Here is a 72,089-nt window from a genome sequence, read left to right on the forward strand (position 1 = left end):
ACTGCTGTGAGGGGATAACCACGTGAGCCTTACTAATCCTTACAGAGTTTCATCGGTCGTTTGCAAAAATAAGTCCGTGACTGTAATTATAAATGTAGTAATTTCCTCACGTAGTATCGAATTATTATAATGCACATATATACTTTATAATAACATGCGTCGTGTTGAATAGCCCGTCTTGGGCCCAACATTACGCAAAATTTCAGCTAGCGAGATTTGGGGGAATTTACGAGTAGTGGAAGATTTATTCAGATCTTTATTAATTTAGCGCGAGTAAATATCGAAAATATGAATCTGTAAAGTATTGCACGCTGTCAGAAAAATGGTGGATTGAAAATGACAGTATTAAAACACAATAAAACAGCAGAAAGTATAAATACTTTAGGAAAGTAGCTCAAATTGTCCTAAATGAACTTATTTACCACTGGTTATATTTTTGAGCGGTTTGACATTCAACTTGTGCGGAGGCCTGCGGGTCTCAGTGAGCGGCCCGGGTGTAGGGCGGGATCGCCTCTGTCTGTCTCTGGGACAACACCTACGGGACATTTAAATGTCTCGCTGTGATCGTCCTGGACTCTGGATTGGAAACAGATGTGGCTCTGAGCTTGTTTGGGCGCCTGAAACCGCGCTGAGAGCAGAAAACACACAGAGAGCCCGGAGCCTCTCGCAGGTGCACCGCGTAGCGCTCAACAACAATTAGGCGAGCCTTGTGATCCGGCTCACTGTTGGCACTCAAAGAAAGCAAAGCTCGCCGGGATTTTTGGACCACGAATGTACAGCAATAAAAAGAACATGTCATGCAGCTAAACAAACACTTTAAGGGGATGAAACGATTCGAACGGTCAATTTAAGCTCATGATTCCATGAGTCCTTAAGATAAGAATATTATGTATTTCATGTCAAATGTAATGCACAATGAGTAGCTCTACTTTAGGGGAAATATCTCAAATCAAGCCAGGGAGAAGTTGATGTTGTATTAACTGCTTGTGAGCACATTTTGACAGACTTGTTTAATGTAAAGCACATCTTTTGATTCATTGTCATAAAAACATATTCTCAGGAAACTAAATTCGAATTATATTGTAATGAAATATTAACGTAGGCTACTATGGTTGTTTAGGCCTGCTGGATAGCAAAATCTATGTTTTAATCATTTCATATAAGAGGCTAAATATCATGCTTCCTTCAAAATATCAGCCTTTTTTTCCTCCTTTTTCAGCTGGTGGTTATGTGCTAGAAAACCAGTGTAATTGGGACCGAATAATTAAGAGAAATCTGACTCTTCCATTGTTGATGTTAACGCTCTTCTACTCGAGAGAGACGTGTTGTCACAAAATGTAAAGAAGTAAAAGCTCAATAGATGTCACAACGCGGACAATGATTCAGGCTGTAAAATGTTGGAATAGGTGAAAATACAAATAACGTTTTCTTTAAAAAAAAATGAATCAATCAGATATCAGCAGTGACGCATGAAACAAATCATCATGCAATTCATCAGAGGACATACATTTAATATTTTGTTTCACCTTGCTTGTGTTAAACACGCACACACACATGCACACTTCAGACTGAAGAGTGAGAGAGTCTTATAATTAGGCCTTCATATATTAGTTTTAAGTTGCCACAAATTGTCTGCACTTAAAGTTAAACGCCTTTAGTGTGTAATCCAATATTCTGTTTATACTATTTGAATGTCCTTTTTGTAAGGTTTTGATATCAAATACATATTTGTTGCTAATTTAAATAAGTGTTGCAGGACCTCAAACCCCAGATTACATTTAATATCCGGGGATTTTCCTCCGATTTTGGACGTAAACCATGAACGCCGATTTTTTTAAATATATTTTGCTTCAGCTGCAAAAATATGCTAAAAGTGAAATAGAACACTTTAATAATGTGGCTTTTATATATAAAAATAATCAGCGATGCTTTAGTGAAAAAAGAAGCTTCTTAAGAATACAAACTGCGCAAGAAAATAGTTCCGCCTCAGTGAATCAATCCACTGTAAATTCGTTGGTATCTGACAAACGTTTACTACATGAGATGTGAGCTATCGGGTTCTCACTAAAACGCAACAGTACATTGCACTGATTATTCTTTGCAAATGCTCATCATAGTGTGAGCACTGCAGGCACCTACACACCTGTGATCCCCTGAGGCGATGTATATTTGAAATAGATGGGAAGTAATGAACATAAAAATACCTCCAACACAACACGGATCTTTTTGAATGCGCTTATCGGTGCGCCCGTTTGCGGGTAATGGCAGCGTTTCCTGTCCTCTCCTCCTCTGGGAGTCTTTTCATTTGAACGCTGCAGAACCTGTAAACTGCCACAACAATACACGAGCCCTCCAGCTCCGGTCTGCGGTCCACAGTCCCAGTGAAGGTGCTTTTAGATAAGGCCGTGACAGGCTTCACTGCAGGCTTCTCGCCGTCCTTTCCTAAAGTGCATTGTTGACATCCTCTCTATTGACCCGCATCACCTCCTCCTGTCTTGTCCTTACAATGAAAAATGATTCTCAGCCGTGACAGGCTTTTCCTTCATTGACCCCTGAGTGCCGCATCAATCCCACAGATGTCTGTTTAAAAGCAATAATCTAGTTTTTATTATTATTGTTAGGCAGCTTTATGTGCATATGTTGTGGTTTTAAACATCATTTTGCAGTTAAACCCCTGCGGAAGGTGCAGTGGCAGTGGTGCGCATTGTTTACGTTCTCTTTTATGGGCTTGACTCATCTGACGGGTGGCCCTGGGGAGCGTTTGTGCGCTGGAATTTTTAGTTTTACTGACTCATTAAAATCTCATCAACACAGGCTTGAAATTGACAATCACGTGTAAGCGTTCACCGCCTGCTCCGCCTTGCAAGGACACACACGCACACACGTACACGCAGACACACACACAGACAGGCAGACAGACAGCCTGAAGGCCACTGAATCAAAACACACATGAGGAGGCGCAGGAGCTCAAACAAACACAAAACTAAATTATTATTATAATACACATGAATCATAATTGTTGCTATTGTTAACAATTATGAATCATGTGTATTATAATAATAATAAAAACTCGTAATAATGATATATCATTATTATTACGAGTGTTATTATTATTGCTGATTTGAATGTTGTCCGAATAATTGTATTTATAATAGATTATATATATTTCACTATTACGTTCTATTAAATGGTTCACAATGATCACTTTTTCTGATTATTTTGTATCTAAAAAAATACAACGTGTCGAATTTATAGTAATCTTAATACGAATAGGTAATAACTCGACATGCACGCTGCCATTGATCTTCCTGCACGTAGGCTAAAAACAATGGCGTAATGATCTTCATTGGAATCTGGGTCTCTTTTTTTGGTGTGGGGGGGCTCACGTCATCAGGGAATCACATAAATAAATAAACATCTGACAGCAGCAATGCTTCAGTCAGTCATAACAGGTCAGTGCTGCTGTAATTCTTTATCCTTCATACACGAAGCAGGCTGAACCAGCCAGACCGTCCCCATCATGCATCTGCAGGACCTGTGGGGTCTGCTCGTGCAGCAAAATGTCCCCTGAAGACATCCAAAACAAATGCAGCTGTAGTTGTTGGTTGTTTTTTTTTGCATCTAAAACCTCCCATCATTCACAAACAGCAGTCAGACGGAAACCTGCTCGGTTTGCAATGACTGATTTGTTTCGCTCACAAGGCCTTTAGTAGAGTTCAAACCGCACTGCTGAACTGCTGCCACACGTGAGTTTATTTACCGCTGCATTTACACTTATGCATGTCAAATATCTTCAATCTGCAGGTCTAGGTTTTTATACTGAAAGTCAAAATGAACATGAATCCGTTTCACCTCTTTGATATATGAGGTAACCTCTGGACGGTTACATTTGGCCTCTGCTGCGCCAAGTAGGGCCGCAGACCCCCTGATAACTTTTAGTAAAATATTCCTTCTTGAACCAAACAAGTCCTATGAGATTTACTTACTGTTTAGTTCGTTTTTTTTCTTTCATTAATTAAAATAATCCAAATAATGCACTGAGAAACTCAAATGCACGCATCTGCTAAAACGGCAATAAAAATATAGGCTACACACTCCTTCGTTATTTACTAAAAAAAAGAGTGTTTCTCACTGGCCTCTATTTTTAGCAAGTTCAAAATAACGTCAAATGTTTTATACCCCTAACACATTTTGCCTTCTATCTGGTTATCCATATTTTAATAAAATAAAATAAAATAAAAACTCCTTCCCCACTGCTAATAAATCAGTCAAATTAAGATCAAATACGGCACTTTATTAAACAAACAAAATGTAATGCCTTCAAAATAGATTTTAACAAATAAGACAAAATGAATAAAATAAGTCAGTACAGACTATAAAGCCCCCCCTCTATTTCTATACAAGAACTGGGACACATGAAGCAATAAGAAAACTGGAAAAACTTAAAGTGTTTGGTCCTCAATATCCAACCACTCCCCTTTTTCTAAAAAATAAATTACTATATTAGGTTATAATTTACAGTATATGGTCATAAAAGCTGGTATTTGAGCCATCTTTATAAACAATTCTCAAAGTTAGAGGGAAGAAAACTTACGTGTTTTCGGTGTTACACACGTCTCGACAAAAAAAAAAGTCTCTGAATCTCTTATGTCCATTCGGAATGAGAGCAAACGACCAAAAGTACAAAACAAAATGTAAAACATATATTAGAGTTATTAATTTATAAGACAACACTTTGGCTTTCAGAACTTGCTGCAGTCATAAACAAAAGCTCCTGAGGTGCGGTAGATGGACTGGCCGGATGGGAAAGCCATCTGACAGCTATTATTCCCGTTGACCGGGGAGCCGTTCAGCCCGATCCGCTGGGACTCGAACATCTCCCGCACGGAGTGGAAGTTCTGCTGCTGCGCCGGATAACCCGGGCTCAAGTGGCTCAGGTCCCCGTACCAGGACGCGAGCCGTCCCTGGTGCGCGTGGTGGCCGTCCTGGCCCGCCTGGCTCAGGTTGCTGTGTCCGAGAGGGGACGAGGTGGACGTGGTGATGCAATAGTCGGGCAGAGCCTCCTCCACCGTGGTGGACGGCGCCAGGTGGCCGCCGGAGGACCGGTCCCCCGCGTACAGGCTCATGGCTTGCATGTTGCAGTGATAGGTCGCGTTGGAGTTGGAGGAGATGGCGTTCTGGCTGCAGGTCGTCGTGCTGTATGCGGATGTTTGATTCGGGGAGTAGTTGAGCGACATGGAAGGGGCGATACCTGTCCGAGAGGAGGCGATGAGTGGCGGGGACAGCTCGGCCTGCGGAGACCCCCGCAGGCTGGTCATGATGTTATCCACGCTGAAGCCCTGCGCCGGGACCTGGCCGTGGTGTTGGTGGTGCTCGGCTCCATCCATGCTGAGTGACCGGGTGGAGGGCACGCTGTGCGGGCTGCCAGTTGACATGCTGCTGCTGCTGCTGTCGGGGCTCTCGGTCTTGGGCACGGCGCTCAGGGCCGGGGAAGCGGCCTGCGGTGGCGTTGAGGTCCCGTTCTCCGTCTTTATATCCTGGATCCGCACCGGATGAGAGCCCTGCACCAACGGGTCCTGCTCACTGCCCGGGGTGCGAGACGAGGGGTCCTTGCCCTCCCTGTCCCGGTCGTCCTTGTCCTTCTGCACGTCCTTCTTTTTGAACCTCCTCCGGCGCCGTAGGAAGCTGCCGTTCTCAAACATGTTGTAGGAGTCCGGGTCAAGAGTCCAGTAGCTGCCCTTACCGGGCTTCTTATCGTCCCGGGGCACTTTGACAAAGCACTCGTTGAGAGACAGATTGTGCCTTATGCTGTTCTGCCAGCCCTGCTTGTTGTCCCGGTAGAACGGGAACCTCTCCATGATAAACTGATAAATCCCATTCAGGGTGATCTTTTTCTCCGGTGAATTCTGGATGGCCATGGTGATGAGAGCAATGTAGCTGTAGGGAGGTTTGACCATGTCCTTCGGCTGGTGCTGAGGGGTGTACGGTCCGTACGCCCGGGCCATGCTGGCCGGGTACTGGTCGTGGGCCGCATGGGAGTACATGCTCATGGGCGCAGGCATCCCGGTGTATCCACCGCCGGCCCGGTAGTAGCTCTGGTCGCTGCTGATGTACGGTACAACTCCCAAAGAGTTGGGGCTGGAGACGGAGTAGCGCGCCTGCATCCTGCGCAATGCGTAAAACCTCCCCAAACTGCGTCCCCTCCAGAAGCTCTCGCAACTTCGCCGTGTGCTCCGATTCTGTTACTGGTTTCTCTTCTTTCTGTATCGTCTGGAAGTCCTTTTTTTAAGCCACAGCTCGCCACGGTGAACCGGACAGAGCGCACACTGCCGCAGTGAACATTTGGGAAACCGAGAAGGCTAAAAGTAAGACTGGAGGAGCGTGAGTCCACACGGATAGGAACTTTTTTTTACCCTTAACATTTTTTCCTCCCTTTTGGCTACTCGAGCTGCTCCTCCCCGAAAGTGTGCTCCATCATCCAATTGGAGGACGAAATGAAGCTGTGGAAAAGCTGTATGGGCGACAAAAGTTACTACACCCGCCTCCCCCTCCTCCTCCCCCTCCCTCCCTCCTCCCCCCTCTCCTCATAACTCCATGGAGTTATTAAAATGCTGTTAAGGGTGTGCCTAAAATACTGAGAAAAAACACTTAATTACTCAATTTGTGAGACATTTATTATTTTGTATTAATGTATCATATTGTTAGTCATAAAATAACTTCTCATTAGTCTATTCTTGAAACGAGGATATTTAGTTTAGTGTGGGGTTACAAGCCTTAAAACGTCTGACCGAATCGGTGTACCCTCCTCGTCATCTCCCAAATATCACAACTCGTAACGTAAAAGTGGAAATGAAAAGGCAGCTCCCAAAATTCACAAAAACGGCCACCCACAAGTATATTCTGTTATAGCTGTCTCATGTCAGTCGTGTAGGCCCGGGAATACTCGGCCTTCTCCTAAATGAACGGTTTAACATATTTTTCGATACCTTAACCCGTAATTAGACCAAAGGGATTGCGGATTACGAATGCAAAGTGAGCTACTACTCATCAGGCTGCAGTCTGCGAGGAACTCGCATCAGCTGCTGTCGAGCCTCTGAATAAACAGACGGACATGAAAGAGTGCGGGAGCCTCCCGACAGCGTCGGTGGGCGGTGTGTGGAAACTAATTAAAGGTTAAATGAACATCATTTGGTCGGGATGGGTGAGAAAAGGTCCCCTGGGTGCGAGCGGCTGCTGAGACTAAGGTGGGATTTTTCTTCTGTTTTTTTTTAAAGATAAAGACCTTCCAAATGTCATTCACACTGAACGGCTGTTAACAGAGCCATCGAGACCCCCCGTGGCTTCTAGAAAGTTATGTTCCGTCGTGTTGATTGCAAAGCCTCAAAACAACATCGGTGTGTTCGCAGCCATGATGGAAACAATCGTTTAAAAACATGAGGAAGATGGAGGCAATTAAGGGAAGGGTGTAGTTATTCTGTCTTTTTTTAACATGACAGAGAATATACATTTATTTTATTTTATTAGTATCAAACTGACAAAATGTGTATGAAAACAACAGGATGAAATAATAACCACTATTTAATGATTGTATTTAAATCTCCTTTTTCTTTATTAGATTTGTTTGTTCACCGCTTTAACACTCCTGTATTCAAGATTAATGTATTTCTAAAAGTATTTCAATTTGATTAATTCAGTATTATTATGACTAGGCTATCATTTGTTGAGAAACCCTGTCTTCATATTTGTTTTTGAATATACTTATGTGTCTAAAAACCTATGAGAAAAAGAAAGAAGTACCTGTTTTAATTGATCATATAAAATGATTGTAAAAGTATGAATCAGAACAACATGTAACGTGTGAGTTTTATTTGCAACATTTAAGCCAAGGTTGTTCTGTTTCATCATGGTGTCATATCAACTAGTCTATTAAACGGCAGCCAGAGAGTGACAACTCCAACATGACATGTTTATCAAACTTCATAAAACTGTCCTGTCTCTCATTGAAGTTTATGGATTTCAACAACATGTAAATACGTTTATAAAATGCACCTGCATATTCTTTAAATTCTGCAAATATATTTACATTTAAAACTTTTAAATATTTCCAGAATTGATTTATTGACGGAAGTAATTCTGGTAAAGCTGTGAAGTTAACATAAAGCTCGACTGTGCATTTGTTGGAGAGAAGTTCAAACTTTGCCTTTTAACGTAACATATTTTTGGGCGAATAAAACCCTGCAGTTCATTGTTAACATGCACGAGAGCCAATGGAAATAACAATAATATTAATTTTAAAAAAGACCGGCCTAATGCAATAAAAGAGGTACATGTCAGCTTCTTTATCTCATCTGTATCCTGGAGATTTACCAGATTGACTAAGAGAACATCTCTTTCAGAATTAGTATTTATTTAAGAGAGGAGGAAATAAAAACAAACAAACAAACAACAAACTCTGATACAACAGTGATAATCTGTGAGAAGCGGTACTTTCTCACTTGCTTGTTTCCATGCTGCTCTCTGTTCTGTGATTTGCATGTGTTGTCAGGCCTCTCGTGACGAAGCAAATGCAGAGCGAACCGTCACCCGTGAGGTCCGGCCGGTGAGTCCTCTGAACCGGCGACGACTGACCAGTGACCCCTGTCGACAGCATCTTGTCGGTGTGTGTGGAGGGAGAACTGGCCCTTCAGGGAACTGAACCAGCGACCCGCAGGTGGGTGTATGAGACTGTAGCTGTGGTTGAATGTGTCCATATCTGCAGCACGGATCCCTCCTTCTGTCACTATACTGAGATTCCAAGATAATATCTTGCACCAAATACAAAAAGCACATCGAATGCAGACGTCCTTATATGTAAATATTATGAGAAAATTACAGTGGTGTTCATTTGTTATAAATGAACGGTTAGGAGAACTCAATTGGATTTTTACTACATAGGTTTTAAGCAGAAACTCCTGCTGAGAAGAAGCTGAAGGTTTTCTTCATGTAGGCCTACGACACACTCATGCCCCCCAGTGGTCGGTCCCTAGAAGTGCATGATGGATGGACGTTGTAGGATCTTTTACTTTAGTAGGCCTTGGCTAAAAGTAGAAATAGCACAATGTAGAACTACTCTGCTACAAAGCCCTGCATTCAAAATGCTTAAAGGTTCTTAATATTCAAAGCATTAATAACTATTTGCTATGTAAAGATAGAGTGGAGTAATAACTGAGCAGAGAATGAAGTCGCTCTCCCTGTGTGTGTGTGTGTGTGTGTGTGTGTGTGTGTGTGTGTGTGTTGTTGTTGTTGTTGTAATCCAATCTTCCCCTTTCTCTGTTTAGATAGCCGAGCTGGCAGCTTTCGTGCATGTTAGTGCATGTGAGCCCCACTGGCTAGCTCATGCTCTTCACTGCTCCCTGACCAACAGAGGAGGCATCGCAGAAGAATAGAGCCTAGCCTGCGGTTCCCTCCCAAGTAAAAACTGTTAGCTCTGTCTGTTTGTGTTGTTTGCACTGTTCACGCTGTTAGCACCGTTAGCACCGTTAGCCGTGAGCCTCCTGCTCAACAATCCCCATGTTGAGAGCCGTGTGGAGGCAATAGATGTGCTCAGAATCTAGAATTTAGCACCTTTGAGTGAAAGTAGAGAACTATTAGCATCAAAATGTAGCCTGCTTAATTAAAGTACCAAAATTAAAAATAGTAATCATACAGAACGCCCCATTTCAAAATGATATATAGCGTAATATATTATAGCCTGATATTGAATTATAATTATCATTGTAATAATGTGTTCATGACTTTAATGTTGCAGATGAAGGTGGAGCTCACATTAATGACTTTACGTAATATTAGTTCACTGTTGGGTAGTTTAGGCTAATTCTTGTGAATTTTCACACAAGTTTATCTTATCCTGATAGAGTTAATAAATAAATGTAGTTTCCGGTCTTCTTACATTCTCCAGGGAGGAACTTTTGAACATCCAACAATTAACTTGACATGTTTTCTCAACGCCTTTCATCTCAACTTAACAGTCCGGTAAAGCTGATTCTGATCCTGAAGTAGAAAGTACGACATTTGTCTCTGAGATGTAGAGTAGTGGAGTAGAAATAGCAAAAAAATGTAAATACTGAGGCAAAGTACCTGATGACTCTGATGCAACTGGTTGTTAATCAGGAAAGACAAAGAGAGCAAATATAGGATCTGTGCAATAAACCATTAAATGTTCCCCAACATGTTGATGAAGCATACTTTTCTTCCTTTCTGCTCCCATCCACAGGGAAATGCTGCTTCAATTTCTGTCTGTCTGTTATTGTAAGTAATGTAACATCGGCTTTATTTCTGGTTTCTAGGTATCATCAACACCACCATCATCACTGGATGAACATGTTGCCACCAGCCTCACCAGCTTGTAAGTCATTTCAGTACACAAACTGGCATTAAGTAGTAACATAGCCCCCTCTGCTGCTACATTGATGCACATGCAATAACAAGGAGGTAAAGAAAGGAAACCTTTGTTTTAAAAGCTCATTTTAGTTCAATAAGGTCCACAATTCCATAAGGAATGTCCATAAAAAAAATAAGTGTATTTAAATTCTGTATTTTTACTGACCTCACATCAGTTTGTGGTCTTTTTCTATGAATTCTTACTCCTGAGGGATCGAGAACAGAATTGTTTTGCAGGCACTTCAGTGTGTCATCGACAGTGTTTATATTAAGTGCCTAATTAAACACAGACAGATTTCCAAAATATTCCAGGACCTCAAAGTCATGCGCTCAAAGAGCACATTGGAATTGGTTTTCAAATAAATAGCTGCCAATCATCCATGTGCAAAACATTAATCTTGCTCCGGCTGTGACTGGTTTGAAGAGGGTGAAGCTGCTCTCAAGGCCACAAAGCTCCTCACAGTGTGGCAGTTCCCCCCCCCCCCTTTTTTTTTAACCCCTAAACTCAACATTTAAGACCAGTTGGACAAATGTGCAGAGCTTCTCTGAAAATCCAAATAAGGTCATGGGAAATGACTGCAGAAAACTTTTCCTTCAGATTGAGCTGTTTCTGATTTAGCTGCACTGATGAGTGGCATACTTTTCCTCACACTATGACACACAAGCAGTCTTATCCATCTTTATTTGCACGCCATTTCAGATTAAATCAAGACTAGCATAGAAACTGACCAGAAGAAAAAAATTGAATTGTGTCTCAGTTTATGTTCAATAAACCTTTGGAACTTCACACTATATTTGTCCATGCAGCAACAGAGAAAAAGCCTGAATAGCAAGTTTTCCATTCAGTCATTAGACAATTTAATAATCTGTACAGGTTTACTTACCGAAAATGTTTGACTTTAGTGTAAAAAAAACAATTTGTGTCAGCAAGTCTCGCAGGATTTTGTAACATGTAAATAAAGTTTTTCATATTTCCTATGTAGAAAAAAAACATAAAAACCTTCAAATTATTAGATAATGAACAATGTCTCTAAAATGCTACTGGGCATTCACACACGGTAAGCAAACGCTTAATTACCGGGATATCCATTTTATTAGTTGTTACTAGAAATGTGCTGTATTAACAACAAGCTGTACCACAGTTTATTAGTTAAATGCTGCAGTATCACCTGGGGGGATTTATTAGCATCTGAAGCAGCTTAAGACCTTTTATTTATTTTTTACATCACGTCATGTCAGTGATTAGGTGGGCTGGTAGGCAAGTGGCCATTTCTACCCATGAATATCTGTTAAGGTGAGATATCTCCAATATAACCATTCCTTTCTAATTCCACAAGAAGTGACTGTAGCAGACTATCAGTCTTCATTGCCCAGTTCATCTGTATTGTCATTTGACTCAATCTGCTGAGACAATTTTCTGAATTCTCCAGGATTCTTGAAAGTTTCCATCTTATTTTTGCAGATTAAAATATGGAAAGGTCTTTTCTTATACCAGTTTCCAGATATGTAAAGATCCAAGTTTTACTGAGCATATTTTCCAGATCAGCTCAATGTCTGTGAACTGGAAAAGGAGATGCTTCAGTATTAGCTATAGCGACTAGAAAAAAAGCTATGAGTGCTCTAGAGAGAGACGGGGAACCATCGTAATCATACAACAAGGAGCTGTGGATAAGGAGCTTCTTCTTAATACCTGAGGAAGCTTTAAAAAAAAAAAAAAAGTCAACCCGGTGGCACTGAAGGCTCTAAAGAAGCGGAAGAAAAGCAGGATCCAGGTTAGCCTGACTAACAGCAATAGATGCGTACAGTCAGGTCAGGTTAAACATCTGCAGAACCAGAGCCAGCTGATGGACACTACTGGTCCCACCAGCTAACATCTCAGATTCTCAGAAGTTACCACCAGGCATAGCTACGGTTCTTACCAGTTACCAGCTCCAATTGGTGGAACCAGCACCAGCTAAAATTCACCAGCTTGTAGGATTTCAAAGTGCTTTACGCTACATATTAACATTCATCCATTCATACACTGATGGCAGAGGCTGCCATACATAGTGCCAACCTGCCCATCAGAATCTAATCTAAATACACAAACGCACCACTCGCACACCAATTCGGGACACAGGACAAGGACACCGGGGGACAGGAGAAGCAGGGGATCGAGTGCTCTACCTCCTCAGCAGGAACCATTCTCCAGTGACCCTGTAGGCATGCTCTGAAGGTCCTTAACAAATACCAAAATTTATTATGTCCTACTTTGTACCTGGAAGATTTGTCAAAACTGGGCCCACATTACTATTAATGCACTTGCAAAATATTTGCACTTGTTGAAAGTGGCAGTAATAAGCTTGCTGATGTGATGGGGCCGGCTGAGCCTGGGGACTGAATAGGGAGCTGGGGAGAAGGCAGTGAGGTCTGGGAGGAGACACACAGACAGACACACAGACAGACAGACATACAGACTAGTACCGCATGGACTACTAGGGGCTGACAGGCCTGCTGTAACCGCTGCAGGTATAATTGTACTTGGTTGAAGTGTGGAGGTGCTGGTGAGGGGGAGCTGCCTGTGCGGTGGGACAGATGCATGAGAGGCTGGCTGAAAGGCAGCAGGTGCTCAAAGTTACTCCAGAGCAGCTGCAGGAAGAGCAGTGACACCTGCAGGAGACGGCGTATGCTTTTACTTCATCTGACTGCTGGACTGAAGGCCTGCAATTTGGGAAGGAAGCCCAGTCTGTGCAGGGCCAGTCTGAACGTGAACATGTCCAATGTGTCTTCTTCACCTCCTGCACAGACTGGCCCTACTTCTTCTGATGCTTTATTAGTGCTCTCCCCTCATCTTGGCTGTCTGTGCGGTGAGCCGCTGCTCTCTGAAGAGGATTTTTGGAGGTATAGCCGTGGACTCCACAGGCCTCTCAAACGGAACCCTTTTCTTCATGTGAAGGCAGGAGAACGCATATCTCTCCAGATTGCACAGTTGAAAGGCTTTAGCATCTCAAAGTCAATTTGGATCTCCTGCAGGGTTTGAGTTTTTGAGTGAAGGCTCCCTGGACTGGATGATATGCACTACACGGCCAAGCTTGTCCCCAGGAAGCTTGTTGATGTCCAAGAGGCCTCTTTCTCCTCGTTCCTTTCCCCCTGTAGCTGATGACTCAGGCGGCCCCCAGATCTGGGAACCGGCGGCTGGTTGGAGCGCATCCCTTCCTATTTATTGAGTTTCTTCTTGGGTACAACCTCTTTGTTGTTATTGTTACTGGTCTTGGTCTTCTTAGAGAGCTGTGGAACAGGTGCCGTATCTCATCTACAAGGCCAGACATGCCTAACTTTTCTTTTTTCTTCTTCTTCTCTTTTTTCTCTGGTTTGCTTGCTAGTGGTTGGGACCAGGCATCCAGCTGCTCGTTGACAGCTTTAAACCGTTCCTGTGTCACTGCCAAGCTCTGAGCTCTCTCTCCTCTTCAGAGTCAACCCTTCCACATGGTTGCCCCCTCTTAGCTGATAAGTCGACTCAACGGTTGTTTTATTTGGCTACAATTTCTTGAGTCAATAGTCATTTTTTAATGCTTTTTTCATGCTGACTGACTTATATCTAAGGAACGTATGAACACATCTCTGGTAAACACAAGATTTAAATGGTGCTTTTGTTTGATTCTTTGTGGAGAAACTCAGTTTGACAAATCAACAAAATCATACATATTCATAAATCAACCTCACTGAAAGGGTAAACCGAAACTTGAAGGCCATGATTGAATCATAAGTGAAGGATCAACATCATCAAAGTCGGGACAAGTACTTACCCGAGTTCTTGTTTTGCCCTCCACATAGCTGTTCATGAGTCTTAAGGAGCGACACCTGCATAACTTAATGTTATCCGGACACCGCAGGGCACAGTGGACGCCGAGCTGGACCCCTAGTTTTGTATGCCGGATGAACCATCCTATCGTAAAATGGCCCAAATAACAAATCTGCAGCAATTTAAAGAACCCACAGATGGCCAAGACCCGACAGACACACAATTCTGACCGATACAGGAAAAAAGCAACCGTTTGCGGAAAAGAACAGAGACTGGGTGAAATATCGACCATATTCCAAAGTGGAAAAGTCCTTCTCTGCCAAAATCGCTCCACGTTGGAGAGGGCCCTACAGGGTGGTGCGACAAATCAATCCGCTAAACTATGAGATTGTTCTGGAAGATTTAGACACTTGATCACTTCAGCATGTTTCTGTATTGTTGCCATATATTGAAGGTGAGTAGTGATAGGCGGCCTTGGTTCTGAAACAATGAAGGAACTATACAGCATGTTGAACCACATCAAATAATAGACTTCTACAAATGGTGTGGAAGAAATTATCATTATTTCAAACTTCCAAACTATCTTTAACTCAGCAAAGAATAGTTTGACAACTACCATAACCCAAATTATTCAATTATCTATAATCACTACAGTATGCAGAGCATGAAGAGGAATTGTGTTGGGTAATAACACTAATAACAGTTAGTTAACAAAGGCGTGACATGAAACACCTGCACAGCTCTTTGTCAAACCGTGCATGATGGTAGTTCAGTGCAGTCATGGTAATTAACCACACCCTTTCCCATAAACTCCCTTTTGCATTGTGTTAAATACTTTAAAAATGGTTACTAACAAAAACGCTCTGATTTAGGAGCAATTAAGCCGAGCTATCGAAGCTTACTGTTCTCTACCTGATTGGTGGAACAAACGTTAATCAAAGAAACAACCAATCAGAGCCATAGAACATAAAACAGTCCTGTCTTCTCATTCAGTCACCTTTTCTTACAATACCAAAATTGTCTTTTCATTTATTGTTCATGTGTCATGAGCTTCACAGCTTCATAGGGCTTCAAACTCTTATTCTTGTTCCCGAGGGAGCAACGAGAAGGCAGAATCGGTCCAGTAAGTATTTTTAAAAGGTTAGCCTCAAACAGTGAGGGATTCCACACATACAGTAACAAGATGCATTTTATTCAGTGATACAACAGCCTGGGTCACATTTGTAACTGAGCACAATTTGCAAAAAGCTGTGGACCATGACTGTGTCTGAGTGGAATCAACCAGGTGGGTTTTGCCCAGCTTGTGGTCCATATTAAAGAAACAGTGACCCTTTGAGCAGTACATTTGTTTGGCATCTAACCGAGAGTTAAAGTGAGACATCACTTGTGTTTGTCCAGTAGACCACAAAGAAGCCGGGGACTTGTTTATCCTCGTTTAGCTAAAAAACTGAAGGCTGGGAATGTAGTCAGCTTAAGTCATAATATGATATGATATGATATTATACACATATACTGTATATTAAATTGAATGGGATTCAGCAGGTGAACTTCATCATTGGCTGAGACAGAGGTCACATTTGATTTTGTTTGTGCTTTCTCAGAGTACTGTTAATTTAACTTGGCCAATGCATCTGTGTCTCTGCTTTGTGCCTCCCTCGTAATATCCTCCTGCTGCACAAACATCATCTCTGTGTGATGAAGTCAGCCACTAGATGGCGCTGTACTCCACCATATTGAAAGTTCAGCACACCTTACAAATCTTCTCATGGAAAATCCAGCAGCTGCAAGGCCACTTTGTGTGACTTTTCATCATGGAGGGTTGCATTGAGGTAATTAGAAGGGACTTTTGTTGTCTAGTCGAAGACATTTTTCTTTTTGATATGTGACTGTTCTTTCTTCTCTCTGTTACCAATCCCACAGGACATTTGTTGGACCGCAAAGTGTTGAAAACCCACTGTGTTTTTCTGCCTGATTGTGGATCTGAAGCTTGCTTATAAGCAGATATGAAGACAATGTATAATTTGCTGCCAGATCTTTTCTTGTTCTCTGCATCATTGGACCACATGAGGATTTGTCCACATGTGGCTTGTTGGGCAGTTCAAATTTGGAAATATAACTTGTGAAAGCATGACTTTCTCACATGGTTCTCATTTGTAATCCCTTAGACATTTTAAAACTGGTTGAATTTAGTTTATTCAACTAGACAATTACTCTTAAGTTACATGACAAAAGATACTCACAAAGTCCTTTGCTCCAGAAAAAACCCATGATGCGCTTTAACACGACAAATAAACACTGAGGTAACAGATATTAAACATCCTGGCAAAAACATCTTCTGAGACGCTGCATTCAAGACACAGATAGTGACTCAACGGGGCATTTTAAGGAACTGTGATTATGTCAGGGGGGCCTTGTAAGGAGCTGCCACTGCCAAATCTCTATCTGCATATTTTAGTCATGGGGGATGCTACGTTTGAGTCATGACCAAAAGCCATCTAGACAAAACCTAGAGGAGCAGCACAAGTGCAGTCTGCTTTCTGTTTGTGTGACGAGGCAGCTCTCTGCGAGTCCGATCTGTTTACTGCACTCTAAAAATACCAAGTTGTTGCATTTCCATAGACGTCGTGTCTTTGTTTATATGGCGTCTTGAAATTTTTGGCAGCCCCGGACGTCCACATGGAAAGGAGCAGCCTCAGGAGGCGAAAAGACTTTCAGCTGTTTTAGACATGCTGGTGGTGGCTGTGAAACATGTAAAATGTGGAAATATTCAAACGGGGAATGATCAGATTTTCTAAGAAGTCACTTATTCCTTTTACATTGTAGTCTTACTTTCAAAGGATGTCAATCTGTTGAGCCCCACACCTCAAGTCAGCAGTCTGCAAGCTTTAATGCTCAGCCTGTGTAGTTTTTTTTATCTATATTGCTTTAAAGTAATCGTGTTTCCAAATACCTCTACTTATCAACAGGGGTGGAGTAGTTAGTACATTTACTCAAGCAGGTAATATTTTGAGCTGCACATTCTTTACTTGAGTATTTCTATGTTATACTACTTTATAACTCAACTCCTCTTCATTGATTTGACAGCTGTAGCTACTTTGGAGATATAAATGACAAGATAACCCGATTCATTGCTTGAAACTGCCCAACATGACATACAATCGACTCCACTTTGACTTCACACATTCAAAGTCTTTTTGCATTTTAATAAAAAGGTAGTGACAATCCATTAGTATAAAAATATATAATCACAGGGGCCATTCTGATGTATGAAAAAAGTATAGTTTGCTGTAATACCTTTGTAATTTCACTAAAGAAACTATTTAAATGTGGCACTTTTACTTGTAGTGGAGATACAGAAATAAAACTTGAAGCTTTATGTTTATACAGTGGCATCGCTATACATTTAGTTAAGTAAAGGATCTGAACTTCTTCCACCACTGCAACACCTCCATTATCATCACAGCTGCAAACCAAAACAGAATCTATTGAAAAACAGAGATTTCCCCTTTAAAGCACTCTGAAAACGAACATTATTGATTGAAGACTAAAAGGTTTCTTTGACTAAAAAACAAGATTCAGAGCAGACATTTTTGTGGAAGCTATATGCACATTAGGTTGTCATACCTTTCTTATTGAATGTCACTGATTATAGAGAATAATACTAATTCAAAACATGACCATCAGTGGTAGAAGAGGTAATCGGATCATTTACTTAAGAAAAAGTATACTACAGTATAAAAATGCTCCTTAAGAAGTACAAGTTATGATCTAATACTTACAAATTAAGGAGTATTAACAGCAATTCAGTGTCAAAAGTTAAAGTACTGTGTATGGCCCCTGTCTATAGTATTAATTTACTGTAATAACTGATGCATCAACATGTCAGAATAATCTCAATGTTGTAGCTGTTTGCAAGGGATATATATGTTTAATCTATAATCAAGCTTTAAATATTATAAACTGATCATAGGTTTGGCATGTTAATTATTATTCTGCATATTAACTCCAGCTGACAAACAAATGAGTAAGTATAAAGCAGCATCAATTGAAATACTTGGTTAAAGTACAAGTATCGTATATTTAGTAAATGGTCTTTCAACCCGCTGACCATAACTGTAAACGGCCAGAAAGCAATATTCAAGATGGAATTATGTGTTTATGCCACAAGCTCAATATCACGCCCCCTTAGTGCAAAGTCAAGAAGATTTCTACTTGAATGTGCATGAAAAGACAGAAAGCTGTATGTAGCCTAAAATATATATCAGCTTTATTGAAACCTTTTACAGGACAAAAAGTTGGCAAAGGGTTATACAATAAGTGCAAGGTGTAGTTACTCTAATAGGATAGAACATAGTTACATGGAATATAATTAGTTTGCACATGTTACAAGAGCAAACACATTAAAAGTCGTGTTTCTGAAGCTTCTTTTGAAGAAGAAAACGCTTGTCGGGGTTCATATTGGCTGAGTGTTTTTTTTAAATTTAATTTGTTTGAAAGGCCTCTGGGGTTTCTTCATTCATTTCCTTCAATGCATAGTTTTCTCAAGTCCAACCAAGAAAGCTACTTTGGCTGCATGTTGGAGGCAAACATGTGAAAGCGGACGCCACGATACATCCAAAACTGTCCGCTTGTTTGTTCTCTTGTGACGGAGCTGCAGTTTCACTGTGACCGTCGCGCACGCGGTGACGGGGGCAGCTCACATCACGCACGGTTTGATGTCCTGACAGACGCTCTGGGGATGGTGATGGTGGTGATGGTGATAGTAGGATCCGCCAGCCGAAGGGTGGAAGGACGAGATGCCGTTGAAGTTTAACACAAAGTCTTTCCTGTCGCACACCGAGGAATGGCTCTGATAACGTGGAATCCCCACTGCAGAGGAGAAAGTGCAGATATGTAAATGAAGAGGTGCAGACATTAATATTCATTAGGCTTTATAAGTAGCCTAATAGTTTTATATTGAGCATCTTAAACCAAGTTTTTGCGAAATTATTCGGCACAAAAAAAACTGTGTTGGGGTGGGGGTAGATATGGTTAGTTGTGAACAGAAACGAATGTTTTTAGATCGTCAAAATGAAATGTAGATTAGCCTGAGACAACCGCAGAATGAGTATTCACGTTCAAATGTGCTTTTAAAAGGAATACAATTGACTGGTGCTTGTTTTGCATAAATAATAATTGTTTATAAAAAGATGGGCAATCATTGCTTCACCTTTTTACAGATGAATTTGCAGTTATATAAATTGCAAATTTATTTAAGAGCAGAAATAAAATATTTTAAAAATATATTTGTTAGAAATTTGCCTAATCTGCCTACCTTCCTAAGGTGACAGTGCATTTAATTCCAGTTATTTGTATTCTTAAAAGCATCGCACCTCCCTTTAGCTATTTATTTTTTATTCAATTGGATGCTTTTGTTTTGATTTCTAACTAAAGTAATCTTATCAGTGTATTTTTGTCCCCTTGGAGAGCCCCAAACCTGCAAACATATTTAAATGAGGCCGTCATTTTGTGTCTGTAAGTGAGCCTCTATTTCCAGAAAGAGAAAAATAAATAGGGAGGCTGTGGCTTCGTCAAGGTCATAAGGACTCCAGATGTGACTGTGTTTTTCAGGGGAAGACAGCAGGCTTTATCCTCCGGGCCACAGCTCGCTGCCCTACACTCGTTTTCACAGACAACACACAAGCCTCTGCCTGACAGTACAGTTACCGACCCAACACATTTACCCTCCGTGCAGGCTCAATTAAGACGCTGCATAAAGTTTAACAAGGCCTGCCGTCTCTTGTGGATACGCGCTGGTTGAAATCCTCCGCCGGTGTGGTCCGAGCTGCAAACGCTTTGTTTAGTTAACCTCTGGGACCCTTTAGGCTCCAGCATGGGTAACTCGCCTCGGTGAAATCCCCTGACTTTAGTAAAGCCTCGGTGTATTATGCTAAAGCAAATTAGCGTGAACTGGGGAGGTGAATTAAGAACGCGATCACCAAAAAAAATAGCTGTTTATCTTAATCTATTTATTAGCACGTGCACAGATGTGGTTTAGAAAATCCCGCAGACTGTGGATTCAAGGGACACATTCACGCATTAGAATCTGAATGTTATTTATTTATTGGCCTCAAAAACATTTTGAATGATAATTTGGCTGGACCAAGCTTAGGCCAGGTTTTATTATTTAACATTGAATGCAACTTTATTATTCAATGCAATGAGTTAAACAATTGCGAAAATGTTTTTGTTTCCCACAGCTGGTGAGTTTAGTAAACGCTAAAACGGAAATAATTTAGGGTTAAATACAATTAAAACAATTGAAATTAGTAGTCATAATTGACAGTTTTTTTCTGATATGTAAACTTTTGCATTTGAAATAAAAACGAAAATCCTGAAATTTAAACATTAGTCATAATTAATATATAATTTGAGTTTTCACTCCTTCAAAACATTTAGAATTTGTTGCAGGCCTCTGCTGCACTTTGCAACAAAAATGTTGCTGATTGCAGCCTCTGATTGAGATCAGATGGACATGCTGTGAGGATTGTTTTATTATTTATTAATTTCTATGATAACCCCCAAAGATATTTGGCGGGGTTCATCATCCCCAGTATGAACCATGCGCGAGTTGGTGGTACCTGATATGTCGGTGCTGTGGCTGTCCCTGCCGTTCTGGTGAAGATAGCTCTGCTCCAGGGAATAAGGCGACATGCCGGAGTGTAAACCAGAGGATGCGGGGCTGCTGGAGGTTAGAGGCTGCTGTTTGATGTAGGGGGACCCGCCGGAGGACGCCCAGTGTGCGGATGTACTGGCGTACGGGGAGTGGCCGTCCAGCGCGCTGGCCATGGCTGGAGAGGACGGTACGGGGCTGCTGCTGCTGTCCGGTCCATAGTCCCCGTTCGACGGCACAGGACAGCTCGCCATGTACGTGGAACCGGGGCTCGGGGACATGTGCGGTACGTGGTGGCCACCGCTCAGCCCGTCGTATCCCCCGGCCATTGAATTACTCATCATGTCCAAGTTGTAGCCGTTGCTGTGACAGGCGAGAGTGGCGGATGGAGCTTGAAAGTCAAAACTCTGCGGCAGGATAGAGGTGCCGAAGCCTATGCCGTTCATCATCCGATACATGGGCTTCAGAGCTTGACATTTTCTTCTGAAGCCTCTGGGTCTGCGACGAAACGAGCCTTCCTCGAACATGAACTCACTGCCCGGATCGATGGTCCAGTAGTGGCCTTTCCCCGGCCTGCCCAGCCCTTTGGGCAGCTTGATGAAGCACTCGTTCAGCGAAAGATTATGCCGGACGGAGTTCTTCCAGCCCTGATATGAGCCCCTGAAGAACGGGAAGCGAGCTTGGAGGAACTGGTAGATCTCACTGAGTGTCAGTCGTTTGGTGGGGGAGCTCTGTATTGCCATAACGATGAGAGCGATGTAGGAGTACGGCGGCTTTTCCGGTCGCCGTAAACCGGAGCCCGTCTTCTTTCCTTTAATGGCGGTAGACGAACTTTCTGTGGCGGCTTGTTGGCTCAGCATGGCGGGGTGCAGGGCGCCGGACGCCGGGCTGGATCTCAGAGGAGGCGGAGGGTCCAGCTGCTGCTGAGGGGTCTCGGTCGTCATGTCAGCTCTGACGTACGACTGGCGTAGAGTGAAGAGAGGGAGGGAGAAAATACGAGCTCCGAGATGTTTTAAAGTAGAAATATATTGGGATCCAGCGGTCAGTTTTCTTGCAAGCTTGCGTTACACCGCCAGTGGTCCTCAGAATCCCAGTGCAAAATGGAGTGAAATCTGTCTCCCGTTACGCACGACTCTCCCGTTACGCACGGTGCTTCCTTGACGCATGCAGAACGCACGGCGAGTACGCACTGACAGAGAGAGGAAGAGGAAGAGAAAGGGAGGGGGTAGGGGGTAGGGTAGCTGGTTATTCACTGGAGACTGAGTGTCCAGGGTTTTAGCACGACACAGGGGCTCCACTGGGTGTCACAGCGGTGCTAAGTGGTGCTGCGTGGCGCGCGGGTGGCCATCGACCGCCTTAATAATCCCTCAAGTGGAGGAAACACGAAAACCCCTCGACCTATTGCGCGCAACAGTCCAGCCAAACAAAGCTCGACCACCTATCATTTCATAAATCTTTCTTCCCTCCACGAGAGCCCCCCCCCCACACACACACATCCCACCCCTTCTCCTCATCCGCACTCTGCGCCTGCAAATCTCCCTGTAATCAGTGACGAATAGAACACCCCCCCCCTCTCCCTTCATCCACTCTCTTGCCAAATCTGGCCCAAGTCCACTTACCGTTCTCAACAGTGTTAAAGCCCCTCATTTTATCCTCTCCTCGCCTTATTCCTCCCCCTCCCACCCCCTCTGTCCAAGTTCGGACTATACACGCAATTAGGCCATCTATCAAACCTCCCCCAGACATCCCAATCAACAGCGCCACACGCCAGACGCACACGTTTAAAAAACGAATTTTTCCACCCTCTCTGGTCCTGCATCTATGAAGTTGTGATTTCAGCCACAGATCATACATTTTCCTGACACGAATAAACCACCACAGTATGTGCAAAAGGTTCAACTTGCAAAGTGAAGCCATGACGACACATAACATTCACTTTGGCCTACGTGATATCTGCGGCAGATGATACCCAAACGCATCGCTGCGAAGCAACAAAAAGAAAAAAAAACGCACCGTCTCGCATTATTTGTATTATTTTGCTCATAATTTCCTCCCAAACTGGTCCAGAGGATAACAAAAACAAACTGTCGCGGTGCCGGGCTGGGGCGAGGAGTGTGAGAGATGGAGAGGTGGTGGTCTTCACTGTGCGTGTGTAAGCGGGGGGTTGCTCTGAGTAAATGACTTTGACATGAGTGGAAGCAGGCTTTTTCCATCAAGCCCGGCCCTGGATACCACACACAGCGCGCCAGTGTCAGCTTACCGCCCCGGGCCAGAGCCGGTCCCATGGGCCCCACGTTCATTAGCGAGAGAAAAGCGAAATTAGGCGAACGGGCGTCGACAGTTTCCTCCCCTATGGAGACATCACACACAGATTTGTCCAACATGATGGAGTTATATATCCCATAAAGGTAGTATCAACATCCGTGTTGCGACGAAGCGGAGATCATTGAAGAAAAAACATCACTTTTTGTGGCTGTCACTAAACCGAGATTTTTTTTTTTCTTGGTTGTGTTCATACTTGTCACGATTTATTTTTACTAAGCTATTTGTACTCGGCACTATTTCAGCTTATAGTTTAAGGTACGTTTGATTGCTTCTTTTCTTTATCACAGGCCCAATATACTGATGTTTGTAAGAGATTAAACAAACCACAACACCGTGAAAACTTTGCAGGGAAAAAATAACAGTCACATTTTATTTCACACACTCAAACCTGTGTCTGTGCACGTGTGTTGCCGACACAACCTTTTTAAGTTTAGATGTAGCCTGGAGGATTTTCCAAACAATAACCAGCAACAACAACCTTTGCACTTTGCACAACAAAGGATATGCGGATAAAATCATTTTCCACCATGACACACACACACACACACACACACACACACACACACACACACACATACACAGAGCACTTTGGAGGATCTTAACGGCCCCAGAAATTTCCTGCGACATCAAAACTTATGACCCCCGCCGAGATCAGGATGCCTCGGCTTGCAGAGGGAATCTTTGTTCTGCGAGCGCTTTGAAGACGGCGCTCCGGCTGCTTTTACGCACCGAGATTATATGAGCTCCTAATTTAGCCTTTTGGAAATATGATGTGATCGGCGGCCACCACGAAATCTATTCAGAGTTGTTTTTGATAGAGGAGTTTGCCTTTGGAGTACAGTCTCGGCTGGAGGCCCATATGAGCCTGTTGCCGACACAATAAGGCCTTCTGTTTGTTTTCATGTTTAGGCTGAAAGATATTGTTCGCCCCCCATAAACTATTTGGTAGATGCGATTTCGAGATTGTTTTTATCGGGCTGTCTGACCGCAGGTAACCTATTTCAGGTCATTTTAAAATAAAATACGGACGGCCTATGATTATATCACATTTAAATGGAAATACACTAAATCATAAGGAATCTCTATTTGTGATTAATAAATACAAAAATTTAAAAACAAGTTTTTCCCAAATAGTCAACAACACAACGTTTGTACATAATAATAATTAGGGTGGTCTTAAATGGTTTTTACTCTATACTTATATGTAATATAGGGCTGTAACAAACGTGATTCATTGAATAAAACAATAACAAACACAGAGTTCAGCTCCTTTTAACGGTAATCTAATATTCTTTCGGCTCCGTCTGTGTTTCCTGTGGCGGTGCCCGGAGCTTTGGAGCTGCCTCTCCGGGAATCTGGGAGGTCATGCGCGGTTCATTTTGCCGGAGTGACAGACTGTTTGGACTTCCTAACATTGTGCCTGCCTTAAAGTTTGGTTTCATAACACCGTGGGCCTTATTTGCACAGCAGCCAGCCCTGGAACAGGCCCGAGTTCCTGCTCCTGCCGATGTGGACCGGGGTTGAAACAGGCACCAATTGAAATGCAGATGCAGAGAAAGGCAGTTTACAAATATGAAGGATGCGCGCCATGACAACAAGGACGTGAACAATGAGGGGATACCGAGAGCGTTAGAGCCACGTGACCGCCCCCGCAGACAGGTATGCTGTTCCGGCGTTTCACCTGCAGGTTGCAGCATTGTCCCTGAAAACAGGAGCAAGTCTCACCTGTCACCTGTCAGACTTCTCGGTGCGCTCTGAACATAGACCTCGTCTTCTGTTTTCGAAGCCTCAACGTGCATGTGCATGACGATCAGCAGGGGCACATGAGATGTAAAGTACATACCTGATCAGTGTATACTCATTATACAGGTGTTATCAGAACATGGTCAAATGTTAAGATGAAAAACAAAAACAAGATGACAGGATATTTAGTGTTGAAATGTGCAGGTTCGTTTGAACTCATCCATCTGCACCGGAGGAGCTCATGTCCAAAACTCCAACATCAGGTTAACAACATTTTACAAATTACTTGAGTTAAGTCATTTGATATATTTTACTTATACGATCTGTTATTTTGAATAATAATAAAAGTGTTACACTCGCTTTCCATCAACTTGCTTAATAATAATAACAATGATGATTAAGTAGCATCCGTATATTTGGGTTTCATTTTGTGTCCTGTAATTCTTCTTATTTTATAAATGCATATAGCATTACCTTATTATTTAGCAGCCATGTTTTTGAGGAACACGCTGAGACTGAAGGATAGTGGTTATTTGAAAATAACCTTTGGGAACTTGTGTTGGAGTCAACAACGGTTTTCTCGTCTTTGTATTGAATTTAGTCGAATGGTTTTCTTCAGAACCATACCTAAGACTTTACATAAACTATTGCTCATGACTGGACCAGAGGCTGATGAGTCTGGGGTCTGTTTCAGGACCGCGGAGAGCAACTGCAGCCTCCTCGGGACATAAGCAATAAACAGCCTGCAGGAGTGTTTGGTGTGAGCATGTCATGGAGAATAATATTGTGTGTATATTCGAACATATGAAATACAAATATATAACATTACTATAAATAATCAGAACTGAAAGTTGTGTTTTGATGACGAAACAAATTGAGTTTACTTTATATTTTGTTTACACGCTGTGGGCACGTTTCACATCGCATCTCTATCAAATGAAGTGGGGCTTTGTTGGAATGAAAGTATCAATATTTGAATATTTGTTGTGTCTCTTGTTTATTATAAGTTTGTGAAAAAACACTGATCACGATGTAGAAACCATTGCACAAACACATTTTAATATAGTTTAGTAAACAATACGTGACATTGTTCATATTGTTATTTTGATAAATCAGCAAAAGCATTCATATCAATAAATCAAAATATGATAAACATTAACAATCATTTTAATAAAACGTTCATTTATGATGAGGGTAGATAGCTATATACATCTTGTTGTGAAAGATTTCAATTGTAGCTCGTGAGAAGTAGTTCTTTGTTTGAAATGTATTTTTTTATGTGACAGGATGTGTTTTCTGGGATCTTTTCAGTGAGCTTGGCACATGCATGTACATTACTTTATAAATAACATGACAATATAACAATAATTTGAACAATCACATTTTTATGTTAAATCCTTATTGTATCTGTTATTTTAGTTGTTTGCTGTGGTTGTTGCCTTGATTGCAATAGATTGACTTTGTTTTTCCATTTTAATAAGTCGCAAATAGTCATATATTTTAATTTGTAAAAATCAGTACTGAGGGAATCGGTGTGAGAGGCAGTATTCTGGGCTTTTATTCTATTATTTGGACTTTGATGATTATGATTTTTTAGTTCATTTTCAACAGATTATAAACCAACAATTCCCCGCCCCCTGTTATTCCCTTTGCAGTCAAATCTACCGCAGACCTTTCCTGTTGAACAGGTGTGCGGCCCATTCACTCCCGCCCCTACTGATCTGTACACCTGCTTCTGATCTCCAACCCTCTCTCTTTCATGTCTGTATAATGAACATCTCATTGAAGATCAGGGTCCCATTGTTTCACGTTTTTATTCATAAAAATACCAGGCATGCATGAATCAATCTTAAGAAAACATCAGGCATTTCCATGCGTTTCTAGTGCAGCACGTGATTCTCACCGTAGCTCAGTCAATAATTAGTTTGACATATATACAAGACAATATCCTTTTTTATACAGCAGGTCATACAAAACATGAAAAGAATAAATAGATTAATAGTATTATGTTTCAACATGGCGCTTGGTTGCCGTTATACAGTGGAAATGACCAAAGAACCATGGATACACTCATGCACATACACGCACGCACACGCACACGCACACACACACACACACACGCACACACATACACGCACCCACATGCACTCGCAGTGGAATGTCCTGCGATGACAGCAACTATTTGCCAAGTCACCAAACAGTTGACAACAGGCCATGGTCAATTTTTTTTTTCACTGCAGAATGACTTACAGTACAGACCCAAACAGTTCAACAGCTAAAGTACTGAAAGCTAGGAGCGCCCACAAAAGTGCACATCATGGGTCAAAACATACAAGTCTGACAACAGTCCGGGTGCTTTATGACAGCAAGGAGTCTATATGGAAACCTCGCGCCTTGTTGGGCATCTTGCGCGCGTGGAGAGCGGCCTCAGGTGCAGCCATGCCCGGCGCTGTCTGCTGGAGGTAGTACGTGAGTGCATCTCTGCTGGGCTCTGTGCTGCTGTACGCAGCCTCTGACAGGTACGTGCGCTGTGCCGGGTAGCACAGAGTGTAAGGCAGTATGTGGGCCCCTGGGGACCAGTAGAGCCGGGGGGCGTGGGTTTCCGCATCGACGTGGCTGTCCTCCCTGCGTTTGAAGGGTGTGCTGAGGATGCTGTCGATGGCGAAGGAGCTGGAGAACTTGGCCCCCACCCTCTCCTCCGGGGCGGGGAGGCGGGTGTCCTCGCTGAGGATGTCCGGGCTCTCCCGCTCCTTGGCGGACCTCTTGGCGATGCGCTTCCTCCTGCGGCGGAACACGCCGTCAGCGAAGGTGTACTCGCTGTGCGGGTTGAGCATCCAGTAGTTGTCCTTGCCCCATGGCCGGGACGGGTCCCGCAGCACTTTGAGAAAGCAGTCGTTGAGTGACAGGTTGTGGCGCACCGAGTTCCTCCAGCCGGTGTAAGTGCCGCGGAAAAACGGGAACTTCTTCATCAGGTAGTCGTTGATCTCTGCCAGAGTGAGGCGGCCACTGCTGGACTCCCGGATGGCCATGGCGATGAGGGCGATATAGGAGTAAGGAGGTTTGGGTCGGCGGGTGTAGGGCTTCCCTTTGCTGCCTTCGCCGGTCTGGGTAACAGGTGCCGGGCTGTTGGCCACGCAGTCCCCGTCCGACCCCAGATCGTCCCCGGATAGAGGGGACGGGATTCCCCCCTCTGCGTCCATGCACAACTCCAGCGGCTTCTGCGTGAAGTGATGTGCTGAGAAAACTTCAAGTTTCATTTTCCCAAAAAGAAGCGTGATCTTTAAGCAGCAGAGCAGGTGTAGCAGTCTTGGCAGCAGAAATGACTCTGTGTGTTTGTGTGTTGTAGAGGCACGTCTTAAGCGCTGGAGGCACCCTGATCCTCAGTCTGGAGCAGTAGAATACAGATCTGTCTCCGGAGACACGCATGTCTTGGTATAATATAATGCCTCGGCAAGGGACGGCCCACAGGCGGGGTTTCCAGCCCGAATCCATTGAAGCGATTGAGTGATTTAGTGTGTATGTTTACAATTGGACGCTACCATGACACGCCAGGGAAGAAAGAAAAAGAGGGCAGTTATGAAAAATAATTAGTCTGTCTGTCCTTTATTTTTCAAAAATAAAATACAATATATAGCCTACTACAGGCAACATTTTACAGTTTAAGACGCACTTTTTTCTGAACTGCATTTTGTTCCTATCACATAAACGTATTCTGCTCGCAAGATTGACAAAAAGTTGTATCAGTTGCCCTTTTGCTGTCTGGATTCCAGATTCAGTGAAATGCGTAAAATTAGTCCAAATACATTATTCTTTTCTTGATCCGGATTAATATTTCTCCTCTTTACTCGCCTTTTATGAAAAAAATATCAGAAAAATTCTGCAGATGGAAGAGAGCGGAATACATGGAGAAATAGACAAGGTGTTTACAGCTGTTCACTTGGACCTGTTACTCCCTCACCGGCGCTCCAGTGGAACGGGGAAGTAACGCGGACGCACAACTGAAATGAAAGAGATGGGTTTGGATGACTACCACGTAATACACAATGGACAACAACAATGATCCTCTATTGTTTAATGTTTCTGAAAGTATAGGGCTTATTTCTTTTCAGAAATAGATCATAGGCTATTTAAAAAAAAACACTGTTTGAGTCCTCATAATCCAAATTTATAATATGAAGAAATTGATTTCTTACCAGGGTCATATCATAGCATATACATGAATTCAGTCCAAGTCTCATACTTTTGAATGAGAAGGGCCGGATCAAGACACTTTTTGGTCCTATAGTTCCTCACTACATGCAGTGAAGGCTTGCGGTTATTTTCCTGGTGAGGCTGCAGGTCTACTGACACTGACGACCTCTGCTTGTCCCCTCTGGCTTGTTGTGCAGTTAGTAACCAAGACACAACAAAATCACCATGAACCAAGAGTTCTTGGTCCAACAAGTTGCCAGTTTGTTTGGTACGACTGGTTATAACTGCCCCGCAATACATTCAACTAACAATCAGAGAGTCTCAGTTTATTTGTGTTGAATCTCCAAATGGTTTGTACTTCAGTATATTGCTGAAATTCCCATCATAATGCTTAAAAGCTCAAAACTAATGCAGTAAAATATAATTGAAAGTCTTTAGATCATTTCCAAGGTTGGCGCCTCCTGGTGGAAGTATAAACACAGACTGTAGGTCTAGTGCATGTGCATTGTGTGATTGCAGTGCATTAGATCCACACAACAACCTTAAAGAGTGCACACTTACACATTACTTTCAAGCTACAAACTAAATTATATGACTGTATAGCAATAAACACATAAATGCTGGTGTTGGTATTGAAATTTCTTACCAAATTTATAAAAATCGTTATTTTATGGTTGAAATAGATCAATGGGTGCTCCGGAGACGGAGGTGCAAAACCAACAACGCCAAATTAACCTTTTTCTACCCCCCCCCTAGTTCGGACTACCCCCATCTTCGAACCCAGCCTTCATTTTGATCCCAACATGGTTTCACCTCTCAGCCCCTTGCCCACTGCCACACATCAGGTGGACTTAGGTTAAGACCTGGGGGTGAAGTCACTCTTGAACATATGAGTCATAAATCAATGCCATGTCACATTTGTCTGCAGACTTTTAGTCAACAAGCACATTTTTCAAGGGAGCGTAGCTACCCTAACAGGTTTTAAGTAAACGGACATCCCGACACCTGTAAACCAAATGTCTTTCCCACTAACTCTTCTCCTGCCAACAGCTTTCAGCCAGTTGATGGTGCAGAAAGATGCTGGAGAGCTAAAATGAGTTATGAGCTTTGCCTCAGGCCGGTAATAATCATTAAACTGTCTTCTCCAGCACTCCTCCTATCTCAGCTGCTCGGACTTTGCTGGGACCTGAACGACTTAGTGTAAGTTCAACTATACATTGTTCACATAGTGTTTATGAAAACATTCATAGTGGCCCTGTAATGGATTTTGGGAATTATGCTAAACAAAAACCACATGAAAGACCCCTACAGGAATGAAGAATTTTATAATGATACCATATATAAGATATTCCAGTCTGATCCCGACAGCACTGAGATATGAATCTATATTTCGCATCGTGAGCGGTTTGCGTATCTACGTGTTTCAATTGTATGGCCTAATTATCACCTTGGTTGTATATGACAGGTATGATTACAAATCTCATCGTACCCAGAGCGGTTGGTCTTTGTGTGAGTGTGGGAAAGCAACGGAATTCGGAAGGCAAGTCGATCAATTACATGTACAGTCTGTCTGTGTTTGACGGCTCCTTTTTACATTTCTTTCAAACAATGTTAATCTGTCGGTTGTCACTGTTCATCTCAGGATTTGAAATGGAAAAGTTATGGGTGCTGGATTGTAATGTGTATCGGAATCAGCCAGTTTACTGTGGACCTCTGTAAATGTACAGTATGGCTCGTCAGCGGGGTCACTTAGTATTTCGTCCATCTTTTAGCTTGTTATGGTACGTACACATGACTGAAACACTCAATCTTAGGCCTTCTGATTGAAAAAACATGTAACATTTCAAATGTCAAAGTTCACTCTTGATCTCGGAGAGAGTGGTTTGACAAAACTCAAGATCAACTTACCAGCTTTTCCAAGAGCCTTCGACCATATCGCATGGTCGTCGTCAGCAGATGGACTTTGCTCAGTTGTCTTGAGATGGATCTGTTGACATTGGCTGTTTAAAGTAGGTTTTAAATCATACCACCAGCAGATCCATCTACAACAAACACACTCCATCCACTGATAAGGACCTTGTGATTGAAAGCTGTTGATTGCAGGAGGTTTTGAACGGTATTCTATTTAGTTGAGGATAAGCGAGTATAGCTAACGGGTGGATGGACGGCCTAAGAAACCAGAGGTCGTCAAACATCCTCTGATCAAATTTAGATTTTGGAAACAGTTTCCTTCTCTCACTGTGACATCGCTGCAGCAGCTGGAGAGTTAAAACCGAAATGTTTTTGTTGAAACTCAGGAGGCCGACCGCTGTGAGCCTAAAACCAGAGCTGAGGAAAGCAGCGGTGTGCGTGCTATCATTATCACCGACACCGTACAACACTGTGACAAGGCACACTGAGAATGTTACACCGCCGGGATGGTGGTAGGTGTGCCTGCGTGTTTTTTCTTCTTCTTTGCAGCAGTTTGATGAGGCTGTATTTGATTTCAGGTACTCTGCCAAGGCGGCTACACACACCTGTGCTGGAGTGATTTGGTGTGAAAGGCAGCACACCTGTTTTCAGTTTTAATCTTCCACATGGCAATTTGAAATCCGAGGTGGAAACACGATTTCCCCACAGGGATCAGTAAAATATCATATTGCCATTCTTCTCCGGATATTCGGGTTCATTTCAAAATGATATGACACAGTCCGGATCATCTTTTACCTTCTGGTTCTAATGGAAAATAATATATTTATTGCAGTAAAACTGCTTTAATCGCAAGGTCATCAAGGTCAGAGAAGTCAAGTCTGCTCAACAGCAGGACTAGAGAAACACATCACGCTTATATAACCTGTTAATGTGTCGCTCCTAAAATTGGCACCTTGTTGTTTAAGCTCACCTCAGATTTAAAGTGTCTCCTTTGAGCAAGAGGAGAAGTCTCTTTTAAGTGCTGACAGGAGTGGAATTCCAGTAATGTAAATTCATTGGGTGAACCCCTTGCAGCTCCAAAAATAGCCCCACCTCTGCTGCGGTCTGTGCTCACACGCTAACCCTTGTCTGCGTGTCTCTGGATGACTTCTTACCTGTATCTCATCTTTCGTTTCTTTCTTCTCTGTGAGTGAAGGGTGTCCAACCCCCCATGTCTTTGTATAAACAAAGTGCGGGCTGTGGGTGAGCAGGGCAGGGAGGAACTGCAACAAGACGTGCTGCGTAGCTGACATTCCCAAGATTCCCTGCAGCAGATCTAGTCTCTGACAGAGGCTGCTGATAGTCAACATGCTGCTTTTGGGCGCACTGGTAGGTACGGCAATGTGTTTACTTCACAGCCAACCTAAAAATCAGACATTCCACATCAATTCCACATATTCCTGTACTCAGCACAGTAGGCACCGGTGCAGGGGTTTGTGTATGTGGGTGTATGTTTGTCTGCAGCTGTGCGTCTGCTCAGGTGTGGGTGTGAAAATGTGTGATATTGTGCATGTACTTCGGCTATAGAAAAGTAAGACGAATACATTCCATCTATTCTTTGAACAGTGATTACTGTCATTACGCGACAATGCGGCCCTCTAAATGTTTGCTGCCTGCTTTGTTGTGCGTCTGTAGAATCATACCTTTGTGTTTTCGAAGATAAATGGTGGTGGGGGAGCCTCACCCATGTAATCAGAAGCACACCTGAACACTGAAGAAGTGACAAACAAGAAGTTCCCACAAAGCTGTTGTGATACATAACGCAAGAACTTTCCTTATTGAATGCACTCACCGGCATCTGCTGCATGTGGCATAAAATGTATTGTTGGATACCTGATATAGACACAGAGACACAAATAAAGTATGTGCAGTGACTCAGAGTTTTCATAAGCCTGGTTTGATGGGCGTAAACTCTGCTGCTTCTGCGTCAGCGATTAATAAATGAAATCTGATGAAATGAAGCAGCGTATCCTCCAGTCAGTTGGCAGCCTGCGTTGCTATTTTGGGTTTTCCTGCATTCTTACCTGAGGTGCTCACACCCTGCCAGACCAACAGCATGAAAAAAAAATAGATACATATAAATAAACGGAGCCAACAAGCATACAATTAAAGTAATTAAGGATAGAGGTGAAATACAGTTGAGGCACAGGTGAAAGGCAGCCTGGCACCTCCAGTACCTAAATCCCACACAAAGGCAGTGATGTAATTTCGCCCCCCCCCCCCCGTACCTTATTGCCTCGATACATGCAATAAAACTGAATCCTAACTTGATGGTCACACCACCTCTTCTATCTCTGTATGTTGTACAGTATATATAAGTGTACATTAACATATCTTGTCTCTATCTGCATATATTTATGCCTACTTTTATCCTTGACATTGCATTAGTGTGCACTATCTCCTGAACACCTCTGGTGCCTTTGATATCAGATGGTGGTCTGCTGTCTACAGAAACTCAAAACATAGCGCCATCGAGGGAGAAGCAGACCTGAGTGCACCCCTTAATCCTGCCTGTCAAATGTAACTGTTAGTGCGTGTCTGTCAATGAACCGCCGTCATGCGGGCAACACAGGCTCAGTACCTGCCCTATCTGCCGCTATCGTCCAATTCAACTCTTCACACGCTAGAGTCCCCTCGCATGCCGAGCTGGGAGGGAGTGTGAGGGAGGGAGTGTGAGGGCTTAGATAAAGAAGAAAAAGGAGCAATGATTGATCTTAGCCATAGACACCTCGCTTTATCGCTGCAGCTGATAGGACCTACCTTCATTCAGCAGTGTGCTGTAGGCTGTTTTTGTGTAAGCATAAACACAGGGCCAAATCAGTACCTGTGCTGCACTGTTTACCTGGCAGCCGTTCAGCCCTTTTCTGTCTAAACTTGAAATAGGATCCAAACACTCTACTCACGCATAGTGGTTTGCACGAGATGCTTCGCCTGCCTATTTTTGCCTCATTTTTACCTCAACCGCCCCTCTTATTTCTTTGATTGAGAGGTGGAACATCTACCCCGGGGCCTTTATCTGCAAACTTAGCACGGATTTTGAACAGTTACCATGGAGTCATACCACAAACAAACCCAACAAACATCTCACTGATTGACAACATTAGTGTGTGGGATATATTTAGATCTCGTTCTTCTCACCAGTATGTATTACCACAATTAACAGTTTTAAAAGGGGCTATCACAGGCCTATAACCTGGGCTTTTTAGCTTATTTTATACATAACCATTGGCGTCTTATTCAGCCCATTATAGAGTGCAATGTAGCGTGAAGCTGTATATTTTTCATATTTTTGCCATAAGGGTCAATAACTTACATTTTATTCTAAATAGAGTTTTTTGGTGATTTTTCAAAGGTGTTTATAAGCTTTACTAAAAAGAAAAGAAAGGTGTTTTGTTTTCATGCAATAAGCCTGTACTTTATTCAAGCTGTGGATTGAAGAGAAAAGAGGATATTTTAGGTATCTTGAGATATTACAGTAGTGCAGCACTTTAAAGGGGCACTCCACCAAATTTACAGTTTACCCGTAACATAGATTATTATTCAGCCCATGAAACACGTTGCACTATTATGTCTTTTGTGGCTCTGGAGGGATTTTTCTTAAAGGGAAACTATACAGATTTTGGAGGTTGACATCAAATCATCATGTGCAGTTGATTAAATAGTTTAGTTATTTACTTCTATGTTCAGAGAGGCATCTCCAAATAGACTGTTAAGAAATGATAGATTCCTAACCAAATCATAACTACAAACATAATAAATGCCGCATTTCTGTCTGTATATCAAGTGACCCATTGGTGGGTCCCCACCCAAAGTACAGAAACTCTAGGCTAACTATTTATTTTCAAAGATGTAGAGTTAAATGTCTTTTCATTTTCTAATCTCTGTAGACTTTACATGGCTCACTGCAGGGGTGATTAGATACCTGGGCTCCTGAGCAGATGCTACTGTTTGTAGTGAGTGCTATTAGATATTGATCCGGTGGTAATTCGTAAATTATTATCATTAAGGATCGGATGTTTGATTGGGGAAAAAAAGTCCTAATCTCCTCCAGCTGGCTGTTGGGCTATAATGTTTCCTGCCTCTGCTCCTGCATTGATCCACCGGAGCAAACAGCAGCTGCATGGCTGCACAGCAACCCCCAGCATGAGAATCAGATGCTAGAACAATCAAGGAACACTCTCCTGGATAATGAAAAGGCACTATACGCTGTGACCAGCAGTTTGAATTCATTCAACTTTGTTTATGAGAAATCCTGTTTTGTCCTTCATTTTGTCATGACGGACGGCTCTAGATACTGCATTAGCGTTGGCTGTCCTTGCCATGGAGAAGAAGCCAGCCAGCGGCACGAACCAGAGCAGTAGCAAATAAAAAATTAGTTGTTTCAGTTGGGAGCAAAAAACTGCTCCATCGCTGCTGAATTCATCCAAAAATGACAGAAATGAAAAGTTAACTTGTTTTAAGGTGCAGATCGTAAAAACAGTTTAATAAATGGTGCAATCTGCCCGCAGTTAGTGGCGCGTGCTACAGAATCTTAAACTCAGTGATTGTACGTTTATTTATGAAATGCATCTTGGTAGTCGTACCAGTCTTTTTATCGATTTTATCTACTGTGCTCGTGATTTAACCGGGAGAGATTTATGCCGATGTAGAAATGTGAGTCATATAACATTGTCTACTTTTTATGTACTTCTGGACACCAGGGGTGCCCAAAATGTATTGACACACGGAATTGCTGTTTTTATGTGTTGACGTATGTGTTTCATTTTTGCTCAAAATGGGTTAGCATACAAATATTACGTAGATATGGTTTCTTCAGGGGATTTGTCAATGATTATCACAAGGCTTATCCATCCACTAAAACCTTATCATCGGTTAGGATAAATGCCACCCATGTGTCAGCTGCCAATGTTTAGCAGTTTGAGTCTACCTTTTTGGTGTGAGTTTTGGCACAATCCCCAACTCTCCCGTTTAATTTGGAAATAGATCCGGCTCTTGATTGTACATTCTCTAAGATTCGTTAACTCCCCTCTGCATGCCAGAGAAACAGGTTTGGCCATTGGGACAGCCAGGTGGATGGTGGGGAGGAAAAACAGTTTAAAGACAGAAAATGCAGCACCTGTTTGATGACGGGATGGGCGGTCATATAGGCAATCTGCATGATAACGGTGGGAAAACAGAATTATAATGCAGCAGTGTGATTGTGTCCCCAAAAACATTTGACCCTCTGCTGTATCTCGCCGGGAGAAACTGATAGTGTTTCAGTGCTTAGATAAAGCATTAACCGTTGACTGAGGGGTCAGAAGACGAAGAAACAGAGTGTCAGTAAAGTTCAATTATGCAAAAAAAATAAGAATAAAACCATAATTGCTGCTCTGTTGGCTCATTCCTGTCAGGAGATGTGTCGCTGCCACACCACTCTAATAGAACACACCTGACCAGGCATCTATCCAAACAAAAGGTCTTGAACCCAGCCCTTGCGTGCCTATCCAACCCAGACATCTGATTAATTAGTGTGGCCGTTAAGGTGAAAAAAAACTATCTGATGAAAAGTCAGTGAGTCTGCAGGCTCAACCTGCCCAAACAGCATCATGCCGTGTTAGCTTGTAAAACTCTCCGTCACGCTCCCCCCTCCCCCACCGCCTGTTTCCTCCCACACGCCCCCACTCCCTCCCGCCTCACTCCTCTGCTCCGGGCCCATTCGTGCAGACGAGGTAAAACATCTCCCTCGCTGTGTCAGAGCCCCGCAGGTGGGCCCCGTGTGCTCAGGTAGATAATATCACTGTTACTATAGACTGTGTTTGGGTTAGCTCAAAAACACTTTTCACGGCAGCAGCAAAACAAAGTTGTGAGCCGTGCGTGACAGCAGCGGGAGCTGCTCCCTACAAATTAACCTGTGGAAACACTTTAGTCTCGCACGAAACATACACACGTAATACCTGCCCCTCTTCTTTTTTTTTTTTACATGATGCTCCTCTGGGAGCATGGAAAAAAAAAATTCTTTGGAGATGTCTCCTATAATCCACCAAAGGAACAATGTTAATCCAAAACAGTGACGTAAGTCGTGGTGGTTGTGTTGTAGGACTGAGCTGCTTTATGTCCAGATTGAAAGCATTGGACTGATTGGACAAGTCACTCTGTTTCTAATCTGCATACTGCTTGTGCAGGAGACTTTATAAATTGACTTTCTTTAAACAAGAGAGGCATGAATAGCTTGAATGTGCTCAGGGCCAGAAGCTGGGACGGCTTCCATAAACAGATCACCCAGGTGGTCCATGTGTGAGAGAGGGAATGGCGCGCCGGTTGAGAGGCCTGCTGCTGCAATCACAAACCTGGATCTTCGTATTTCAGGAGCTCCCTCTGTCTCTTAGCAAAAATCTGAACTTCTATTGATGCCATGAGGATCTGACTCATGGTGTTTTCAGCTCTCTGCCACCAAATGGTTCTTGTTGCACAGAGGGAATAAAAAAGACTGACGCACACAAAATGTAGCTTAGAGATCTGCAAATTTTAACTCTGACTGGTCCAATAATTTGTGTGTGTTTATAGATTCTGCGTATTGACTCATGTCCAGTGACGTATAAACAGTGCTCTCTTAGTGTCCAGCAGCCAGACCCTGTTTCCCCTTCTCCTCTCGGTTTACATACAGGCTACCTTACCCTCACGTTGGAGGGGGAGGGGTATTGTATTATAATATCATAATAAATCTGCATATGCGTTTAAATTAAATCTAACTTTTAATTTACAAGTGGAACTATGTACTAACTATCTAACTAAAAATACGCTAGAAGATAACATTAATCACAAATAAGTCCTCCTTTTAGGAAATACAACAAGTGTCAGGTCTCAGTATCAGTGCAACTAAATGTGATTATAAAATGTTGTTATTAACTAGTATCGAGTAATGCTAAGCATATCGCTAATGTAATAGATTAATGAATTTCAGCTGAATTAATCCGTTTTTCCACAGACAGCTAAGTTTACTGGACTGTTTTGGTCATCAACAACAAGCTACTGCATCCATTCATCTGATTCAAACTAAACCAGTTCAATTTGCGATTGGAGTACAAACATATCTTCTTTTGAAACTATGCAGAGCAAATACAGGGGTTTAATTAATAGAAAAACATATATTGCAAAGAGATATTTCTCTGAAATTGTTCAGCTCTAACTACAGCCTTGGTGCCGTAGACTACTGCTGTATGCCAACCTACACTTTTGCACCCTGTTGTCAAACGTAAATACCCATGCAAATAATTCAATTTTGAATCCTGGCTGAATATTCAACAAATAATTCAGAGCTGTACATGTAACACATGTAGATTTTTTTTAATCCATTTTAGGTCTTTTATCTCAAATATTGAGTTGGTTTCTCTACTAATGTCATTGCCAGTAAATTATTCATTTTCTTGTCTTCATGAACCAGTGAGTTCTATAAGCAAAATGCCTTTTGTATTGTTATAATTATTTTGTTCATTACTTTCACTTTAATCATCTCATTATCTTGTTTTTACTTTTCTTTTAACATGCTCTATAAATAAATGGACTTGACCTGACTTGCAAGTCAAGTGTCAATGCCAAAAACAATACAAAACACCTGCACCTCCAGTTTGATCCACGCCCATCTGATTATAATTGCAAATGATAAAGGCAAAAGAAAGACCATATAGGTGTACTTTTTTGTCTCAGGTTTGTCAAACTCAGCATAATCCAGTATATCTTAAAAGCTCGTTCCTCACAAGCCTCATAGGACTCTGGGCCTGTGCTTGTTTATACTTTGCAGTTTATATTGTGAGCTGCTCCAGGCCTCTGAGCGCTGAACGTTTTCTAGATGGAAAAATACATTCCTCATACCTACACACACACGTCATGTCACGGGTGTATTCCTCATCTTCAAGACAGGTGAGGGATCACACCCACAAAACCAGACGCCAGTCTGGTTTATGCAATGTTTAGATAGCATTTTACATAACTAGTGTGTTTTCGTGGCCTCTCTTGAGCATGTTTCGTGACTGACATTGACCCGGGGCTCTGATGAAGCAGCCCCTATCTTGCATCTTATCATATTGACTTGAGTTATTGTTGGGGGGGGGGTTATGTACAGTGTGTGTGGTGTGTGACAGATCGCCTGTCACATGTAGCCTGGTCATTCACTCAACATGTCCAAACATACTTGTGCTATTATAGCTGCTCGTCCGTGTTTGTCTGAAAAAAGGATTAGTATGAAATATGAGGAAACAGTGTCTCGGAGGGTAACCCAGCTTGTGTTTCACAATGCTTAATAGTGTCAGGTATAGCTGTGAGTCATTATTGAGAGTATGCCATCGCGTGTGTGTTTAGCAGCTGAGGTTTGCCCAGTGTGTGTGTGTGTGTAGGTAGGTGTTACTAAAAAACAGGTTCTTCTGAAATGGTGTTTTGACAGATATCAATAGCTCAGGGATCACCAGGTACAGGGGTTCCCTGGCTGTTATTTAGTCTTGGGTTTGGTAGTGAGGCTTAGGCCGTAATGACGCGCTGATGAATAAGGTCTGACATTACTCATATGGGTTTAGATAGAAGGTAAGGACATGTTTGTTTGTGGCTTAAGTGCTGCAAAAAGTTTATGTCATTGTTTTTGTTCTACATGGTAGCTCTCTGACAGCAGCCCCAAAAATAACACAAAGTCCGTAATTATGGTTTTAACCTAAATCCCTCTTCCTGCTCCACTCCCACCTCCTTTTCTCCTGCTTACCTTACCTATTCTCACCTGTGCTGATTAATGGTGTGTGTCTGTGTGTGTTCGCCAGGTGATTTAAGGCATGGCTGCTGTCAATCTGTCACATTTTGTGATGCCCACAAACATGACATCTTATGGAAACTTTGGCTGTTGGCAAGAAGTTCTCTTCAATAACAATCATGAGTTTATATATACGTAGCTCTACCATTGTGTTGGTAGTGCCAGGTGTGGCACTCAGGATAAATTGTCACCTCTCAGAATTCCACTAAATGCCTCAGGCAGTGATGAAAATAAAATACACAACAAAACTGCTAATTTAAACGACACTAAGAGTCTCTACTTCCATGCTAGCAGCTCTGTGACAACGCCAAGGCTAACATGCAGCACACATGTTGCATGTTTAGCATGTTTTTGATTAAAAATACTTAATTGGTCCCTTAATGGGAATATCTAGGCAAGCGAGCGTCCAAACAGAAGTACTCATAAGGTAAACAATAAATGTACACACACATAAAAAGAAAAAAAAAAAAAAATACAAATTTGACAAATATGCCATTGCGACGGTTGAAGCTGGTTAACCTCCATATAAACTAAACTGACATACAACAAAACCTTAAGTGTATAACGACTAAAATAAGCAGTGGAGTAACATTAGTTACATTACAAACCGTAGAGATCCAGAGTAAATGAGTACGATTTAAAAACGTAATGCTTCATCCACACACTCTTGTCACAGGAAAGGAAAGCACATTACGATGGCCAGATGAGTGACAACTTTGTACGGCTCATTTTCTGCAACTAGTGTAGCATTACATCATGGTGGATTTAGCGAGCTAGCTTAGGAATGTCATTAGTTTTGTGGGAATTTGGTCATAAACCAAGAATCAGGGACCAGGGACCTTCAATGTGTTTAACAGATATGGCAATCCATCTAATAGTTGCCACGTTATATACAATAACTTTGAGGTTGACATCAGTTGACAGTGTCCCAGCAGATAGTGGTAACAAGAGTGTAACATCTGCTTGTTTGCATGTTTTGTCCTGTTTAGTCAAGACGCACTAACATAACCAAGATCTTTCTCAAACATTTGCCACGTCTCCTTTCTTAAACATTTGTTTGCCATAGCCATTGTCTTTCACAAATCTTAACCAAACTTAAAGTGTAGAACTGTACTTGAATATAATCTTGGGTTTGCAGAATTAAACAATATCAGCATTCGGCATTAGGGTTGTTTTAACCCAGACAAGTTCCTATTAACTTCAGGTAAATGCCAAAATAAGACATTCGATCATATCAAATGTTACATTCATGCGGTCATCTGACAGAAGAAACAAAATAACTTGATGCCAGCACTGTATTGTGTGATTGGTTATGCTCTCATACATATTAAGCAATGACAGAGAAAACTTGATACAAAAAACTCCCAGCTCAGTTTCCCTGGGGATTGCTTTGATATCGACTGATTCTGCAGTGGGGAATTGTTGTCCACTCCAAATCATCATGGCCAATGCAGAAAGGAATGTGCCCTCAATGTAGGGAGGTGGGGAGTATGGGTTTTGGATGTCCGGATGGTAGATGTCGGCATGTAGTGTGGAAAATATTACCTTAGTGTAGAGCGGGTTTGAAAGACTTGTCACAAACCGGGCCGAACGGCCATGACAAAAAAGGGAGACGCATTCAGTGAAACAGTTAATCAATTATTTATTAAGTTCAAAGTAATATAAAAGACAAACATAAACTAACAGTGACATGTGAAGTCAGTCATTTCAGCAGTGTAAGTGAGTGGGTGCGTGTAAAGTGTGTATGCAGTGTTGTATAGTGTAGAAACAAACCATAACCGCAATCGAAACCAAAGTGGGTGTCTGAGCCCAACTGAGGATCCAGAGCGTTTTATAAAGGGTGCACTGGCACACAGGGCCAGTGTTGTTAATTGCCTCAGGTGTCCCCACTCTGCCTGACGATCCTCTAATTTCTCAGCCGACCAGACAACCCCCCCCATCAGGATCCAGAACAACATCGTCCATATTCCCAAGTGAATCTGCATCCACCTCATCAGACCCCAACACAGGTTTCACTGCCATTGGTTCCCGCTGGACATCACCAGGTGCACCAACGGACAAAGAGCCAAAACTCGATCACCGGCACCAAACCCACGCATGTCAGCTTGCGGACCATACCTGCTCTCCATTTTAGTCTGTGATGCAGCCAACATTTCCATCACCAACTCCCCTGCAGAACAAAGTCGATGCCCAAACACATAATCCTTATAAGGTTGGTGGGCGGATCTGACACCTTCCAACCATCCTTAAACACAGACACTTGACCCCAGACAGTGTGGTCAAACACTAGGTCATTTGGGTTAAACCCTGTACTTTCCTGTACAACCTCCCGTGCAGTTAACAGCAACCACGGTAGCCCATCTTCCAAGTCTCCATCTAGCTCAGTGCAATATGAGCGCAAAAAAGACTTTAGTCCTTGATGAAACCGCTCCAAACCGCCTTGACTCTGTGCGTGATAAGCAGACGACTGGTTATGTCTGATACCTAGCAGTTTTAACACTTGGGCCATCAGGTAAGAAGAAAAATGTGATCCCTGGTCACTTTGTATGACTCTAGGGATGCCAAACACACTTATAAATTGCCTCAGGGCCTTAACCACAGATTTTGCAGTTATTGTTCGTAAAGGATACGCTGCCGGGTATCTGGTGCTTTGACACATAACAGTCAGTAAATACTGGCTACCAGACTTCGCACGGGGCAGCGGCCCCACACAATCAATGATTAGGTACTCAAACGGCTGACTGATAGCTGGAATCGGCTCCAGTGGAGCTGGTTTAGTGACCTGATTAGGCCTACCAGTCATCTGACTCATACTACAGGTTTTAATATGCATAGAAACATCCTTTTTCATTCGTGGCCAGAAGAAATGGCACAAAACCTGGTCATAGGTTTTCCGGACACCCAAATGCCCTGACCCATCATGAGCAAGTCTTAACACATGACCACGAAGCTTGGCTGGAATGACAACTTGAAAAATGGGATCCCCAACAAAATCCTCACCATGGGGCACCCACTTCCTCACCAAAATACCATCCTGAAGAAGGTCGCCCCTGGAAACATGTTTCACTTCACCAACTGACAGCACTGATCCAAACAACTCCTCCAAGGCTGGATCTGCTCTCTGTCCATTCTGCAGATCACTATGAGACACAGACAAAGGAAAATCAGGTAAACACAGCAAATTTTCCTCCACATCTACCTCCTTTGATTCAGAACGACTCATCGATCGAGTAACCGCACACACAGGGAAAACTTCGGGGAAGTTTACAGCACTCTCATCAGGCTGTTCTGAGGCTGAAGGAAAGGGAGTGACTATCGGAGGAGGAGGCACATCTGCCCACACACACGACTGCCAGCCAGGTCGTTGCCCAAAATGATGTCAATCCCTTCCACTGGTAACGCTGGTCTCACCCCAATAGGAACTCTGCCCTGCACCAAGCCACAGTCTAGATTCAGCATATGCACCAGAACAGGCAACACCCTCAACCCCATTCCTCGCATCAGAATTTTATCCCCTGTATCAGTCTCATCTGAAAATGACAAAATGGAGTCTCGAACATAGGAGTTAACAGCACCCGTATCCCTCAAAAAATCCCCTGGATTTAAAAGTTACTTACCAGGAATAACTCCCAACTCCCAGATTATGTCCGAATTATTCCAGAACAAGTATTCCTCTTTAATGTACGAGGTGTGCTCAGTGCTTCACCAAGGAAAAAACATTCTGTTCTCTGATTTGGTTATGGAGGACTGGATGTCTGATGTGAACTTGCTGCATACTTTTTGTTTACAGCTTTTGCACTCTAATTAATTCACACCTAAATGTATAGGTCTCTGTTATATTCACATGTGATATATTCATATGTCTCCTTTTGATCAGAGATTTATAAATATGATGCCAAATTGAAAATTCCACTTGAAAAGAAGATTTGTCTCACGTTACTGTGAATCAACTATTTCCCCCACAGCACATGGTCTTTACCTGCAATCAGAAAAAGAGATGTAACAACAATCTTATCACATTTCTCCTTCTCACCTCCTCTGCACACTCAGTGGAGCAGCTCCACCAGCGGCTGGCTGCCGCCTATCGGCCCTCTCATCGCCGCTCTGTTTCTGCTGTAGCCAGATTATCACGCATGCGACAATAACGTGCCAGCGCATGCGGGCATTTTCTGTCAGTTCAGAGAGTTCTGGCACGCTCAGCGAGGTGTGTGATGTCGGTAAGGGGGGGGTCTGTAGATCTGATATCTGACTGAGCCGAGCCGCTGCAGCACACTGCGAATCATAGCATGACAACACAGTCCACAAAACAGTCAATCAGATAGTGTCATAAGCCTTAAAGAAGCAGTTGTGTGTCTTTTAGGAGTACATCAAATTCACTGAGAGGTCATAATGCTTCAAAGAAAACAGAAAACTAGATTTTTGTTATTTTGATCTTCAAATGATGTTGTGCATGACAAAAACAGCAAGTAAAGTTTCTGCTCTTTGTTCGCCTGTTCAACAACGACTGAAGCAAGAGTGCTACTGCTTTTTAGGCGTTCATGTGGTAGGCATGTACTGAATGATTAAGTACTAAACACGTGCTTGCATATTTAACGTCTCATTTCTAATCCTGTCTGCACATCCTAGCACACATGAGAGCAACATAAAGATGTACCATTGGTGCAGTGTGGGCTTCCAGACTTAAACTGGCAACGCCTGGATGTATACTGTATGTATCAATCCTCATTGATTGATTTTACACTATCATGAGTCATCTGTTAAACTTGACAAACATGGAAATACTGTGCTGTCACAAAAAAACATGTTAGACTGGTCCATAGAGACAAGTCTAATGTCTGGTGACCAATAAGTGTCCGGGGAAAAAAATCATTTTAAATTTGTGCAGATACATCCTCACTTAAATTGAACTTTAAGTGAATTTTTGGAAGGTCTGCAACTTACATTTTTAAAATGACAATATGATTGATAGAATGTAAGAGCAGTTTAAAGCAGTTCCTTGGTCAGCTATGTTTTAGTTTGAAAAATGTCTTAATTTACCGAGAATTCATCAAAAATGTGTTCGACTTTAAAAAGTCAAGAACCTTACTCAGTATTTGCTACTTTGCGAATCATTTTAACTCTGTTATTAACTCATTATTAACATAATTTATTTTCAGTGTGCACAAAGTGTTAAATTTACAGAATAAGAAAAAAAAGCTTTCACCGTTGTTACTATCCCTAACATTATCGTCATTCATTATTCTCCCTACCTTGTCCCTTTTTCTCACCATTACCTACAAGCCAATAGCCAACTTCGATACAAACATACTTCATCTCATCCTACATGTCATGTCACAAACACTGGGCAAACTCAACCTCTTAGTTCAACAAATTAACTCTCTCAAGTCTTTCTACAGTCTGGTTTAGATCTAACAAATGGGCCTCCCCTCCCTTCTTCATGCTGGAATTTCTTTTGGTGTGTGCCATCAGAGAACTTTACAAAAATGACACTGTAATATGTAAAACTGTTGATATCTAATCCAGTCTAATCCAGGAAATAAACACATGCATTTACTGCTGCAGCAAGATGTGCCGAGACCTCACATGATGCCATCATTATTTTGCCTTTATTTTCTGTGTGTTGTAAATAAAACACACATACACATTCTCTGAGCAGCACACAGGTGCGTGAGAATTTCTCAGATAAGGATCAGATAAGCCTTATCAGATCTGTGCTCGAGTCGTTCTGTATAAACATCCAAGATAATCTGTTCGTGTGCTTGGGTGTCTGTGGGCGCACACTCTCATACAAATGTGTAGACTACATGGTTGCATGTTTATATAGGACAGATCTCAGAACACAAGCTCAGGTTTAAACCCAAACAGGTCAGTAAATCTGAACTGGCAGCTTGCCGCGGGGCCACCAGGACTAGGATTGACAGGCTCTCCAAACTCACCTGACTGTCTCCCAGGTGCTCATCCACATGGTCTAGGCCAGGTGCATACCCCACATCGTTGCACCCTGAGTTTTTGCATCAGAGCTCACAGAGCATGTACTAATCCTGCCGGTATTTGCACTAAATTTTCCCTTAAGGGCAAATATCCTTGAGCTTTTCACTCAAGAGCTCTGCTGAAGATTGATCCAGCAGACTATTCTGGCTGCTCATGGAATCTCAGATATTTCTGGAGCAAAAACAACACGTCACAAATCTAATTTGTTGTATTACAACAGCAGTTTGTAGGGCCGCGACACTGAGTGACAACTCGGGGTCTTTAAATCTTATTTTCTGTAAAGTATTAAAAAGGATCTGCCAAAGGGATGAAATATTTTGACCTGCTTACAATACTACTCGACTAAAGATCAACTTTCTCGATATTCATGCAGGAATCTGGCTTATCCTGTCCTATTTGGAGAGGCAGACGCTTTCTAGAACATTCTGAAACTGGAAAAAAACAACGGACTTATCTCCCATGATGATGCTAATCAAAAGTATGTCTTCAAGGCTGGAGTGTGAGACCAGATGACTTTATGTGACCCATCTGAATGCCAGAACATACTTCTTCGTGTGCCCTTCAGCACACGTGAATGGGTGTCATCTGGATACATTTTCACAGCAGTCTTATTATATACCTTCATGGATTTTGGGTAAAATGTTGTCTATATACTCAGCGCATTGTTTCATGTCAGCTTCGGCCGTTCTTTTCTGATATAGACAATGATTACACCCTCACAGCGGCGCTACCTTTGGTGTTGAACTTTTTACACCCCACAAGTTCAAATTAAGTGACTAATAGGGACAACTATTTTTTTTAATTGGTCCAGCATTGAGGGAGAATGACGGCAGCCACTAAACAGGCTTGAGAAATACTATATATAGTTACACTTAAACAGTGCTGGTAAGTAAACCCTTTGCTGACTCATCACAGGGTTTCCCACATTTTATAGTCAAGGTTTCCTGCCTGATGAGCGAGGCGCCAAGTCATCTCACTACATTTATAACGAGATGAGATGTGTCAGGATCTGTCTCATGTACTGTAGCTCAGCAGGTGATTCACTACCTCTGCCTACCAGTTTCCTGAGGGAGACCTTGTATGTAGCATTAAGCTGATGTGTCTGCCCGACCCAGATGCAGGTCAGACCAGTACGAGACGTCGTTACTGTTGCACTGTGTGCTTTTTCTCAATGATCTCCTGTACAGTGTGTTCCCTCTAATAGGCTAATCTGATATTTCGTGCCTCTGGCCAGACAATAGATCTTATTCCCCACTACAGTTGTTCCCACACAAACACGCACGCATCACTATTAACAGCAGCAGTTGCTGCAGCCGGCCTCCTCCTGACGTATGCAGGCCCAGGCTGGTATGCAGAGGCAGACATTCCTGCGTCCTGTTCGGCCGACGGCTCACGTCTGACGCTGCAGCTCTGACGACAGACGCAGAGTGACGCGCAACACTCACCTGCTCCGCTGGTTGATGATATTGTTTTCTTTTAGGGCCGAGTTTGTTTCACTGTCAGCCAGGTTCTCAGGGTTGGACATTCTTCTGCCGGCATCTGTAAAAGTAAAAGTAGTCATGGGTAATGGTCTCTTTCAGAGTACGATGTGTTAACGTAAAAACAGTGCGGGTGCAACTGCTCCACGTATACTGTTTTTAAGGACAAAATATTTATCTGCAAAGTTATCAGTAACTACTACTAGTACAAGGGAAAGAAGTAGAAAGTAGTTTGAATCAGAAATATTCAAGTAAAGTACATGTATCAGTTTGTAAGTACATTCTAAGTTGTACTTAAGGAGAGTACTTGAGTAAATGTATTTAGTTACTTGTTGTCTCTAGTGTCTGTATGTGTGTGTGTGTGTGTGTGTGTGTGTGTGTGTGTGCTATTAAAAAACTGGTTCTTCTGAAATGTTGTTTTGGCAGATATCAATAGCTCAGGGATCACCAGATGCATGGGGTTCCCTGCTGTTATTTAGTCTTGGGTTTGGTAGTGAGGCTTAGGCCTTAATGATGCCTAATGAATCAGGTCTGACATTACTCATATGGGTTTAGATAGAGGGTAAGGACATGTTTGTTTGTGGTTTAAGTGCTGCAAAAGGTTTCTGTCATTGTTTTGTATTTAGTTACTTGTTGCCTCTAGTGTGTCTGTGTGTCTGTGTGTGTGTGTGTGTGTGTGTGTGTGTGTGTACTCAAAGGGAAGATTATCTTAACCTGATAAAGTAAACTAGGGAACACCTGCCAAAATACTGGTTACTTTGGTGCATACCAAAATGATTGTGTGTTTGTGTGTGTGTGTGTGTGTGTGTGTTTTATTGTCTGCCAACGTGAAAAGCAGATAAGATAAGTAACATGTCAGCAAAGTCATAGCGGTAGCCAGCGAGTCGCACGCCATGAGCTCCTTTCACCACAAACATCTTTTTCACCTTCAGGTACTTTTCTCCATGCTTCATACTGCAACATAAATGTGTGTGCATGCATGCTTTCTTCCTTCGTGTGTGTGTGTGTGTGTGTGTGTGTGTGTGTGTGTCTGTGCAGTCATGTGGTGTTTAGCATGAGAAATGCAGCAGGGGTTTTGCTCTGTCCCTCTGCAGAATGACAGAGGGGGGGCGGGAGCGAGGGGGGCCAAGCTGTGATAACAAACTCCATTCACTTCAGAAATAACAACACAGCACTTAGAGTGAACCGCAGGCTCTTTTCCTCTGGAAGCCACTGATCTGCCCGAGCAAAGAACTCAACTCATTTACTGTCATTAGCTGTTACATCACAGGATGGAGCCCTGACTCGGCTTCCAACTGGATCGCTTATCATTTTCATTTGCACTTTGCACACACGGACACTCGTGCCGCCCGTGCACATGCGCACATACCCAGAAAATTCTGATGAACTCATAAACTTACACCTGAAAAAGGTATTCTACATTAAAGAGTACGTCAACATATTCTTTCTTGTATGCGCATTTAGGGGCCCTTACCTTTTTCACTAATATATGAGTTCAGTTTTATACTCTAATGGACCAGAATGTACCTTTTGACAGAAATATGGTATGGTTTTTCTTTTTCTACCCAATTTGGACAGACCAGTGTCCCCCTGCTCTGCAGTCCTTAATGCTGCTAGTTCCCATTTTTGGTGTAGGGCTGTGTTGACCACCCGTTCACATTTTATTCAAAATTCAAACAAATGCATTGAAGGAAATAAAATATTTTATCCACACAAAAGTTGAGGCTGTCAACTTTTGCCTTACAGTACTGCTACCACGTCAACATGGACACGTGTTAGTCAGCTGAGGCACCACGTGTAGGTGGTAAATACGTAATTTAGGACTATGCTATGCGTGTTGCTGTACTTTTTAGTTCTAATAAATTCAAACTTAGAAAACTAGAAAAGAGAGTGTGGAGTGATGCAAGGACACTGCAGAGAAGTTAAGTTTAGTGACTCGAATTAGCTCAGGTGACGGTTTTTGGCACTTCCATGTTGGCTTCATTTTTCAGCCTTGGAGGTTGCCCCTTCAGTCAAACTTCCGGCCCTTAGCTTCCTGCAGATCAAACCCGGCTCAGGTTGTGTCAACACCAAACACTGGAAGACACACTAATTTTAGGGTTGTCACTACGCCCTGCAGAGTTTACAGAGAAACAAGTAAGTAGAGAGAGTGCAAAGATGTGGCACTTAATATTTCACATTAAAAAAAGCAGGGAGAGCTATTTCTGTGAATGTGACACGTATTGCCTCCTTTAAGACCCTGGTGTTACTTTAAAACACTGTTTAAAACTCCTGAGGGGCCATCAATTGAACTTTTTACTGCTCATCTGTGAGCTATAAATAGGGGTAGAAAAAAAACAATAACAAAGACATGCAGTGTCTTGACATTTTTGTTGGCCAGCTAGTTAACAATAACAGATACAGACTGATACTTTTTGTCAGTTCCCATGTCGACAGCTACAAAGCGGATATTAGCCAGGGTTAAAATGTTGTGATGGGGGTTTTCCTCATTCTTCAACACTATTTTTTCTTCTGACTTCCCTCTCGCCTTGGTTTTCTCTTTCCCTTTTTGCTGATCTTAACCAGCCGACAGAATGACGCGGGCCTTACCGAGTAAACAAGCACATCAGTCAGGGCTCATCACAGGTAATCTTCAGGTCAGAGGTCAGCAGCCAGTCTGAGAGCAGTTAGAAGAGAAATATTACTGTCATGGTAATTATCACAGAAGATTAGTCTCACTGGGTCCTTTAAACCTGAAGTTTGGATAGTGACTGCTGTCAACACTGAGAGTAAGTGCTCAGTGCCCTGCAACTCAAACATGTCTGAGAAATAAAATATTTTGTCTTGTGACAAGCTCTTTAAGTTCCATTTACTTATATAATTGAAGAGTTGTTGTTATTGATGGAAAATCGGAGTATGTTTCCCATTTAATCATAATTCAATATGTTGGCCAATTTTACAGCTCTGTATACAAGCAATCACTGATATAAACAAACCTTTAACAGCATAAGTAAACATCCATAATTTAGATGTACTCATAGTCTCGTGTTAGTCTCTCATTTAAAATCCCTTTGGAAGTGACGGCAGGTTCAAATCTGTTTTTTTTTCTTTTATATATTTGGATTATGGATTTTTGAATTTGAACTGTTGGCAAAAATGAAACCCCTCTGACCTTGTGCAGCAAGTATGAGGGAATTCTATTTTGCCAAGCAAAGTTCAATGTTACCCTTGCTTAAAGTTACGACAAGAAACCTTTAACTGAAAGAGCCTCGATTCACTACTGCTGATGCCTCTATATGATCAACATAAGCAAACAGGATCATGACTGAGAAGATTTGCTATTTCTAAATAGTTATTCTCAATGCCTGTCATCTACTAGAGTTACCCGTGAAATCAGATGAAATGATTTTCAGCTTGCAGGTTCACCAGAAACTGCTTCAGCTCAGACTTCAATGAGCAGCGACCAGCCCACCGCGGACAGACCCAGATCAGGCTTTGACCTGAAACACTGGAGGGATGTGGGGAGCTCCGCGCCCGGCAGCATCGGCTCCTCTTCTGGCCAGAAGCAGAGCTTCGCCTCGCTGCTCCGCCGGTCTCCTCTGGGAGCCAACACTGACATCACGCTGCTGGAGTTCAAGGCTGTACTGGGCCCGCTGGAGGAAAGAGGGGCACGGGAGAACCAGAACCCGGACTGAGCGGGGCAGAATGTGGAAAAATTAGCAGTTTTCTAAAGGGACTCTGGTGCCTGGAAACATTACCATTGTTGTCCACAGAGATTTTCAAAATCAACACAAAATAAAAGTCACATGCAGAAGCTTTAATAACCTTTAGAATAAAAGAATAAAAGCTCACGACAGGCCATGGCATGTTGTGATTATATCACAGCTAAGGGGCGTTCGGCCTGGCCCGATGCAAAGCTTAACATCTGAAGCGAGCTATTTTATAAAACATTCAAAATTTAAATCGTTCTTGTATAAATGAAAATGTTCACAATAAGATGTGCTATGGAGGCAGTTGGTTAAAGTATTTCTCTGCTTAAATATTCTGGGCATTGTTGAACCTCCTCTTTACGTAGCTTGTTTATTAGCAAGTGGAAATGGGCACTGCTCAATCCAACTCCTTTAAGTTAACCTTAAATCTTTAACAGCTCACTGTTGCTCCTCAGATAGAATAGAAACCCTTTTTATTGTCATATACACATACACAAAATTTGACCTCTGCATTTGACCTATAGGGAGCAGTGGGCTGCCAATGACAGGTGCCCCCGGGAGTTCAGTGTCTTACTCGGGGGACACTTCGACACGTGGCACGTCCCAGTCGAGGATCGAACCGTTGACCCTACGGTTACCAGACAACCCTCTTAAGCCAGTGAGCCACGGTCGCCCCCTTCTTGTTCCATTATTCCCTATTTTTAAAAGGATTGGCACTCAAAAAATGCCAAAAATGCCGAATTGTTTTGTCGATGCATTTTTTATGGAAGGATAGCAGTCAGTGTCAAGCTCACTGACAAACACATCGCATTTCTGTGACTACTTTATATTAAAAGTGATCTCGTCTTTCACTAGTTAAATGCTTTTAATGTGAAGCAGCAGCAAACGTTTGGTTAACAGTAACTTAGTACAGCATATTTTCTGGGAATTTCACCACAGACACCCAGTTCGTAGTACTGCAAATGTATAAATATTGCAATACGTCACTTTAACTAATTCCCATCATCTTTGAAATGAATGCTAACATAGCATGTGCTAATATCAGTATAGCTAAATGCTAGACATCTGGTGCTGAAATGTAATGATGGGTTGAGTAATTGTTCAGGCTGGCCTCATCCAGCATTTGTAGCAAAAGCTAGGAAAAATGATGTGCCGTAATTCGTAGATATTCCATGAAATTATTGTCAATGATATCATGAACGAGGAAATATAAGTCCACTTCCATGGCTATTTTAACACAAACAACCTAATTAAACCTAATTACCGTATTTTCCGCACTATAAGGCGCACTGGATTATAAGGCGCACCTTCAATGAATGGCCTATTTTAGAACTGTTTTTATATATAGGGCGCACCGGATTATAAGGCGCATAGAATAGAAGCTACTACTGTTCAACAACCCACTGTTCGAGTTTGTCCTCTAACTGTGGCCATCTCGCTTTGTTCCCTCGGAAACTCTTTTTAGTCTTCTTTACTTGGCACAGGTCATCTTCTTGCTTCCTCCACTTCCGTACCATTGATTCATTAATGTTGAATTCTCTCGCTGCTGCTCTATTCCCATGTTCGGCTGCGTAGCTGACAGCCTTGAGTTTGAACTCAGCGTCGTAAGCGTGTCTCTTGAAAGGTGCCATTTTGGGGTCTTTATACACACAAGTGGTGTTGGACTAGGAGTAAGCACAGTACCGGTGTTTACCGCTATTACTTCGGCGTACCGCTATTACTTCGGCGTACCGCTATTACTTCGGCGACGCCCCTGACTACGGTAGCCGTAATGCTGCCTATTCACACAGTCTGTCAGGTCCTGAGAGACAGAAAACCTCTGAGACGACACTTATTACTTCACATTCTTCCAAAGAGACTGTGAGGGTGGGTTAATGGCCCAGGTGAGTATGACTGTGGTATGTGTCTGTCCATATTCAAATCATCAAACAGAAACATTCAGTGTACCTATGTTGCTCAATCAGCTGCTCAAATGCACACAAACACATTTGTTTAGAATGAACTTTTAACACACTTCACCGCACTACTCACTCCCATCACCTGTCTTTGTTTTGATAATGATTTCATGCCTCGTCTAATTTAAAGATTTGTTTGTGTAAGTGCGGATTTGTGTGTGTGTGTGTGTGGGTGTGTGTGTGTGGGTGTGTCACAACCTGTCAAAACATATAGTGTTGATATTGGGTGATTCAGAAAAGTCCTGTAGAAAAGAGTGAAGAACGGAACAATAAATGAGCGTGGTGACTATGATTATGTCAGGGTTAAAGCTCGAATCCATAACTTACTTACTGCACATTATTGGTGAGAATTGTTCAATTTGGTGTTGGAATTATAACTTAAATGGTAGCGCATCTAGAATACTTGTGATATTGCCTCCCCAAGCTTATAGTTTTCTTTTTATTGTTTAAAGCTGCATTAAATTATTATTTTTTTCACCACTAGGAGCAATAACTTCAAAACAAGCTGACAAACACACAGCCCTCAGGAATTATCATCTCATAATGTTGTTGACTAACATACTGGACATAAGAAATCAAGCAGAATCGCCCAACATGAACGTTATTCCTGTTGCGTCACCATCCACCATCCTTCAAGCCCACAGTGAACACTGATATTTTTAAGGTCATCTGTTGACATTGTTGAAACTCATGGGCACCTCAGATACCTCCCAGGCTGCAGTCAATCATCTGGCAGGGTCAGTCCCGGGACAAGGGTAAAGGTCAAAGGTCAGTGATGTTCGTTGACCCGACCGGCCGCCGGCACAATCAGTATCCTCGGGGAACCACAGTGACCCAAATGAACCTTGACTGCTCGCTGGATGAACGGCAGTAGGCAACATTCAAACACACAAATCTTCCAAACAAGCCCTCCGATACATGCCCTTAAAAGTACACAAACACACATACACACACACACACACACACACACACACACACACACACAAAAGCTTGACAGGTCTGTGGCAGCTCCTCAGAGGCTGTTTGGCTCTAACCTCTATGTGTCTCAGTAAACAGTGTATTGGACAGTATGAAAGAAGAAGTTTACGCTCCTGCCGCTTGTTCTTTCAAGCCCAACACTTTCAATGCATATTTATCTAACAGTAAAAGAAAGGCACAAAAACAGCCATATGCACTCACACGGTCCACATACACACACTAGCACAGCCTTGAAATGTGCACAGATTACCTCTCATCTCTGTCAATGGAAGGTTTCCCCCTCTGATTTCAGGACCTTTTGGGTTTTTTTTTTAAGTAAACTAATCTTTGAGCAAATACCACAGGCTGTTTCTGAAGTCGGCACATAATAGCAGGTCTTAATATATCTGAATAAGAGCAAACAGACTCAACAAGAGGCTCGCTGGAAGTTTGGGATCAAAGCTTTGGGGCACAAAGGCAGAGATTTAGCATGTTAGAGTCATCGTCACTCTTTCACAGCCAAGTATTGTCTCTGTGTTTCTCTCCTCAAGTTCTTTGAATTCCTGCTCAGTGTAAAACGCTTATTGTTATCTGTGGGTTTTACCGCCACAAACCGTGTTCTTAAACATCTCGACTCTGCCTTTCAGACTCCCCTCTATTGAAGGAAAGATTAAAAAACAAGAAGGGGGAAAAAAAGAGCCGCGGAACATCAAACAGCCTAATATTGTGGGTTCATGTTTTGCTGTTCGGTTATTGTCGAATGATTTGACCGGGTGTAGTGAATCCCAGCAGCTTGCAAGAACCTCTTTTCTGTGGTTGTGTTTAAAGTGGTTGTTGGTCCCAGTTGCCATGTATACGGGGCGTGTTCCAGGTGTATTTGTACAAGATGCAGAGTTTCTGTGTGAATGAACAGGTTCTCTCCCCATCACAGCTCCCATTTTTAGTCATAAAACTGTTTGATGATTTTGGCAGAGGCGATCCCTCAGTTTGTCATCATAGATGAAGAGTCAAGGCATTGCACAACACAGAGTATAAATTATTTTGTTTCCAAGGCAGCAGCACCGGAGTTATCGCCACCCACATCACACTTAAACAAACAGGTTTCATTGTTGCGAGGGCCGATTGGTGCAAGCCCTGCATTTAATTTGATTTACTTTGACTCATTAGAGTCTATTACATATCGCTTACTGATTGTTTCTGATAAACGCCTACGCTGTTGATTATCCGTTAATTTACGAGATCCCTATCGTCGCTTCCCCATCCCAGTTTGTGGGTGGATTAAACCACCGTGTTGTTTGTACAGCACACCTGTGAAAAGTAAGTTACACATTACCAATGTGAGTTTGTGTTGAGCTTGTTTGAGTCACGGACTGTGTGTTGGTTTAGCACAAAAACATCATCATTTTTGAGAAAATAATTTTTAGACATCTAGGTCACAACCTACTTTATTAGGTACAGCTTGCTAGTACCGAGGTTGAACCCCTTTTGTTTTCATAACTGCCTTAATTCTTTGTGGCAGAGATTCAACAAGGTGCTGGAAACATTTCTTAGATATTTAGTCCATATTGACATCATAGCATCACGCAGTTGCTGCAGATTTGTCAATTTCCCGTTCCAGGCCATTTGAGTATCGTGAACTCATTGTCATGTTCAAGAAAGATGCTTTTGAGATGATTATCCTGCACACCATAACACCACCAGCAGCAGCCTGAACTGTTGATACAACGCAGGACGGATCAATGCTTTCATGTTGTTTATGGCAAATGTTGACCCTACCATCTGAACGTCGTAGCAGAAATCAAGACTCATCAGATCGATCAACGTTTTTCCAATGTTCTGTTCTGTTCTGAAAAGCTCGAGCCAATTGTAGCTTCAGTTTCCTATTGTTGGCTGACAGGATTGGCACCCGGTGTGTAGGGCGGTGTATTGGCAAGCACGTCACAATACGATATGTATCGCGACACATGTCACGATACGATATATCGCAATATGATACGATACATATTTCAATATATTGCGATACTCTATTTTTTTTATGAAAATATAAAAATTACAATTGAAACTGAAAATACAATTTTCTGTGTACCACCTGGATAGTCTAATACATACATCACATATCGATAACTCAGCAGACAAATTGCATCAAACCTGCTGCAGTGAACACACTGAACTGAAATGCATTTGCCATAAAAAATAATGAAAATAAAATGCATATTGTATTCTCATTGTGTCACTGAACACTTTATCTCAAATGCCCTTGACACAACTTCATTTGATACTAAAATTCATACTGTATTCTTTTCTTATTGTGTCACTGACCACTCTTAACTTACGTACATGTAAAGTATGCCATGAACGTCATATTGGTGTCAGTCACTATGGCTCGTTCCTCATTCCTCCAGGTTCAGTTTTCAGAAACTCTGCGATGTTACTGCCTGTACGGCTCTCGTGCTGTGGTGTCGTGATGTGGTGTGACGTAATTTTAACATTCGATTCGGTGGTCTAGTCGACTAACATCGCACGTCAGGGCTACTCTCTCTCTCTCTGTAGGGGGGAGGGATGTTTTCACACATTTCTTCACCTCATTGTAAATCCTGGGCACTAGACTGCTACATCCATCATGTGTCGGCGAGTCGGGATGACAGCTCGCGCGGCTCCACAGTACACGGTCGCTTGCTTGTGAGACGCCATGTTGTGATTTTGGCCGAATCATGTGACAGGCCGGGAGGTCACTGGCCTTAGAAGGCAATAGGCAGAGGCATTTGGCATTACAGGAGCGGTTCAAAACTGAATTTTTTTAAATGTATCAATAGTAGTCACAGACATCTCGATACACTATCGTAAGGTATATCGATATTTTTGCACAGCCCTACCGTTGTGGTCTTCTGCTGCTGTAGCCCATCTGCCTGCAAGGGTGCACTTAGCACCTGCTGCCGTACATTTTGGAATTTAAACTTTGTTCAAATGAAACCAAGACATCCAAGAAACTTCTCACTTCTCTCTTAACAAAACTGAAAAGTGGAATTGTTTACTGGAATTGTTCCTCCTTTCCTCTTTAGAAGTTTTCTCTGTATTTGTTAATCTTCTTCTTTTTTTTTTTTGCAGTACTTTGTACACTAATCAACGTTGTGGTAAACAAAGCCTGATCACTTATCAACAGATTATACCAGAGCCTTTTCTTCGTCTTCTGATGGGATTCGTGGAAGATTTTTACAAATAAAAGTGGCAAACTTTCCACTCCTCCACATCTCCACACTCAGCTTTTTAGACCCTTTGTGCCACCACCTGCATCTCTTTAAATTCACAACTTTCATCAGACCTTGGCAGTGCTGATGGTGCTTCCTGGCATGTGATGACTTGTTATTTTTCAAAGGTCAGGGTAAAGGATGCAGGATAAAGCACGATGAGCCTGTGATTGTTGCTGCATGCCAGTGGAGGTCATGAACCGCATTTGGAACATTTCAGTCTTATTCACCTGTCTGTTGTTATGTCAGTGTTACTGTGTGTTATTCCTGCTCGTGAAACAACAGACTGCCAGTGAAACAGAAACTCAAAGACCTTTTGAACTTAAGATGTTTCTTGCGGTGCCATGTTATCATAACTAAAGTAACAATGCTCAGGTTGATAAAAAATAAATCTGGATTTTCCTTCAAGCCATGAACTCACCTGGTACAGAAAGCCATTAACGGGCACAAATACACTGAAAGTCAGATTAATTGAACAAGCTACATACACAGAAATAAGAAAAATAATTTCCTGCTTTGTGAAACCATGGTGTTTGTTTGTGTTTGTTTGTGTCTTAAATAGCTGCTGCTTAATTTGCCTGAATGTTCATTTTCTTGCTTGCCTGTGGCTGCAGGTTGCCATTTCCAAATGGCGTGTTGCCCTCTGTTTGCACCTGAGCTGCCAGGTTACATCAGACAGACAGACAAACACACGCACTCATGTTGGCGAGAATGCTCCTCGGCTGGCATTCAGTGATGGGTTATGGCATGCCTGTGTTTTATGGTTGCGTTTTTCCACAGAAGTCTCCGGGTTTCACCCTGATGCAGAACGAGAACTCTCCCAGGGGTTCACAAAGGTTTTGCCGGCCTACGACCAAGTGTATGTGTGTGTAAGCATGCGTGTGTGTGTGTGTATGCGTGAGTGTGTGTTTGCGCGTATAAACAGGTGAGCCACAGGGTGATTATGCTGTCAACTGCTGCTGAGTCATATGCATCTCCACCGAGTTAATTAGAGGTGGCAGAGCATACCTGCTTTTCCACACACACATAAACACACACATACGCAACCACGTACAACACAGAGGTAGACAAATGATATATATAAATAAACTTGCGTGCCGTACTTTAGCGTACACTCAATACGTTGATAGCGGTTGACACCATCATCTGAGGTGCATGTACATTGCACACTTGCAGCGCTGGATGCTTGAGTGTCAATGTTTCCTATAGGAAAGCCCCATGACAAATTTATGGTTAAAGCATCGGCATTCGGGGAATTTAAACAGCTGCAAAATGTGATGCTGTATACTAAATAGTCTATAAAGTCAAGGTTAGATACTCTATGCTTTATTTAGCATTCACTGTTCTTAAAGTGGTTTGTACCGTATTAAAATGAGGAGTTGTTGTAGCACTACAAATATTTACAAATGTAAGAAATAAGGTGCTCCAAAATATGCTTTTCAGGGTTTGTAATCGTCCATTGTCTGAAAGGCATCATCCCAAGCACAATACTTTCTAAATACTTCCTGACTTTCCTATCCTGTCTGTGGCTCTCAGCCCCAAATCCACTGGTACTTATTGGAGACATAAATCTTCACAAATGGCTCTCACTTATAGATGGCTTCATTGTTTTTAAATGCTCGGTAATGACAGCTGGTCATTGTAGTTTTTTGCAAACGTTACTCAAACATGAGTGTGGCGCACCAATGTGTTTTTAGTTTTGGTACAAATTGAGCTTTATTGAATGAGGAAAGATATATATCAGGCTTTGGATAAACACACACAATACTTGTATGTCGGACTAGTTGAACTTTCTATTTGATTTTCTGTGTTATTCTCAAGATATTATGTCTATAGATACAATATATATATACAGATATAGATTAAATATCTAATCAATATAGATATTGATTAGATGTCTATATTGTGACATAGTGCTTTGTATTCCTTTCTTGTCATACTAACTGGCTCATGCCTTGTTTTAGATGCCCACCTTCAAGGCAGCTGTTGCTTTCCATTGATTTCACTATTATTAAAATGTATTTGCAGAGACTTGAGTAAAGTAATCTCTCATCCATTTTGATTTATTGTTGAAGAGACATTATTGTTGTGAAACAACTCAGTTCAAGGAGCAAATGAATCTAAAAGAACAAGAAATCTACACATGTATATACGAAGACATTATTGTACCAAGTCACTCTACATTTTGAACGCAGCCAATCAGAATCAAATGTAAGAATATAAATATATACACAGTATAAATCTATACATCTATAATGTATTTATGCCCAAAAATTAAAGTCTGTCAATAAACTTTCATTGAGTTTAGAAATGAATGAAAACGATTGTCTGCCTGGATGATACTTTGAGAGGAACACGCTGAAAATGTCATGGTATCTACAACAACAAGGTAAAGAAAGTGGGGTTTTATAGTAAGTGGTCAAAAACATAAAGAACACAGGTGCCACATTCATTTCATGACTTTAGTGGTTTGCTCTATTGTCGCACACCTCACACCGTATGATGAGAAACACTTGTCCCCCCTCGCATTTCCGTTGACCTGCTTTTCCCACTGTAGCTGAGCACATGACTGAAAGAAGAACTCCTCAGGGGGAAAACGTTCAGCGCCACACTGACATGTGCAGAAAACGTCTACAGCAGCAGATTACGTGAGTCAAATCCCTTCTCTTTGTCCTTGTTCCGTTGCTGGTGATTAGATGGCAGGGTTTACAGTTTCTAGGAGGTGAGATCCTTCATTGCATAATAAGAAAGCACACAACGCCCTGTGGTCATTTTGTCACAGAAACCGGGTCACACCTATGAGGAATATGCCAGGACAATGGACATGTACATCCTTGTTTAATGTGGTCTGTGTGAATATATGGCATCTACTCATACTTAAAGCCCGCTCAAGGTGATCATTAAATCTGAGCTGATTGCCAAAAATAAACTGTGGCTCAGGCAAACTCTCAAATTGCTTCCTAGTAAACACTGATCTCATGATTTGCAAATTACAAGACATCTATGCCTCAGTTCAAATCAGGCACAATTTGGTAGAAATGTCTGTTGTTGTCTTTTTTCTTTTTGTAATTGAATACAGGCAAAAATAGACACTATATACACATATGTCAATATGATGACATGACAATATAGACTCAACAAAACTGCCTTAAACTTGCATTCTTTCTAATGGCCATGAGGGAACGACTCCTCTGGTTGCAAAAATAAGTTTGATTGTATAAAAGTCTATGAAAAAATTACCCTACTTCTCACTTGATTTATCACCTCAGTACACGTTCTAAACAAGAGTTTGTAGTCATCACGTTTATCATGCAACTTAATAAAAACTTTGACAAAAATCAATCCAGACTTGATCTTCACTGTGACAGATATCTTCACCAAGTATTGAGAGTCTGTTAATTGATTTTCATATCATTTTGAAAAGAAAGCAATGGCACCCTGGGTAGAACAAAAGTATAAAAGAAATCTGGATCTCTATGCTGTTGAAAATGGTCAACAATGAAGTATTCATCATAAACTATGACAGGCATAAATCTTGAAAAATTTAGCAGCAGAGTCATTTAAGTCATAACATATTTAATGTGTCTGTTCATTTAATACATTCTTTCTTCACAATTTAAACAAAACATATTTCTCGTTAAACATTGCTGTGGTGTTATCCAGGTAACCATGGTCCAGTAAGTTCCAATACTGTATTTATACTTATTTACTCTATACATACGTCACCTTGCAGAAAACCTTTTAAAAAGTCCACATGCTGAATGCTATAATAACCCTGAGCACATCTATAATGCCTGCGTTTTGAACTGTAAACTAAAGCGAGTCGAAGCTCTGTTCCACATTTCGCATGTTCAATTACAGGATGCATTTTTCATAACTCCTTGACTTAGGTTTTCACTGGGTGTGGATGGAAATACAGAGAACAGTCCATCTAAAATGTAAACAGCAGTTTCTCATTTCTCTGCCTTAATTTCAATGTAAACCAAAGCAATCGCTCCCCCTGCTCGCAGTCAAACCACCAAACTTGATGGTTTCTTGGTGTTCCTTGCCTCAGGCCACCCATTTGGCACATTGTCCCACTCTGTGTGGCTCAGTACTGTACAGTAGGTCCCAGAGAGAGAGAGAGAGGAGACACACAACAAACACTGCAATGTGCTCTGCCAAAGGTTTGCTTTTGGAAAGTAGCTCTACAGTATTTATTTCTTCTCTGTCAGAGGCAAAACAAGATGTGTAGAGGGACATTCTTTCTCCCGTCCGTCACACCAGTCTTTGTAAGTTGAAACAAAGGGAAGATTTATTCATCTCAAAATCCTAATTGGTTGCACCACATAAACTAGTTCTTATGTAGTGATTACTGTAGTTGTTACTCAGTATTCACACCCAGTAATGGCCAGGTAGCTGAAAGAACCAACTGAAATAAACTAAAACTAGCTTGCTAATATACAGTTTGAACCCATTCAGAGCGAGGAGAAAAAGATGTAATTTAGAATATGGGCAACATATCTGACTTAAAGAAGAAATTATTAAATTATGTTTCAGACATAATACAACTCAAATTACAAAACAAATCATGTTAGACAAAGCTACACAACAAAATAATGTTGGTCTGATGATATTAACTGACATATTTCTTCACATATGCAGATACAAGGATTGACAACATTTAATATACATTAAACATTTCTTAAGTTGAAGTGCTGCAACCTGAGTTTGACAGTGGCTCGTAGCTACGAAGAACTCAGGAAGGACTTCACACGTGGCAGATTTATGAATACCTGGTGCAAATCAATCTGGCAGAACAAGAGGGACTTACTGAACACGCTGTACTCTAACTCCACTTTGACGTTTCGTTACTCAGCTCCAGTCAATAGGCATCAAAGCTCTCTGGGGACAGCGTATAACTGGGTATGCTACACACTGTTAGACGTGACCCACTTCACACAGCAACACAATTGTGAAGTGGGCTAACCAGGATGTGGCCCATTACATAAACTGCTATATCACAGCTTGTAATGCAACATCCTTTCTGAGCATATAGAGTGAATCCAGGGCGGTTTTTTGGTGAAAAGTGTTGCATTGAAAGCTGCACACGGCTAATATCATTTCAGGAGCAGACACGACAGATTTGATTCAGACAATTTATCATTCATTAACCTCTACCATGATTTCTATTTGCACAGATAACAAGATCCATCCATACACAACGGGAATTCATGCTCTTGTAAAAATAATAAAATAAATATGGATCGCTGCTGTGACATTTGGCCATATTTGGTCGCCTAAACTCTAAAACAAACTGTCCCTGGATTACACAGCTATAAAGCAATCAGCAGCAGATAGCATGAGCTGCATTATCAGCCCATTGAGCAATTCTTCCCCTCAGCGGGTGTTGCCACTGTGTTGGCCCAGGCCCACAGGTTATCTGTTTCTTTGTCAACACTGATAGGGCTTTCACAAGACCAAACGCCGCCCTGCATTTAATAACCAATCCATAATGGGAGCCAAGCGGCAGAGGACTGACACCGTGAAGCCATGGCTCACACACACTCGGCTACCGGGTCTGTAGTGAAGCTGGTATTGATTTATATTGGGGTTTGCTGTGATAATGTAAAATACAGCAGAAATGTTCTCCGATGTGACATTTTTACTACAGCTGACTTGAAAGGTAAAAAAAACATGAAACCACAGACTGTAGATTCAAACAAGGATATTGACGTATTTCTTTAATTTCACTTTGACTGTTTTGTATGTAGACTGTGTTTCAGATGAAGTACAAATGAGATAACTCCACATGACCTAGCATGTTTTACATTACAACTCTCATATATAGACTGTGTCAACAATAATGATTATGGATGATAACTGTTTTTATTGACTCTCTGTAAATGAATTAGCTTGTGGCCACACATGACAAAGTTCACAACTTTATCAAAATATGTGATATTACTTCACAACAGCAGCTCGCAGCATGTGCAGCCAAAAGTTCAACTCTGTACAAAAATCCAGGTCATGTTGACTGGTTTAAAATGTTACATAAATTCTTACATGTTTAAGCTAATGTAGATATTTCAAGATTATTTTTCATGTTGTACGTGACCTTAATTTCCTTTTCCTTCTTATTGTGAGCCTCTGACACACACAAACCTCTTTCACACCTCTTTGCACAGCAGAACTCCAGATGAAAAGCTCATAGCTAGTAAAAGTGAGAAAAAATCACTAAAATCCCATCAATAACTTCACAGCTATTCAGCTCCATTTTGTGCAATCAGCACAAACCCTTCAGCACAGATTAGGTGTTTGGTGGACAAACATTCTAAAACCACAAATTGGTTGATGTGATGGAAGGTTAGCTAATGATTAAGTCAATGCAACTTAGACAAGCTTGGTAAATCAGGGTGTGGTTGAGTTTAATACAAATTGTACTCAGATGTGAATCACCTGAGTTGTAGTTCACTATTATGTGATTCACCGATGGAAAGTACTGCTTTTTATGTCATTTATTAGAGACTGAATATCTAACTACATTTTGCCAATTGAGCAGACGATGACAGCTATTTGTTGTATTATGATGCGTCAGTAAGGATGTTGGAATCAGAGCCGACAGCTCAAATTATATTCTTTGACTGTTGCAAAATTGGCAAACTTAGATTGTGCACTGACCTCACAAATCTGAGGAAAACTGGGTTATTATGCAACATCACAAAAATATAAACAAAACAACTTGAGCAACAGAACCATTGCAAAAGTCGTTCACAACCTCGTTGGCTGGAGATTAGCATCAAAACAAACATTTGGAGGAGGATGATTCAAGCTACCGGAGCATTGTGGTCTCCTGTGTCAAGAGGTTTGAGTACACGGCCAGCAACATTCCTTCATAGTAACTTACAGCTATGTGGCACTTTTTCTCTATATTAACTTTTACAGGAACGTTTTTTAGGAACTCAGGCATACTACTTGCATTTTCATGAACTATCCAGGTGGAGTTTGCAGTTCTGAATCTTAGAGATCGACCCATGTGGATGTTTCAAAAACAACTCATGAGCATTGAGCATAAAAGTTTATTTTTGAGCTTGTAAATAGCAGTTTGAGAAAGTCAAGCTCCATTTACTATTTTTTTCCAGAGCTTTTAACCTGTTATCATATGTCAAAAGATGACAACTAAGCAAACTCCCGCCGTTGATGATGACCATGAGATGTGGTTAAAAACTCAGAGGAAAGATGGTAAATTGACCTGGACTTCTCTATTTTTTTTCAACAATGAATATTTTTTAAAGGGACTAGTCTTAAACTACTTGGTTAAGCTTTGGAAGAGTATGCCATTGCTGTCATGTCCAAAATAAGCCAACAGTTGCTGATGGTAAGAAACACAACACAAACCACCGTCACTTTACTCCTTTACCAGTCTGTTTTGCATATAATTGTATGTTTCTATTTTCTGACATGGGTTGGGGGTCGAGGTACTGGGGTCTGTGCTGGCATTTGAGGGGCTCGATGCTTTTCTTTAAACTCTTGTCAAGCTGTTTTGATGCATGCTCAAAACAATGACTCAATTGGTTAGTTGACTAACACGAGTGTTTCAAACATTTGTCTTTCCACGCTGTTGTCTGGGAGTTGGATTAATGAAGCTGGGATACTCCCAGGTTTCACAATGCCTGGCCAGATACTGAATGAATGCCTGAGCAGAAGACGAAAACATATTGTCAGCATCCAGCTGCGGCCAAGCTTCATCATGAGTCACCAAACTCAGGAACTTTTCTGAGCCTCAGCAGCTCGACACAAACATGGGCGGTTGACTGATCGGTTAGAGCGGTTGCACACACTCACAATGTACACTCCATCTGCCAGCCCGTCGCTGCCTGTGACAGGCTGCAGTTAGACAGGACGCAGTTTCATTTTAAACAAACAGACGCATTTTTGCATATACACAGAATGTTAACACTATTATGTGTTGCTCGTCAAATGGCATACTGATGGGGCGAATGATTAAAGGGTCAGTTCACTCAAATGACAAAAAAACAAACATTCTCTCTTATCTCTATATATAGAGTTTTTGTAAATATCTGTCTCTGCAATTGCTGCCTTCATCCCAAAACAATGGAAGAGAATTTTGTTCGTGGTGCTCAGAGCACTGACATTTTTTTCAGTAACAGTGTTCTTGTTTCTCGATAATCCACAGAACACTCTAAAAGTTCAAAGTGGCCCTATGAGGTTTTCTGGTAAACAAACAAAAGCCAAGTTTATATTCAGTGTTTCTCACGAGTGCACTTTGTATCCTTTAAGTCTAGAAAATGTGTTGAATGCATTTCCTTTCTCATAAAACATTTGAAAAGCTAATTTTTTGAATATTTAAATCCTGAATTAGGCTACATCTGTGTTCGCTAGCTTGCAGTATTCTCCTTCCCCGCCATGATTGATTCATTGCTGTGCTTCTTTGAGCGTAACTTCCATCAACAGTCAATCAGTGGAACAGCGTGAAACCAGCAGCAGGACTTTGTATTGCCTCACCCATATGCAAGTGTGCTTGTGCACGTGTGTCGTACAAACAATCCAGGGACCCACTTGCACTGCTCTGTAGCACTACAAGTGGTCAAACAACTCCACAGCACACCTTCAAAGAGTAACTGCTGAACAAAATGTGTTTTTAAGCTATAAACTAAACAATATGACTGTCGAGACATTTCTAACCAAATTTATAGAAACTGCATTTCACAGTTGAAAATGGCTCAAAACACCATCTAGGCTACTGTTTTAAATCGGCCCTAATCTTGGAAGGCCAAATCTGAGATAGAATCAACCATTTGGGATCTAAATCATAAAATGAAAGAATGTTAACGCCATTTAATCTGACCTCCTCCTCGCCATTCCCCACAGCGTCTGTCATTTTTACTTTTTCCATAACCACTGTGTAACATTACAATCACAGCACTGCACAAGCCTGTTCTCTTCTTTCTGTGGGCTGGAAATCAAGCGATCAGCATGAAACTAGGTCTGGTGAATCAGTGTTCATGAAAGCATTGTGCTTTCCTGCACTGTGACAAGAGTGTGTGGATGAAACATTTAGTTGTTTCATTTTTCTCTGATAGTGGCTAGTTAGTTAGCTAGCTAACGTCAGCTTGCTAATTCCACCACTTTTTAATGCTAACATTACACTGCTTACAGAGAATGAGCAGAACAGCTGTGTTGAAGCTGCATCGAGGCTTTCCTCATACTGAAGTGGTTTCTTCTCTCAGCCCCTTGCCCACCTTCTTTGCATTTGTTAAGTTACAATTTAACTTCCAATGAAAATGAAAGGGTTCTGGAAAGGGTTGATGTTGTTGAGTTTTTGAAGTATGCGAGCACCAAAAATAAAATAGATTCCCTTGTTTTAGATTGGTGTGGGTGCAGAAATCATAGTGACAGATATTTCCGAACAAATTGCATGGTTAAATATACAAAACATATATGAGAAATTATGATTTGTAACATGGATAAACCAACTCTTTTAATCTTATTGATTACCATCCACCAAGAAGGACATCAATAAAAACAGACAAAGATGTATAAGCTTTGAAACAGGAGATTTGAATTATGTAAAATATGCTGCAACTTAATATCAACAAGAAGCTTCTAATATTTGGCACATTCAGAGTGTACACAACTGCAAATAATAGTTTTTGTTGTTGGAGCACAATGCGCTCAGACATTATAAGAAGGATGAAACTTTAATGATCCCCATGGGGAAATTGGGGAAATCATATTGCAAAATGAAAGGATGTTTTTCCGAGTTTATGAGGCTGCATCACGGCAACAACATAAAGAGCAAGTTTCCAGCCTTTGTCATTTTAATATGGCTCGTCGGAGTTTCAGACCAAATTTCACTCCTTGTCATCACTGTTGTCTGTTTCTCCTCTCACTGCTCCTTCGCTGGTGACTTCTGTTTATGCAGAAGTGGCTGCTCGACTTCATCTCACCCCACACAAAGGAGAGCAGCTTGTACCGTTCTCTATGTTAATGGCTCTGTCTTTGTGTGTGCGCTGCACATGCCGATAACTCCCAGCTTTAATCCAAGCCTGTGTCTTGGGAGTAACACATTCCTGGTGGCGTGTGCGTGCAAGGATTAGACGCAAGGGTCGCTGTAACAGCGTCTAATCTACAGCAGGCCTGTTCTTCAGTGACTCGCTGCTTTGAGTGCCTGTGTATAGCAAACACAATAAGGGTGCTAGACATCCCCGCTCTGCATGTGCACGGCTTTATTACCTCTCACAATGAGAGGCAGGTTTTTGAGTGGCATGTAGCTTGTCGTGCATTCCCAAAACCAGTAGGTATTTGTGTGTCTCTCCCACAGTTAGCTGCATGTGTTCAGGGGCTGTCTGGACTGCTGGGAGTGAGATATCAAATAAGAAGGCTGTTTATCTGTGCAAACAATCCTTTCGTGACTGGATTTGGTGATATCATGCATGAACACTTGCACGTTCTTCAACTAACAGCAGCTAAGGTCAGCCCTCTTGTGTTATAGCGGCCCACAGGCCTGAGTAATGACTGCAGATACAGTTCATATAAGCTGTGGGTGTTACCTCCAGCCTTTGTTTGCCGAGTCACTCAAACACTTGCGGGTTAAGTGGAGGTACATGTTGGTTTTTGGTGTCCTGATCTCCCCCCCGCCCCCCCCTTCTTGACTGATCGACCCAGGACTAGAAGTTCATAGCTCGCCTTGTCCTGCAGGTGAACCAGGAGAGCTGCTCTTTTATGAGGGTGTTTTACATTGTAGAGATATTAGATGTGTCTGAGGGCATCTGGTGTGCGAAACCCTCAGACTGACAGACAAAGAAAGACAATATGAGAGAACACGTCATACCAGCCCTTATTTAGCGCAGTAGTTCAGCAGCTTCTCCCTTTTCCCTGAGGCCCACAGTGTGTGGAAAGTAGAGAGACGGAGGTCAAGAAAGGGCAGAGAATGAGAGACAGGACGATCAGTCGATCGACGGTTTAATTGATCAACAAAACATTTGTGTTTGAATTGTGGTACTAAAGTAAAGGATCTGAAGGATCTCTTTTTCCACCACTGAATACTAGAGTGCATGTATATCCAAATATCTACTGTAAAGTAGACCTACTTATTGTGAAGGAGTAGAGTTTAGTTTTGCTGTAACTCAAACAGATTATATTTACAGTTTTGTGGGATTTGTCTCTATTCAGATCAGCCGATGAAAGAAAGAAAGAAACTACATAAGTTAGGGGGAAATAAAGATCGTATCTAATGTTGAATGTAAGACCTGAAAGTAAATCCTTCAGATAAATGGAGTGAGTAAAAGCAGAAAGTTACTCAAAATTGTTCAAAAATGTAACACTATCTTCAATGTGTACTCAAGAACAATATTCAAACAGAACAGATGTGTGTGTTTTGTCTCTCTCTCTGTGATGGAGAATGAAAATTGAACCAGGGAGGTAAACAGAGAAGCAGAGAAGCTGGAGGGCAGAGATGGAGTACAGTAAAAGCAAGCAAAGAGAGGTTTTCGACACCTCTATAGCAGCTGGCTCTGCCAGACACGCCATCCTGCGTGGGTTCACTGACAGGCATTACTTCACCTGCCCTGTGGTTACCCAGCCAGAGACCAAAAACACACACACACACACACAGTCTCGCTCTTTCCCACGTAATACTGTCACATCTACAATCGCCATGCTGATTAGAATTCCAGGAGATTCACTGGAGCCTAAAGATTCATTGTAAAGATCATCAAAAGTGTTTTTCACAAGACACTGCTTCCGAAAACTGAATTTTATGTTTGCTCTTCATCAATCCGCCTTCACACCAGTATTTTCATTTCATACAGGACTCTGTGGTTGCTATATTTTGGATTTCCGGGCAGATTTTCTAACTATTACCTTCCTCCATCCTGGTCTGAGGAGCAAACCAGGTTCATATTTTACGGTTGGGTGGTGTGCCACGCCCACAAACGAGAACTACTTACTGGGTTTTATCAGTATGATTATTCCCACAGATCCCTCCTGCATTTAAGATATGACTGTTTTGTGTTTATTTAGTTAAAAATTTAAGGGCCTTCTAGGGGTAAAGTCGATTTATTGCTGGTAACATTAAAGGAAGCTTGAAAACACAAATCAAAAATAAAGGCATTGACTTTCTTTAAATTCTTTATCATGCGTCTAGTTGTGTAATGAAATCATTGCAAACTCATGCGGTTAGTTTATACTTTAAAAAATCACAATGTTTTTTTGTTGCGGCTGGTAGCTCCCATGAATTTTGCTTTTTGTCTTTTTGTCTTTACTGGACCACTAAGTAAGTGAGAGATTCTTTTGACTGCTTTATTTTATTGTTAATCATTGAATCCAAACACACTCCTCGATGTAAACTTAAACACATAACATTTTCTTTTTTTGTTTCACGATGCCTGTTGGGTTTGTGGAGAAAGGGCCAAAAATAGAAATGGTTATTTCACAGGCGGAGGCCTCGGGACATGTGGCAGCCATTTACACAATATACAGACACAGACACTCTCAGGAGACATTACAAACAATGGCAGCCTCTGGGAACAAGACAGTTACACAATCCAGCTTCTGAGCGACTTCTGGGGTGTGTTTTACGTGTTGCATTGAGCGCGCGGTTACATAAATTACATCACATAACAAAACAACAAATGTGAGATGGGACCGTGTCATCCACATTGCCGTATCAGTAACATACTGACTTACATAAATGAGCATCACCCAACTCAAATGGACTCCCAGGGTAATCAGTGACGTAGCCTGTTCACATTTGCATCACAAACATGTCATTATACTATATGGCTTAGGTATCAGTCATGAAGATCGGCCTACATTTGCATATTAATTAACTTTTTGCTAGGAATGTTTGCATTGGATTCATTATGCTAGGTTTCTTCATAGTTTAAGGTGGTAGGGGTTAAGTGTTTACAGAAACCTTCTTGGTTTCATGACCTTTCTACCACTCATGCCACCAGATGTTGTACATGATCGTATAAGCTGTATGACTTTAAGCAGCCTGCTCATTTATGTTATATTCATATTCCTCCCTGTGCCCTTAACTGCACTTCCAGTGTGTGTAGATATGGGGCATCAAGGTGTAAACCAGTAAATGGGACATGGCTTCAGCAGAAATATCTGACAATGGTTGTGTGGCCTTAGGGTTAGGCGGTGAACTTTATAGAGAGGCACGGCCGTTATTGTGTAGGCTATCCATGCCTAAATGGTGTTGTGTATACAATGTGAGTGTTTCTGAGTCTGTCCGTGGTAAGCTGGACGCAGCAGAAGGCCCCGCTGGAGTCTGAGCTGGAGGACTTACTGGTAAAACGATCTGATTTCATCTGATTTCGTCAGAATCTAACCCGTCGGATGGATGATAAGAATCAAGAACAATTATATAGAAATAGCCATGCTTCTCGATGTTTGTCACATTGAGACTGTTTCAAGACCAGTGGAAAACTCCTTGTTGTGTTTAATAATAATATGTTACAGACGTATTGCAGTAATAATGTCATTACAGTCTAATAAAAATGTCAAACTGTAATTTATTCTTAAAAAGTTATTACTTGGTCCTGACCATATAGACTGTATATAAGAAGTGGACGTAGTCATCGTGACATCACCTATTGGTTTGTGGATTGCTATGTTGAAGCCTCAAGTTCGGCAATTTCACCATCGCCATCTTGGATTACGACCGTCGCCATGTTGGTTTTTTGCAACCAGTGAACAGAAATTACCATATTTGGAATGCGGAGTGATGTAGCGATGCTGTGTATGAATTTTCCTCAAGTTTACAGAAACAACGACAAATTGAAGGCCATCTGAAACTGAAGAGCGACCGCTGAAGAATGTTATTCAGTGTTTTAGTGGATCGCGTGACTGCAGACTACACAAGTGCTCTGACTGTAAACTGAGGTCATCATCTGCCTTGAAAGACCTGGGCCGTTCGCCAAGTAGTGGAGAATTCGGCAATACCTGTGGCCAACGGCGTTTGGGGCCATTAGCGCAGGGTGTGTCTGCATATTGTCCAATTTTCTGTTGTGTGTGAATGACTAAACATTCACATTAACATAAATGAGATGACAGCTTTATGGTTATTGAATGGAGAGTAAAATGTTGATGCAATGTGGCCAGCAGCTCTCAGGTACAGAGCGACTGAGGTGAAATGGTCGTGAGGAGATGTTCCAAAGATCACGTTTTTGTTTGCTGTCCTGAAGAACTGAGCAAAGATTGAAGTTCCACAAAGAGTTATATTGCACAAGAGTCTGATACTGAAACTGTATATGTGTTTTGGTGAGGATTTGGTTTGAGATTACTCAAGTTTCCACCAATCTTTGACAGCACAATGCAGGAAATAGTTTATATGCGACCATAGTTTGAGAGAACAATGGCAGCTAAGCTTTGGAGCAGTGTTGTTTCTTGTCTCTAGGTGTGAACATGCCTGCCTATCAACAATCAGAACTGTTTAAACGAGATAAGGCGAGTCCATTACCAGCTCAGGTGTGTACCATTCAAGATCGAGGCTTTCGAGTCAACATGTGTAACACCTGTACTGATAAGCAGCTCGAGAGTTTTGCCCACTAAAATCTTCAGACAAAGACTGAGAGATGAATATGACATTCTTATCAGCATGTGAAATGACAGCCATTTCATGCCAGAGGCAGTTGATACAGTCTTTTCAATACAACCAGCATTCTTTCAACAACCCTGTGACCCTGACTAATTACTGCAGTTTAGTTGTATTGCTTTGTCCCTACTGTATGCTCGCACATTTAAAAGCTATTTACATTCCTTCCATTTTATTTGACGTGTTGGTGCATAACAGTGTGTGCTATAGATGGATATACAGATTCTTCAAATACAGAATAGGAATTATGTCTGCATATTTGTCTGTTCCCCCAAGTAGCTGTCAGGCCCATAACTAATTACACTCCGTGTGTCATCTCATCAATCAACTGT

General features: G+C 41.9%; 3 protein-coding genes across 3 annotated transcripts; all 3 read right to left on the reverse strand.

Annotated features, from left to right (window-relative positions):
- Positions 1-3,735: 3,735 nt before the first annotated feature.
- On the reverse strand, positions 3,736-6,455 carry LOC116395672 (forkhead box C1-A). The gene has a single exon (XM_031869732.1). It carries the CDS (start codon positions 6,162-6,164, stop codon positions 4,743-4,745), a length of 1,422 nt encoding a protein of 473 aa, XP_031725592.1. The 5' UTR covers positions 6,165-6,455; the 3' UTR covers positions 3,736-4,742.
- An 11,990-nt stretch (positions 6,456-18,445) lies between these two features.
- Positions 18,446-22,212, reverse strand: LOC116395621 (forkhead box protein F2). Its single transcript, XM_031869639.1, has 2 exons — positions 20,821-22,212; positions 18,446-19,069 (listed from the first exon to the last, which is right to left on the reverse strand). The coding sequence occupies exons 1-2, from the start codon at positions 21,794-21,796 to the stop codon at positions 18,897-18,899; spliced, it is 1,149 nt and encodes a 382-aa protein (XP_031725499.1). The 5' UTR covers positions 21,797-22,212; the 3' UTR covers positions 18,446-18,896.
- A 4,503-nt stretch (positions 22,213-26,715) lies between these two features.
- Positions 26,716-31,077, reverse strand: LOC116395684 (forkhead box protein Q1). The gene is made up of 2 exons (XM_031869751.1): positions 31,020-31,077; positions 26,716-28,455 (listed from the first exon to the last, which is right to left on the reverse strand). Exon 2 carries the CDS (start codon positions 28,175-28,177, stop codon positions 27,278-27,280), a length of 900 nt encoding a protein of 299 aa, XP_031725611.1. The 5' UTR covers positions 28,178-28,455; positions 31,020-31,077; the 3' UTR covers positions 26,716-27,277.
- Positions 31,078-72,089: the final 41,012 nt, after the last annotated feature.

Source organism: Anarrhichthys ocellatus, unplaced genomic scaffold (genome assembly GCF_004355925.1).
Source record: "Anarrhichthys ocellatus isolate YVR2014 unplaced genomic scaffold, GSC_Weel_1.0 scaffold48, whole genome shotgun sequence".
In the NCBI taxonomy this organism is placed as follows: Eukaryota; Metazoa; Chordata; class Actinopteri; order Perciformes; family Anarhichadidae; genus Anarrhichthys; species Anarrhichthys ocellatus.

Bases quoted from the DNA above. Each gene is read 5' to 3' on its own strand.
- LOC116395672 (XM_031869732.1), bottom strand. From the start codon at position 6,164: ATGCAGGCGCGCTACTCCGTCTCCAGCCCCAACTCTTTGGGAGTTGTA.
- LOC116395621 (XM_031869639.1), bottom strand. From the start codon at position 21,796: ATGACGACCGAGACCCCTCAGCAGCAGCTGGACCCTCCGCCTCCTCTG. The intron at 19,070-20,820 runs GTACCACCAACT...TCTCCTCTGCAG, and splicing joins CCACAGCACCGACATATCAG to TGGGGATTCCACGTTATCAG.
- LOC116395684 (XM_031869751.1), bottom strand. From the start codon at position 28,177: ATGAAACTTGAAGTTTTCTCAGCACATCACTTCACGCAGAAGCCGCTG.